The sequence below is a fragment of the Humulus lupulus genome, chromosome 1, assembly GCF_963169125.1.
Source record: "Humulus lupulus chromosome 1, drHumLupu1.1, whole genome shotgun sequence".
Lineage (NCBI taxonomy): Eukaryota > Viridiplantae > Streptophyta > Magnoliopsida > Rosales > Cannabaceae > Humulus > Humulus lupulus.
This window is the reverse complement of record NC_084793.1, coordinates 302,360,994-302,433,082: the sequence shown is the minus strand read 5'-3', so window position 1 is coordinate 302,433,082 and position 72,089 is coordinate 302,360,994. Positions and strand designations below refer to the sequence as shown.

At 35.1% G+C, this 72,089-nt stretch overlaps 5 protein-coding genes across 9 annotated transcripts; 3 read left to right on the top strand and 2 right to left on the bottom strand.

Moving 5' to 3' along the window:
- Positions 1 to 14,343: 14,343 nt before the first annotated feature.
- LOC133812587 (probable NAD(P)H dehydrogenase (quinone) FQR1-like 2) lies at positions 14,344 to 16,756 on the top strand. Its single transcript, XM_062246368.1, has 2 exons — positions 14,344 to 15,259; positions 16,329 to 16,756. Exons 1-2 carry the CDS (start codon positions 14,682 to 14,684, stop codon positions 16,555 to 16,557), a joined length of 807 nt encoding a protein of 268 aa, XP_062102352.1. The 5' UTR covers positions 14,344 to 14,681; the 3' UTR covers positions 16,558 to 16,756.
- A 3,616-nt stretch (positions 16,757 to 20,372) lies between these two features.
- Positions 20,373 to 25,614, top strand: LOC133812586 (aminopeptidase P1). Its single transcript, XM_062246367.1, has 16 exons — positions 20,373 to 20,532; positions 20,771 to 20,834; positions 20,973 to 21,112; positions 21,360 to 21,644; positions 21,743 to 21,865; positions 22,055 to 22,315; positions 22,457 to 22,543; positions 22,678 to 22,745; positions 23,409 to 23,475; positions 23,875 to 24,009; positions 24,151 to 24,231; positions 24,310 to 24,364; positions 24,441 to 24,545; positions 24,659 to 24,730; positions 24,913 to 25,037; positions 25,152 to 25,614. The coding sequence occupies exons 1-16, from the start codon at positions 20,440 to 20,442 to the stop codon at positions 25,311 to 25,313; spliced, it is 1,923 nt and encodes a 640-aa protein (XP_062102351.1). The 5' UTR covers positions 20,373 to 20,439; the 3' UTR covers positions 25,314 to 25,614.
- A 1,558-nt stretch (positions 25,615 to 27,172) lies between these two features.
- LOC133812585 (BES1/BZR1 homolog protein 2) lies at positions 27,173 to 29,975 on the bottom strand. Its single transcript, XM_062246366.1, has 2 exons — positions 29,496 to 29,975; positions 27,173 to 28,652 (listed from the first exon to the last, which is right to left on the bottom strand). Exons 1-2 carry the CDS (start codon positions 29,718 to 29,720, stop codon positions 27,924 to 27,926), a joined length of 954 nt encoding a protein of 317 aa, XP_062102350.1. The 5' UTR covers positions 29,721 to 29,975; the 3' UTR covers positions 27,173 to 27,923.
- An 8,268-nt stretch (positions 29,976 to 38,243) lies between these two features.
- On the top strand, positions 38,244 to 41,018 carry LOC133812583 (uncharacterized). The gene is made up of 4 exons (XM_062246360.1): positions 38,244 to 38,593; positions 39,246 to 39,872; positions 39,956 to 40,131; positions 40,222 to 41,018. The coding sequence occupies exons 1-4, from the start codon at positions 38,511 to 38,513 to the stop codon at positions 40,818 to 40,820; spliced, it is 1,485 nt and encodes a 494-aa protein (XP_062102344.1). The 5' UTR covers positions 38,244 to 38,510; the 3' UTR covers positions 40,821 to 41,018.
- A 96-nt stretch (positions 41,019 to 41,114) lies between these two features.
- On the bottom strand, positions 41,115 to 44,305 carry LOC133812584 (NEDD8-conjugating enzyme Ubc12). Of its 5 annotated transcripts, none has more exons than XM_062246364.1 (6): positions 44,128 to 44,305; positions 42,890 to 43,003; positions 42,071 to 42,179; positions 41,866 to 41,944; positions 41,615 to 41,734; positions 41,115 to 41,517 (listed from the first exon to the last, which is right to left on the bottom strand). In XM_062246364.1, the coding sequence occupies exons 2-6, from the start codon at positions 42,996 to 42,998 to the stop codon at positions 41,380 to 41,382; spliced, it is 555 nt and encodes a 184-aa protein (XP_062102348.1). In that variant the 5' UTR covers positions 42,999 to 43,003; positions 44,128 to 44,305; the 3' UTR covers positions 41,115 to 41,379. The 5 variants fall into 5 exon arrangements, with proteins under 5 accessions (XP_062102348.1, XP_062102349.1, XP_062102345.1 ...); XM_062246365.1 differs by having other exon boundaries at positions 41,615 to 41,731; positions 44,128 to 44,298; XM_062246361.1 differs by having other exon boundaries at positions 42,890 to 43,000; positions 44,128 to 44,261.
- Positions 44,306 to 72,089: the final 27,784 nt, after the last annotated feature.

The window sequence follows — 72,089 nt, the reverse complement described above, 5'->3', positions numbered from 1 at the left end:
GAGACTTCATTTCCGCAAGCGCCTTTATTTTATCCAGATTCGCTTCTATTCCTCGCGAGTTAACAATAAACCCAAGAAAATTTCCAGAACTTACTCCGAACGAGCATTTGAGGGTGTTCAACTTCATGTTGTACTTTCTCAGTACTGCAAAGCATTCCTCCAAATCTCGTACATGTCCTTCAGCTTCCTTTGACTTTACTAGCATATCGTCTACGTACATGTAACTCCCACTTCTTTCTACAAATGCATTATAACAATTATGAAAAATAAGAGAAGATGTTTTTATTCATACTTTTGAGTGCATTACAATGTTAATCGAATGCTAGAGCTATTAAGTAAAGTGGAAGAATAACTAATGAATACGCAACTATAATATTCATGGGCATTTCATTAGTATAATACCCATAGAATGATGCTAAATACAAGCAAACAATCACTAAAGTTAAGAACAAGAAAGAGAAATTCATGATTTGATGATGAATTTTATCTAGAAGGTTAAGAGATTAAGAAGTTGTGCAAGTCAATGGTTGAAGGAACAAGTATTTATAGGACTAAAACTAGCCGTTATGACCGTTGGTGAATAGTGATCCGACTGTTGGAAACAGTAACCTGACCGTTGGGGATATAGTTGTATTCTATTATGAGATTTTAACAATTCTAAGTTGTTGAAGTAACTAACAAGTGGGAATAATTAATTTATGGATGTTAGAGAAACTTTTTCAGAAAATTTTGTGAGTAAAAAATGCTGGACTAAGTAATAAAAGAAGATTGGGAAATTTTTATTTTTTTACTATTCACCAGGTACTATTCATAGTAGGTCCCACAGTAGGGTCCACATGGGTCCCACAGCAGGGTCCACCCCATGGTTCCCACATGATGATGCAGTAGTGATACAATGATAACTTCAGCAAATTACTATGCTTGATATTTTGAATATTTTATTATTCCACTATGCTTGATATTTTAAATATTTTATTAGCATAGTAACCCAAAATTTTCCTATAAATAGCTCTTCCAAAACCTCATTTTGAATCACAAAACCTCATTTTCTTTCTCTCACTCTACCCAAAAATCTTCTTAACACCCTTTTAAAATTCTAAACCTCAAAGATCTAGGCGAAGTTCTATCCGTAACGCTTGCCTACGAAAACCTTTTAGGTAAGCTCTTTCCCGAGCCTTTCATTTCAGTTATTTAGTTATTATATATATACAGATTATTTTACTCTGCCGTTATAATGCCAAAATTTATATATAGATTATTTTACTATGCCGTTATAATGCCAAAATTTATATATAGATTATTTTACTATGCCATTTTAATGTCAAAAGTTATATATAGATTATTTTACTATGCCGTTATAATGTCAAAATTTATATATAGATTATTTTACCATACCGTTATAATACCAACATTTATATAGAGATTATTTTACCATGTTGTCATAATTTACAATGCCAAAATTGAAATATAAACTATTTTTTTTATCTTTATAATAGACTTTTATTATATGACCTTATTCCTTATTATTATGGACTAATACTATGACCTGGACATTTTCGTATGACCATGACCACGACTTTTAGACCGGGATCTTGCCATGGACAATTATAGTATGACCATACGCCTGGACATAAAATAAACAATAAAATAAGAAAAATGGAATAATAACAATTATAAACTAAAATTACATCATGTAGATTTTATGTAAGTTAATAGTTTGTGTTTTTATCAGGAAGCTAACAATTTCGGTTGTTTTATCAAGACGCAAGGTAAGTTGAATCCTCATCTACAATACAAGTCTTTTATGTGTCTTATGTGCATTTATATGATTTATATGTTATTCTGTCATGTTGTTATGCATAAGTTATTTTTAAGAATGTTATATTTCTTATGCATAAGCACGCTTAATGTTCACAAACAAGTTATTGAAAGCGTTAACGACCTACGTCCCAAAAATGTAAGGAGAGAGATGTACTTCCCTATATAATGGATGTTTATGAGGAAGAAATTCCCTATTATCATGTTTATGTTCAGGTGGGAATGTGACTCCCTATGTAATGCCAGCAGCAGCATCCTCTAGGGCCCAAAAGAAAGGAAAGTGAAAGAAAGAAAATACATAACATGCTGCACATTTATTTTAATGCATATGAGGTAGTTATTCTGCTTACTGAGCCTTAGCTCATCAGATAATGTTTTGTATTGTAGGTAAGATGCCCCAAATATAAATCGTTGATGAGTATGCGTGGAGCCAACATGACTGTACATATGGGGCTGTCCTGAAGGGAGTGGAGTTCTGCTCTGCGATTTTATAAAGAAACGAGAAACTTGATTTTATATTTATATTTCATAAAAAGTATTTTGTGAATTTTGTAATTTACATAAAGCTTTTCAATTTATCGGTTGAATACATCTCTAATTCTACATTAAGGTATAGTCACGCCACGAAAATTATTTATAAAAGTATTAAGATTTGTATGTAAGATAAAGTTTTTATTTAGTTGTGGGTATTGTATGGTTTGAAGTTATGAACATTAGTTTATGTATTGTTTAATAAAGTTTTTTTTTGTAAATTCAGAATTTCAGTATTGTCATATTTAGGTTAAACTTTGTTTTTACACTATATATATGTATGTTAAGAAAGGAGGTCGTTACAGTACACCTCCATGTTTTTGCCGATTAAGTCACGGAACATGCCATTCACTAAACGCTGGTAGGTGGCTCCCGCGTTCTTCAAGCCGAATGGCATGACCTTATAACAATACAACCCTACGTCTGTTTAGAAACTGGTATGCTTCTCATCGGGAGGGTGCATACTAATCTGATTATACCTCGAGTAAGCGTCCATAAAAGACAAAGTTTCAAGACCAGAGGTTGCATCAACCAACTGGTCTATCCTTGGCAAAGGAAAACAATTCTTAGGACATGCTTTATTTAGATCGGTAAAGTCCACACAAGTCCTCCACTTCCCATTGGACTTGGGCACTAATACTAGGTTTGAAACCCAGGCAGGGTAATAAGCCTCTCTTATGAACCCGTTTTCCTTTAGTCGTTCTACCTCCTCTTTGAGAGCCTTTGCTCGCTCCTTGTCAAGCAATCTTCTCTTTTGCTGCACTGCTGGGTCGCTTTCATCCACATTGAGCACGTGGCTGATCACAGTTGGTGAGATACCCACCATATCCTTGTGAGATCAGGCGAAGACATCTTGATTCCTCCGCAAAAATTCTACCAGCTGGGCTTTTACTTCCAACTTCAACTTTTTCCAACTTTGACCCCTCTGGTCGGGTCATTCTCATCTATTGAGACCTCCTCTAATTCTTCCATGGGTCCCACCTCACTATTAAAATCCCCAAAGTAAGGATCAAAGTCCATTCCCTCGCTTTGGGCAACGCCCTATTTGGTGACTTCATCACCGGATGGGAATTGTTGCTTATTGAAACCAAGAGTGCTTTCTTGGTCAACATCTTCTAATATTCTTTCTTGATTGGCTACAACCATAATGCTTTGTTGGTCGACATCCATCTCCTCTACTTCTTCTCTATCTACACACACAATCATATTGTTTTCCTTAGCTTCCTTTCGCGCTTTAGCTACCGAGGCATTATAAAACTCTCTAGCTTCTCTTTGGTCTCCTCGGACACAACCTATTCCTGCACTAGTCAGGAACTTCATAGAAATGTGCCATATAGAGACTGCCGCATGCAAGGCCGTGAGTAGTGGTCGACCAATCACCACATTATAAGCTGACGAACAATCGACTATCAAAAACTCCGTCATAACCGTCTCGTGCTTCGGAGCATCTCCTGTTGTGACCGATAACTTGATCGTTCCGGCTGGTGACAACCCTTCTCCAGTAAATCCATAAATGACCTAAGAGCATTGCTTCAAGTCATTAATGGATAGTTTCATCCTTTCAAAAGATGACTTGTAAATGATGTTCACAGAGCTCCCTGTGTCGACCGGACATCTCTTCACCTTCATGTTTGCTATTTGGACTGTAATTCGAGGGGTTCATTATGAGGATATCTCACATGTCGTGCATCATCTTCAGTAAAAGTGAGAGACTCACTTTCATATCGTGGGTTCTTTGGAGGTCGCTCCTCTATAGTCATGACCTCAGACTTCGATGATGCGTCTAACTCATGTCAGAGCGTTCGAGCATATCTCTCTCTTGCCTTGTTGCTATCCCCAGCCAGATGTGGACCCCCACATATAGTGTCTAGAGTGAAGTCCACAGGCTCGGGCTGCAAGGGTGGAGACCGTTGTCGCTTAAACCCAAGATTGTTGTTACTTCCTTCCCTTGGGGTCTTTTCTACTCGATACTCTTTTAAGTTTCCCGACCGGAGGAGAAACTTTATCTCGTCTTTGAGATGATTGCATTAATTTGTGTCGTGACCATAATCTCCATGGAAACGACATAACTTATTCAAGTCTCTCTTACTCATCTCCTTCCTGATGGGTGGGGGTTTCCGGTAGGGAACCTCTTGATGATTCGCCAGATATATTTCTGCTCGACTGACCGAAAGAGTGGTGTAATTGGTGAACCGAGGTTCATACTTAGTTGGCTTGTCGTTTGGTCCCGACTTAGCCTTCTTTTCCTCATGGCGGTCAAACCCATTATTTCCACGTTTCTTCCCACCAATTTGTCCATTTCCACCATTCTTAGGAGGATCAGTTGATCTGCCCGGATTGTTTAGGCCTATCTCTCCTTTCTCAACCACGTCATCCAATTTCATATACTTGTCCGCCCGGTCAAGAAATTGTTGTGGTGTTGAAATTGGATTGCGATGAATACTGTCCCACAAAGGACTCCGATAGATTATGCCTAAAGTTATGGCAACCATCTTCCCCTCATCCCCAATCGCAATTGCTCGGTTGGCTTCTCTCATGAACCTCAGTATGTAGTTTTTGAGAGATTCATCTTTCCCTTGTTTGATATTTGCCAAGTGATTGGCATAAACTGGAGGGGTCCGAGCAGTGCTGAACTGCCTACAACATTCTGTCCTGAAACTCTCCCAAGAGGTAATGGAGTTTGGCTTGAATTTTCAATACCACTCTTGGGCAATATCGGACAATGTAGTGGGGAAAACTCTGCAGCGATAGTCATCGCTCACTCCGAGCAGCTCCATTTGGTCTTCAAACTTCCCAACATGCCTTATGGGGTCTGCCTTTTCTGTATAAACTGGCAGTACCGGTGCTTTATACTTTGATGGCAGCTAGGCTGCTCTGATTCGAGCACAAAATGGGCTACCACTCCTGTGGTCTACCAGATCGATTGCAGAAGGTCGTTTCGACAAACCTTGAACTGCAGCCGTTAGCGCATCAAGCTGGGCCTGGATGCCTGGGGCGACCGTTGGGGGCTCAAGGTCTGGACCGCTTGGTCGGGTGTTCCTATCTGACGCACCATCATCAAGTATTTCTACTTGACTGGTAGGTCGGGTCGGATCTCGCCCTTCGACCGGGATGGTCCTTCTTCTGTCGACAATGACATCTCTTAAATCCTTCTGAGAGGTACATCTCCCCAATCGATCGAACACTGTGCTCCGAGTTTTTTCGGAAGGCTTACCGCGCGAAACGTGCTTTTTCCCACTGCGCTACTGGTTGGGATGCAGTGGTGGCCTCCCTGTCTGTGCTGAGTAGTCTTTTCCTCCTTGCTGGTCGTTGTCATCTTTTTCCTTCGACTGGTCGGTGTGATGACTATCAGCTTCATCACGACCATGCCCATCTTTGAAGTGCGAAGTTTCTTTACCTCGAGGAGTTCCGGTTTGTTCCTGCCCGGGTGGAGTCTTTTTACTGCCCGATCGGTGACTCCCAGATCTAGAAGTTTCTGATCGGTGGCTCCTAGAGGGGGTTTTAGAGTTCCCCCTTTGAGTCGAGGCAGTGCCAGATCAGACCCCATCATCTTCCCGACCAAGAGGGTTACTCCCGCTTCAATTCGGTCCTCGAGAATTGGGTCTGTTAGTGGTTTTTCGACCAACATCTGTAGTCCTTGCTCCTTGGGTAGCTGCCCCTCGTGCTGCAGCTTGGGCATTGGCCTGGGTCAACTGCGTAGCCACCTCCGGAGCGAGTGCAGCCTCGCAGTGTCACCTATCGGCCTCCTCCTGTCATCGCCTGATCTCTTCTCTCCTGGAGTCCATTTCCCGTCTTTACTGCTCAAACGCAGGTTTCTGTCTAGCCATCTCTTCAGCAAATGACTCCTGTCGGGCGTTGAATTACGCCATCTCCTCCTGGAAGGCCCCCATGGCTTCCTGGAGTTATTCAACCTCTGGAGTCATCTCCTCGAGCAAGACCCTAGGCTCAGTCTCATGGTCTTGAGGGCCAGGACCTTCTAATCTAGCAGGCTCTTTAGATGAGCCTGGCTTCTTGGAGGCCGCATTGGTGTTCTTGGGCGCCATAATAATACGGTAATTGTGTGTTTTTCTCTTCAGGCTCTCAATGAAAGCACCAAAATGTTGACCACGATTTTGGCCAACGACGAGTACACGTCAAAACTACAATAAACATTCAAGAGAAAAAACGACACTGATAATTTTTATAGTGGTTCAGCCCCAATATGTTGGTAATAGCCTAATCCACTTAGAGTTGTGATTTATGGATCTACACTCAAGATCAGATGAACCTGTGTCAACTGAGTTTCTTAAGTGTAAATGAAAAGAATACAATATTTCTCTCAGAATACAAATACTCTCTTAGGAAAATCAGAATTTGAATCCCCTCAATGATGCCATGAGCACTGTATTTATAGGCCCAGGATCGTACAAACCGAAATCCCTCATAATCGGGATATTTCTGTTACTCTCACAATATTTAATTAATAATAACATTTAAAATACAACAATATGCGATTTCTTTGGGATAATCTGAGAGATTCCCACGTAGGTACGACTAATTCTAGCCGAAACCGCTACTGGAATTTCGCTGCATAACGATGATCTGTCTAGTCGGCCAACTTCACTCCTTGAAGAAAGACTGGTCGGCCAAAACACTTGACTGGTCGGCCAAAACACTCAACTGGTCGCCCAAAGCAGATGACTAGTCGGCCACACACTTCACTGGTCGGCCAAGACAGGTGACTGGTCAGTCAAAAATCTTTAACGGTCGGACAGAAATTCTACCAGGTCGGACAGATCACTTCCAAACCAGATAAACAAATTCCATGCCAGTAATATCACCAGATTAATCTAAAACCTTTTACCTAGCCATTTCTTGTCACTTGTCACTTTTATTGCCACGTCATTGTTTTCAAATTTTGGGGATAACAATATCTAGTATGATTTTTTTTTTGCAAAGTATAGTTTTGATACTCTTTATTCCCAATAATTATTCTCGAGTATCCTAAATTTATAAAATTAGTATTAATGGTCCCTATGTTCTCGATAATAGTTGTCATGTATCCTATAATTTGAAAATTGGTATAAAAAGATACCCTATTATTCATGGAAATTTATCTATTTGGTACCTATAATTGTGACCAAATTTAAGCTTAGGGTATCATTTTATACCAATTTTACAAATTACAAAGTACCCAATGATCATTATCGAGAACATAAGGAATTGAATCTGTCTTTCGTTAAAACACAATGTACTAAATATGTATATTCCCTCTCTTTTAAAAAATGTAAATGATTTTCGTAAAACAATATATAATTTTTTGTAATAGTATTATTTACATGTTTACCGTCTGTGTATATGTGTAGTAAATATTTGGTAGTAATATATGTTGAGTATTTGTTTTATATGAGATACAAAGATCGTATTATTGAAATTAAAAGTATAGTATTGTTTTTAAACTCAACACTACTTTTTTTAAGGAAAAGAAAAAGACTTTTTGTGACTATAAAAAGGTTTTTTTTACTATTATTTATATATAAAAAAAAGAGCTCAAAAAATTGTCCCATAAAATCAAGTCACTACATTACCCTATCCCACAAATCAAATTCCATCTCTAAGTACGGCCCATATGGTAACTTTAAAAAGATGGACCAGGGTTTCTAAAGCACTTGTGGGCATGTTGGGTTGTAAGGACTCTCCTCTCAATAGCTATGATGTGCTTTTTAAAAGTTGACACACAACCAATCCATTAAATACATATATAGTAATTATCTTCTCTAATTAACGTTTGTATCATTATTCAATTTTAGTTGAAGATTATTAAATAAAGGGAAATTTGCGGTGAAATTATTTAAGTTATCAGAGACGAAGGCAACAATTTATCTTAGGAGGAGCCAAAGTGTAAAAAATAAATCAAGGGGGGCCAATTATATAATTTTTTTTTAAAATTAGGAACTATTGTATAAAAATACTAAATAATTATTTTTTTCAAAATTTTGAGGGGCCAAGGTCCCCCTCTTCTTATATGTAGCTCCCTCCTTGAAAGATATTGCATTTATAATATTTAAGTTCTCAAATTATTTTTTTGCCATAAAAGTACATACACATACTTGAGCATGCACATACTTGAGCATTCCTTACTGTTTAGTTTTTATCAATTGAGTTTTAAAGTTTTCTTTCTCGCCCATCTATTCTATCTCACCAATGGCTCATTTGTTATCATCACTAATCTTTCAAAGAAATAAAGCACATCCCCAAAGTTATTCAACAATCCTTTTGATGGGGAATTAATTATAATATTAATATGGTATTGTAGATGGCAAAATCTACAATTGTTGATAATATTTGTTAGTAGGTACTGACAACATGTAGAACAAAGGAAAAAGGAATGTGAAAGCCTTGGGACACTAGGGTAGCGCCGACCAAAGAGATTTCAATGGTTAAGTTAGTAAACAAATTAAGTAAAGAAAGAAATGTAAAGAAATAAATAGTAAAGATATTATTGTCGTTGTAGCGTAATGGCGAAAGGCTGATCTAAGTAATCGATTTTTCTCTATTCATTGTCACAAGAATTTGTGGCAACAATCGTAATCGATGGTTAAAAAAAGTGAAGAAGAATAATTGTAACTCCCTACTACCTAGGGACCGTTACATTGTGTATTTTAAACAGTGCTAAATTCGCTAAACGAGTCATTTGGGCATAATTGTGTAACTAAATGTGATTAACGGTTTAGGGTTAACAATTTTGGTAAAAGATATAACGTTTCACTAAAACGTTTACTGTATACATTGGGATCCCAAAATACACTTAAAAGGTTAATTACAATAAAAAGATCTACAACCTGCTGACCTAAGCGACAAAATAGGGTTTAACCCTAGTTACTCTTCAAACCCTCGGCCGTGGTGGTCGAGCAACCGCATATGTACACATCGTCACCTAAGCTTTCCAACTCAAGGATGGTTCATCTTTCTTTTACCTTTACCTGCACCACATAGCACCCGTGGGCCGAGGCTCAGCAAGAAAACTCAAACACATGCTCATAAGCAGTAATAATATGTCATCAAATCATAATAAGCATGTCTAGCAATAATAACCCTATTCATGCATGCAGACAAGTACAAATAAATGATTGTGGGGTCATGTGCCCTGAGTAGATGATTGTCAAGTCAATTTGGGGTCCTGCGCCCTAAGCCATGTGACGTTCCAGTCACCTGAGTCTTTTAGCTGACTCTGAGTAACTAGCCTTAGACTAGCCGAGCGCTTTAGTTTTCTTCGACCAATAGGTCGGTCAAGCATTTAATGCTCATGTTGATTAGATCTAATCATTTCGGTATGCGTTCAATACGCTGATGCCGCTCTTGACTCATAAGTCAATTCCATACGACCAACGCTCGGTACTATTGTCGATCATGACTGATAAGTCAGAGCTTCACGGCCCGTACTAAATACCATTGTCGTTTCTTCATCAATGAGGTAATGCAAACAGACATATATCATATGTCAAATATCCAAATATAAGACATTCAACATACTTAATCAATAATCACAAGCATAATCATAATCATGCACAACTACAGAGACTCAAGCTCTGATCAATTCCATATTCAACATTCATGCCATGTCATAACCACATGTATCACATACTGAGTGCAGTTTTCTTATCTTTGGTCCAAGAACAGGTTACCAATAAACGACCCTCAAGCATGGTCCTGTTTCCAAGCCCCTAGCGACAACCTAGTCACAACCATAATATAGAATCCCATAAAAAATGAGTAAATAAATACTTCTGGACCAAGTCCTCGCCTCCGGGACGTCGAATCCTACCAAACCTGGTAGTAGGAACGATCCCAAACCCTCAAAGTTAAGTTTCCATGACTAAAAATCTACTTTGGCCAAAACTGCCCTTAAGTGTCGCGGTTCCCCAGCCCTGAGCCACGGCCCGCCTCCAAACAGAGGCCACGTTTCTTTTTTATCTGCGCTTCACGCCTACCCTGCCATGCAACCCTAAATGCCCAAACAGCAGGCCTCCTCCTTCATCAAGCCTGGGCCGCAGCCTAACCACGAACCCAGCCAAAACCTTCGTTTTCTTCATTTAAAAATCTTCCAAAAACATATCCAAACATATCCAAATCTCAAAAACAAAGTCCCCAAACATCCCAATGATCCAAAACCATAAAAACCCAAATCTCAAACCATCCAAAAACTCATCAAAACATAAAATCCAATCAAAGCTTAAAAACTCGAAAACTTTGATTGCCTCTAATTGAGTCATTTCCCGATTAAATCCTTCGACTAATAAGCTTCTAATCCTCCCAGAATCATTATGCATCGATCCTTGCCTGAATCCAAGTCCTAAAACTCGAGTTTCCTTCGAAAATGTGAACAGTGCCAAAAAGGGAATGGGAGAGATAGAGAGAACGTTCTTTTTATTTCTGACAGGTTACTTCGAGCTTAAGTAATCTAAAGTAAATCCTAAGTCTCGGGGTCCCAAAATTGCCCCCAAGTAAAATAGTCAAAATTCTCTGAATTCCATCATGATCTCACTAACTCCCAATATATCATCAAATAATCATTCCCATTACCAAATATCCCGGTAATGTGCTAAATACCCAAAATGCCCCTTGACTCATTCTGAGTCAAGTATGGGCCTCGTTGTGACTTTCCAATTAGCTTGCTCGCTAGGATCGTCTCGTGCCAAGTAACCCAAACATATCCACATAGTAAGGAAGTACCACACACATACCAAATATATGCCAAATATACCCATAACGGCCCAAATTATGAAAATTTCTCAATTAAAAAGAAATGAGCCCACATGCATATTTAATATACATAAACATGCATATCAAGTCATATTATAATCTAACTCACATAATCACATAATAATACACATAAATATTATTTAATCACATAATTCCATATTTTGCCATCCAGGCTCCCTAACCAAGACCTTAAGCCTTATTGGAAAATTTGGGACACTACAATAATTATGAGTTCAGATTTAGGAGTAAGAAAGGAAAATGTGTTGGTCAAAGCCTATGGTTTAGGGAAGTAGTTTTGGTTGTGGAGAATATGGAGATTACACCGCCTATAATAGAGATTACAATATTGCCTTTATTATTATTATTATTATTAAACAATAAAAATTTATTAAATGATGTGTTAAAAGTTATGTCAAATTTTGTACCGTTTGTGTCAAATTTAAAAGAGCAATATACATATATATTATTACAATATTGTTGCCATCTAATCTTTAATGATGGAACTTAATACACATTTTTAATTACAACTAGATACAAGTAACATGCAATACACGTTGTTTGCTTAGTTTTATTTATAGAAATTTTCAATTATATTTATTAAATTTATATTAATATAAGTATTAAATATCTAGTCTCGTATTAAATATTATTATAATAATATTTTATAATATTTGAATTCATATTAATATAATTAGTAAAAAATTATGATTATATATTAATATAATTATTAAATATTTAGTCTTGTATTATATATTATTATAATAATGATTGTTGTCCGTGTTTTCATCACCCGACACGTGGAAATTAGGAGTAATTAAGGACAAGACACGTCATGAGGTTCTCGGAGTGTGAACTCCCCGAGGAAGCCCAATCTGTCCAAGTCGTGGATGTCTCCATATGAGACCACGTCCCAAGAAGCTCTCTTCACTCGCCCATCTCCTAGGTCTAGGATTTTGATCCTCGGACTTGGAGTAGCTGCTAGGTGTCAGTTATTGCAGTTATGGGCCACCAGAAGATCATCTGAAAACTTTTAGTGAGCCTCAATTAGTGGTTTCGAGTTCATACCCTCGACAATCGGCATTTCCCACAACGCCGCCTGACATGAGTAAACGTGCGCTGCACCCTGATAGTCAGAGACTTGTTCCCCATAAAGTTGGTTTGCAATTTTCTGCAATGGGCCCCGTGCAATCCGCCTGGGCCGTAGTCTCTATCTAGTGTAACTATTTTTGTAGTAATTCAACATTAAAACCTGAGAATGGAAGAATTTGTATTAATGATATATGATTAGCATTAATGACCCAAACCTTTATAAATAGGGCTGATGTATCTCATTGTAAAGTGTTCGAATTTTTAGAGAGAGAAAATCTGTAACTCAGTGCAATATATACGTTGCCTGAAAACCTTCATTGAAGCTTGTTCAAACAAACTTCAAGCTCACTAAAATATCAGACTCGTAGACTAGGACTATTTTATAGCAGCCTGAATCACGTAAAATTTTTGTATTCTTGTCTCGTATTTTCTTTAAACTCTCAGATTAGGTTGATAGCGAAAAAGACAGTCAACATTATATTTTAACATTTGAATTTATATTAATATAATTATTATATATATGTAGTTTTATATTAAATATTATTATAATAATAATATTTTATAATATTTGAATTTATATTAATATAATTAATAAATATATATTTTAATTAGTTGTAAAGGAATATTTTGATATATATTTAGAATATTTCATTAAAGTTAATCAAGAAATTTTGATATCTATACACTTTTTATATAGAAAAGATATTGTCATTAATTATTTTAAATATTTAACCTGTATAATTAAATTATTATTAATAATAGTTTATTTTTATTTCAATTTGCATCTTAAAATAGTAATGTGTATTGGAATACAATTAATTTACGGGTGTGATAATGTGGTTAGTTTTCTTCCTTGTATGACTTCGTGTTTATGTTTCTCAATTGTTGATTTTGATTTTACCGTAAGTGTTTAATATTTCCCTTAATGCTTCTAAAAACATAACGTACAAACAATAGCCAAAATACTCCCCAAAAAACATAATCTAGAGATATCCTTCATAATTACAATATTTCACTATATAGTACTTGAAGATTATGAGGAGCAAATATTAATAAAGTTATTCCTATTTTTGAGATAATGACATGGCTAATAATGTCACAAAATATAATGATTATAATTTATGTAAATGTTGTTCGTTGCAAAAATGTAGTTGCTACCATAGGAAGGAGTTTGAGTTTGCTCCATTGTTCTAATGTTTGGTCATATATGATCACTATGCTAGGCAAATAGCGTGTAGTTGTGTATTTACTTCATTTAGTTGGTAAACTATTATGTTCATTAATTTAACTATTATCGAAAATGAGTGATCTATTTACTCCATGTAACTCCAATCCCCACATAAACGACTCCTTTCAAATTAAGTTTTTTGGTGATGACAAGTAACCATCAAATAATAGATATACCCACGAACTTGTTGGAAAATGACGATGTTATGGAAGAAATGAGTAGTTGAATTTTGTTCCTCGCAAAGTGCTCGATCTAATGGTATCACGCGCACCTTAGAGTAGTCCGAGTTGACATAAAAATGTAGTCAAAATCATGCCTAGAACGACTTTAACTAGTGTGTGCGCTGGTGTATGGCAGCAAGCTTGACGGCAAATGGGCTTCCACGATGATTGGCGCATGCACTGCTCCAGTGAGCGATCATCAACATACATAGCGAAACATGTGTGAAAAAAAAACTAGTATTTTGGGTGTGAAAACCTGAACACACTGTATTGAGAAGTCCAATATTTTTTGTTAATAAAATAAATTTTACAAACCCAAATGTAATTTCACTATTTTTTTTTAGAAAAAACCTAAATGTAATCATTCCTTTGAAAATTTTGTTACGTGACTTATTATTTGTCCGCGTACTAGCCATGATAGAATTATCCGCGTTAAAGAGACTTGTAGAATAATTAAGAAACAATGTATTATGTTAACTTAAAAGTCTTTGAATAATCATAATATTTTCGTAAATTTACGCTACGTGCACAATAATCTTCTTTTATTTATTTATTTTTAATTTTATTTCCAGTTTGGCAGATCCCAAAATCAACATCATCAACACATGGTGCCACTACTTTTTAATTAATTATTATTATTATTTTTAATTTTAATTCTTATTTTTTAAATATAAAAAAAAAGGAGTTGGTAGCTGAGCCATGACTGTCTAGCAACCAATCACGGCGGCCTCTACCAGTTTTATCTTCTTTTGTTATTTTATTTTAATTTCCAAAAGAGACGAATCTTAAGGATCCATCTTCCATATATTCCAAATCCAAAGCCATCGTCTCTCTGATCCAAAAACAGCCCCTATACGACGTCGTCTGGTACCACTAAACTCGCCACGTGAGCCTTCTTCCCACCCAAATCCGTTTTCACAAAACTGAAACAAAAAAAACAACTCACTCTTCGAGCTCGTTCTCCTTTGAATTTTTTAAATTTTGAAAAACAAAAAGAGTTTTTGAATTCTCATTTCTTGAAAAGCAAGAATTGGGTTTTTTCATCATTAACGATGGGGAAGGGCGGTGGCTGTGTTCCAAGCAAGAAGAAGGTGCCCACGGGCGGCACCGCCGCCGTCGCAGAAGATTCCCCGCGCGGCTCAGTCAACGCGTCGATTCCAGCCGATGACAAGTCGTACGATGCCGTTTCAAATCCTGCGACAGTTAACGACGATAACGCCACGGCAGCGGTTGCGGTTGTTGGTGCGACGAAGCTCAGGGTGTTCGTTGTGTTCTACTCAATGTACGGACACGTGGAATGCTTGGCTAGGAGGATTAAGAAAGGGGTTGACTCGGTCGATGGAGTGGAGGGGGTTTTGTTCAGGGTGGCGGAGACATTGCCGGTTGAGGTTTTGGATCAGATGAAAGCGCCGCCGAAGGACCCCGAGATTCCTGAAATCAAGGCGGAAGAGCTAGTGGAGGCCGACGGCGTCTTGTTTGGGTTTCCGACGAGGTACGGGAGTATGGCGGCGCAGATGAAGGCGTTTTTCGATTCGACGGGGCAGTTGTGGAAGGAGCAGAAGCTTTCTAGGAAGCCAGCAGGGTTCTTCGTCAGTACCGGTACTCAAGGTGGTGGCCAAGAAACGACGGCGTAAGCTTACGCTTCCTCATGCAATGTTCTTCCTTTTACTATTGAATTTTTGTTTTTATTGAATTGGGATTGTTTGAATGGGAATTGGGTTATAAATTGAATTGGATGATTTTGCTGCTAAATAGTTGTTTCATAATACCTTGACCGTGAATTTTGAAGATTTTGCATATGAAGATATAGATTTTGTTTACCAGAGTAGATGTTGGGTTTCTCATTGGTAGTGATTATGCTCAATAAAATTAGTAGCACGAACCTTGGGATAAACTTTGTGGTCGAAAAGAAAGGTATGTTAATGGAAGAGTATTCTGTGTTTGATGTTTCTTTGGCAAGGGAGTGTAGAAAGTTTAGAGTTCATTTCATGTTAACCTGAATTAGTCTCTCTTTCCCTGCTCATAAGTATTTTGGATTCTGTAAATGATTTCTGAAAAAGATGGGACTAGGAAGTGAGCTAGGTTGTGAGGATATGGTAAATCTATGGTATTATAGGACAAGATAACTAGTCGCACTTACAGAACTATGGTATCTTTGGCTGTCAATATTTGCTCAAGTGGAGGTTTTTAACTTTCTGAACGAGTGTTGTACTTACTTTACTGTCAAATCTCTGATAATGCATTTTTTATTTGTAGATGTGAAGTATTTGGTTTCTGATTCAGTTCGATTCTCCCATATGCATGTTTGCCTTTTACCTCAGAAACTGTTTAGACCTTCATTAGGAATGTCAAGTAATTAGCTAACTTGAACGTGGTTACAACTTACAAGGGTTTTCTCTGTCCTAGAATAGAATCATTCTACAATGGTAAAACATGTCGTGACTTGTAAGGTTGATGGTCTAATGTAGGTAGGAGATTCATACTGGAAACGTAAATATTCCAATCATAGTTTCATTTCTTATATCTTTCATTTTGGTCATAGCTTCTAGAAATGATGGAAACTTCATTGAGTTTTACAAGGATTAATGTTATGGGGGGAATTCTGGCCTGAAAACTCATAGTGGTTTATAAATTGCTTTTCATGAGACTATATCCTAATCCTAAGAGATGAGACTTGTACATTTTGACATTTGTTGCAGTTGGACGGCTATTACGCAACTGGTACACCACGGAATGCTGTTTGTTCCGATTGGATATACTTTTGGGGCTGGTATGTTCAAGATGGACTCCATAAGAGGGGGATCTCCCTATGGTGCTGGTGTATTTGCCGGTGACGGCACAAGAGAACCCACTGAAACTGAATTGGCTCTTGCAGAGCATCAAGGAAAGTACATGGCAGCCGTGGTGAAGAAGCTGTCCTCTGCTTAAAAATCTTGATCATGTTGTGTTTGCCCATCTATAGATTTTTTTGTCTTGTGATTGATTGCTTTTACCATTGTTTTCCAGTTACAAAAATGCCTTTCTTTATTCCTCCTACAGTTATGCTCTGTTTAGATAAAGTTGTACATGGTTTTTCATTTGTTCTCACATCACATGATTTTGTCAAATAATTTGTTCGAATGTCCAACTTGTGTTCTTTCTTGTATACTTTTTTTTTTATATATATATTATGTAATTCAGTGAGTGCTTGACATAATAATAATAGAGTATTTTTTTGTGCAAGTTTATTCAATCATATGAGTAGGGACTACCTAGTTGAATAGAGTATAGAGGTAAAATCAGGTTTAACAGACTATTTTTTGGGGTCGTTTCTTCTAACTTTCTACTAAATAAAAATTGTTTTTGCCAACGACATTGTTTCTAAGGGAAAACTTGTCGTTTTCAGATATAAGAACAATCCTAAGAAATAATTGATGTTTTTATTTTGATTTTGGTCTTTGGTTCATAAAGAATTCTTCAACTGATTGAGATTAGAGTCCTAAGTCCTATATTGAAACAATAACAGCTTTGAAATTTTAGACTGCACTAAAAATAACAAGAAGTTTTTTTCTTTTGAAAATGTTTCGGAAAGTCAGTGATCAAAATAAGTTCTATACATTTTCAGTTGCTAAAATTGTGTTTTTCCGTTGAATTAGAACAAATATAAAAGAACTAAACGATAGGATAATAGAAAAACGAGATGTAGTTTGGGAGGTAAACGACATCAGCTAGCGTTACTTATACGACATGTCGTTTGGTATTATGACATATTTTTTGTATCCAATTATTCGTGAACGACAAAAATCCTAATTTTCACTTTGTTTTTGGGTTGGTTAACATCAGCCCGAGTTTGATAATTGTAGTACTTCGGCTTCTAAATTTTAATTTACTTAGGATATGTTTGGAGACAAGAAAAGGTCTTGAGATTTCTTATCTTTGGTAAGAAAAAAAATGTCTTAGAAAAAAATGATTATCTTATAAAAATCATTTTTCCATTGATAAAATTATGAGGAAAGAAATAAATTAATTTATACTATATATTAAAAAATTAGTTACAAGAGTATTAAAACAAGAAAGAATATCCTAAAACTAAAACATATAAAAAAACAATGATAAATAAAGTTTGACAAATGCATGGGTTGCTCTATTTTTTCTTCATCTTATGTTTTTAATTGATTGATGAGACACTAAAAATAGTTAATTTTCTAAAAAAAAGTTATTTGATATATTAAAAAGAAATATTATTATTTTAATTTATTAAAACCTGAGTTAAAAAAGGAAATTAAATTATTAATATTTTTTAAAATTTAGAATATTAATTAGCTAAATGTTTATTTTAGATACTTTATTTTAGATTTTAATTTTTAGAAAGTTAAAATTAAAATTTAATTTTTTTAATATATTATATAATTATTTGGTAATGTTGAAAATAAATTTGACTAAAATTATATTCCAAGCATCTTTTTATACTAATACGAATATAGTATTTTAGTATTTATTCACACTGAATGGTATAAAGTAATATTAAAACAAATAGGAATATTGATATAATCTTTAATTATTTATTTTAAAAAATATAATATATTTTTAAAAATACTTTTATATTTATTTAAAATATAAATCCATGGAAAGACTGAAGTCTTTTTTCAAATTTTGCTATGTAACCCAAAGTTTTTTATATGAGAACATATATTATAGTTGTAGGGGATGTGCCACAAATTTTCAGTAAATTCTAGATAATTTAGGGTATCAAATTTATTATTAAAACAACTTGTTACACGCGTGCGTTTGTTTCAAATTTTTATATGCTTGTAACAAATTGTATGAATCTAATTTCGACATCTTAAATTATCTAAAATTTTCCTTAAATTTGTAAGAATGCACAAAGTACAACTTCACATATATATATATAAAAGAAAAAATTGGACCTACAACTTATCTATAACCAAAATATAAAAATGAAAGAACATACTAATAAATACAAATACTTTTAAGAAGACCTGTAAGTCCCCTAGAAATATAACTCTTGTTTATGAAAAGTAAAATAAGATTTAAGGACCAAATTTATTTCAAAATTGTAATTTGGGAACGCAAATTAATTCTCTTTAGAGTTGGGGCCGCAAATTGTCACAACAACTCCTTTAAAAGAGTTGCTTTTTTAAAAATTTGGAGAATCATAATTAAATAGCCTTAGAGAAGTCCCAATGGCTTCTCTAAATTAGTCCAAAGTTCAACAAAAAAGTTAAAATGCTTATTATTGTCTTCGTCAACTCCTTTAAATATTTATGTATAATAGATTTGTACTAAAACCAATAACTCCTACACAAAATGTAGCTAAGCTTTATTACTTTTTTTCCTTTCTCTCTTCCATTAGTTAATTTTGTATTATTACTACTTTCTTTTTTTAATTTTATTCTTTAACTTTAAATATTAAATAATAATTGTAAATATAATATTTAAATGATAAAAGAAAATATAGAGAAACTGATGTACGTTTAATGTAAAATTATGAGGTAAAATAGAAAAAGTAGAGTTTTGATAGATAAAATAAAACAGTTATTAGAAGTGCTCACAATAGCTATTTTAAACTCATGATCTAAAATAGAGCTCATTTATATTATTTATATCTTTCTCCACGCTTAGAGCACTTTCAATGGGTGCTCTATTTCATCCTTTAAAATACTTCATCAAAACACACATTTTTCTATTTTACCTCTAAATTTTACATTATACGATCAGCTTCTCTATATATTTCTCTACATCATTTAAATATTATATCTTTAAACATATTTTATTACTTAAAGTAAAATAAATAATTGAAAAAAATAATAATAAATATATACTAAATGGAGAGAGAAAGCTTATAAAGAAGAATAATAATATTAAAATATTATATAAATGATATGTAAATGTTTGTGCATAGCTATTATAAATATATGTATAAAGGAGCTGATGGAAGATATTTTTGTGAGTTTTAGCTAAATATTATAAAGAAAGTATATTACAAAATACACCACCAAAACATATTTTTTTATAATTTACCTCAAACTTTTACATTATATCATACATAAGCTTCTCTATTTTATATATGCATCATTTAAATATTATATTTAAAAAAAATATTTTATTCATTTTAATAAATAAAATAATTAAATATAATAGTATTACACTTATATATACACAAAAATTTATAAAAAAAATAATAAAATATTTATAATTTTATGTAAAAAAAAATATAATTTTACATCGCCCATTCTAAATATTACAAAGAATTAAATATTATACTTCCACCGTTATTTAGATGGGTTCTTAAAAAAAAAACAGCGGAAGTAGGAGTGCTCTTGAAACTACTTTAGTTCTGTAACTTTGAAAAGACACGTTTCTGCAACGACAATCAATATTTAAAACGACATCAAAGCTTCTAATATAAATTTAGATTTTAAATTTAACACAACATGTATTACGAACCAATTCGATCCGCACTAAACTATAAAAAACAACTAAATGCAAAAATTCGCTCTGGATAAGTATTACATACGATTCCTTTTTATTATTATTATTTATTTAATTTAAGAATAAATAGGCCATTTTCTACACTTTTACGATTTTACCCAAACGGTAAAAACAAATCTCTTTGTACTAGAAAAGTGTGGAGTGAACTGTGAAGGTCAATACGGTAAAAAAAGAAATAACAAAAAAACCGTACAAAAAAAATCAATATTATGGGACTAATCTGATTCAAAAGCAAAGTATATAAAAGGAGTCCTCAATCAGAGAGAGACTCACATTGTTCAAACTCACGACTCACTAAGAAGATTTCAAAAAGAAAAAATGGCAGACACTCTTACTGCTTTGAGGGCTTTAATGGCGTCTCACTCTCCGCCTCTTGATGCCTTAGTCGTTCCTTCTGAGGATTACCACCAGGTTTGTTTCTTCCTTTTCTAAATTGATTTCTCTGAATCCAAACTCTGAAAATTATATGTTTTTTTTATAGATGTCGTGTTCAACATATTACTTCATTGATCAATCCTTTTTTTTGTTTCTTGTTTAGAAGTTAGATGAATTGAGAAAGGAATTTTCTCGATTGATGTTTTTTTTTCTTCCAATTTTATTGGTGATTTTGAATTTTTGTGATATTTTGATGTATTTTTATTATTTTCAGAGCGAGTATGTATCTGCACGAGACAAGAGACGGGAATTCGTTTCTGGGTTCACCGGAAGTGCTGGTCTGTTTTTGATATTAATCAAAAGTAGTTTTGCTCAAATGAATATAGGAATAATATATGTTTGTGATAACGATCAAAGTCTTTCATGTTCCTTCTTTTCTTTTTAGAAACTGAAGTGGGTACTTTGTTATTTGGAAGGTTTGGCACTTATAACTATGGATGGAGCTCGCCTGTGGACAGATGGACGCTATTTTTTGCAGGCAACTCAGGAACTTAGTGACCATTGGACGCTTATGCGTATGGGAGAAGACCCTGCTGTAGATGTCTGGATGGCTGATGTGAGTCATTCTTTCTTTGAAACTTTCCTGCATGTAATCTTTGAAGTCATGGAATGTCATATTGAATAATTATATTCTCAATAGTCAAAATGGCTACTAAATGTAATGGGTTTTCTTCTAATATTTTCCTTGTGTAATTCCATCTATGTTTTTTTCTCTGTTGGAACATTATTGAATGTTTTCCAATTCCTTTTCTAGTTTCAGTTATGGATTTAGTTGTATAATACATGATGGTTTTGTCTTTTAGAATCTGCCCGAAGATGCAGCCATTGGTATTGATCCTTGGTGCATTTCAATAGACGCTGCTCAAAGATGGGAGCATGGTTTTGTCAAGAAAGGGCAAAAATTGGTTCAGACATCCACAAATTTGGTAGATGAAGTTTGGAAAGATCGGCCTCCAGTGGAGTTAAATCCTGTTAATGTGCATTCTATAGAATATGCTGGTCGTTCTGTGGATGAAAAGTTGAAGGATCTAAGAAAAAGTCTTGTACAACAAACAGCTCGAGGCATAATTTTCACATCACTTGATGAAGTGAGTTTATCTTTTCTATTTTTCCTAATATCTACCAAGTCTGGTTATCAATGGATGTAATTAAATTTTTATTTTGTCTTGGAATTTCCTCTTTGCAGGTTGCTTGGTTGTATAATATTCGCGGGAGTGATGTGTCCTACTGTCCAGTTGTACATGCATATGCAATAGTGACATTGGATTCAGCTTTCTTTTATGTAGACAAAAGGAAAGTCTCTCCTGAGGTCAGTTAAATCACATATCATCTTTACAGGTTGTCCTCTTGGAGACAAATGAAGCAATTTTGCATATTGTTAGTTTACGTAAAAATACCAGACTTTGTATATGGTAATTGATGCCTGTTGAAAGGAGCCTTAGTATTAATGGTATCTACATTGTTAAAGATTTATCTCAGAAATGTGTCTTACTATCAGGTAAAGCTTCACCTGGAGGAGAATGGTATTGAAATTCGGGAATACAGTGTCGTAAGTTCAGATGTCGAATTGCTTGCATCTGATCAGCTCAAACATGTTGACATCAAGACAGTAGGTAATGGCACATATGAAGCAGAAGAGAATGATTACGAGCTTATATGGGCTGACCCTGGTACATGCTGTTATGCTCTGTACACAAAATTGAACTTTGAGAAGGCCCTTTTGAAGCCGTCACCTTTGGCACTTGCAAAAGCTTTAAAGGTGACATTTTTAATTTTTTTATGATTTACAATGCAAGGAGACGATTCTGTTTTCCATATGTATCTTAAACGGACTGATCAAATGTTGTAAGTTCTTGTATGATTAACTTTGGCTTTCACAATTGACTGGTCAAAAATTTAGAACCCAGTCGAGTTGGAAGGATTAAAAAAAGCACATATTCGAGATGGTGCAGCTGTTGTGCAGTATCTTGTCTGGTTGGATAAGGAGGTACTTCGTGAAACTTATATTTAGAATGTGCCTTTTTTCTGTCCAAATTATTCGTTCTTTTAGATGATTTAGTTTATTTTCTGATGCAACAATAATAAAGGCCTCATACTGATGCAACTTTACGTAACTTTCAGATGCAGGACAATTATGGGGCTTCTGGCTACTTTTTGGAGAGGGAGAGTTCAAAGAAGAAGAATGATTTGTAAGCTAATATTTAAGGGAAATATTAAAGACTTTATTTACCGAGTTTCTGGTGTGATTCGCTCACACGATGCTTCTAAGTATTTTCTGTACAGATACAATCTAAAGTTTCTTAAAAAAAATATTAATTAAAATAGTAAGTACCACTTAATCTTGGTTACTTATGCATGTCTGTCAGAGCTTATGCATACATACCTTATTCATATTTGTCAGAGCTTATGCATACAAAGCTTATTCATATCTGTCAGAGCTTATGCCTACATACCTTATTCATATCTGTCAGGGCTATGTATCAGATCAAGTAGCCATGATAATGTGATATGGTACATAGGAAGCTTTTCGACCCAATGCTTTATTTCTGTCCTAGTTGATCTGATTCGACAGTAGAATTATATTGATTTTTCAGCAATAACCGAATACTTTTGTCTGTAACTACGAAATATTTGATTCCATCCATAAATTTTATTCCCTATAAGTTCTAGTCTCAATAAGACTGTTAGGTTTTACTGTTCATATGTGATGATATGAATATACCACACCAATTCGCTATGTATGGATGATGAGATTCCATTATATATTATGAAAGGAACCTTTCTGACACTTACCAGAAGATTTTTAAACTATATTTTCTCATTTTGGTGTGTTTCATGATTAATCATGGCAGGGGGGCCAGGAAATTGACAGAATTGACTGTAGGTGATAAACTGGAGAGTTTCCGAGCCTCAAAAGAGGTAACATGTTGCTTCCTCTAATTTTCATTTAGGACTGGTGCCTTGGTTTTTTACAATCCACAAGCTGCTCCAGAAATAGGTGTATTGTAATATCTGGTAGGATATATATAAATATATATATTTTTAATTAAAAAAAATGAAATGTGGAGTAAAATGATATTCATTCATAGTTCTATGATTTTGCAATTGAAGTTATTATAGATGTACCATACTATTTAAGGAATAGACTAGGATTATACCCGAGTTTATCTTGAAATCTTGCTTCAGATATTTATTGAAATATTAATAATGTATCACTGCTTGAACAACCTTCATACTTTGATTTGTCTGATAATTTTGACGTTTTAATTGATTTGTCTGATAAATTTGACATTTTAATGATTTTATCTTAATTTGCAGCATTTTAGAGGCTTAAGTTTCCCTACTATTTCGTCTGTGGGTCCAAATGCAGCAATCATCCATTATTCACCACATGAAGAAACTTGCGCCGAATTGGATCCAGATAGGATCTATCTTTTTGATTCAGGAGCGCAGGTTTGTCAATTTTCACAAGTACTCCAGTGTATATTTACCTGGCACAGTGAACTAGTTTTGTATACTTCAATTCTAGTGTGTCATTTAACTATAAAGCCTTTTTCCCCCTTATAATTGAAAATGTTAATTGCGTTTATGAAGTATTTGGATGGAACAACTGATATAACAAGGACGGTGCATTTTGGAAAACCATCAGCACATGAAAAAGCATGCTATACTGCTGTAAGTACAATTTCTTTTTCATTCTATCATGCTTTTTAGAAACTTTGAAACTTATTTGATTTTGCTTCATTTCTGCAGGTTCTCAAGGGTCATATAGCACTTGGAAATGCTCGATTTCCTAATGGAACTAATGGTATCTCATATTTCTACTTGTTTACTTTTGTTACTGTGAAGATAAATGGAAATATTTATAAATGCTTTGCTTACAGGTCACTCCCTTGACATTCTTGCTCGAGTTCCATTGTGGAAGTACGGTCTTGATTATAGGCATGGTACTGGTCATGGAATTGGCTCCTACCTAAATGTCCATGAAGGTAGATGCTAACTAGGAGTGTTTGCTTTCCCTTTATTATCCAATAGATAGTCTTACTTCAGTTGATTCATGGAATATTGTATATTTCTTGATCGGATTGTTTTTATTGAACAGGGCCCCATTTAATTAGTTTCAGACCACATGCTCGAAATGTGCCACTTCAAGCTTCCATGACTGTAACAGATGGTAAGTGTCTTGGTGTCAATGCTTTTGACCAATGAACTCCTTAATCCAATCCTCAGTTATAAGTCTTGCCTAGTAGTTAGATTTTCATTGAGACTCAATAGCATCTACAAGTGTTTTATATATATATATATATATATATATATAATAAAATATACTTATTGTACTTCAACTGCATGACACAGAACCTGGTTACTACGAGGATGGTAATTTCGGTATAAGGTTGGAGAATGTTCTTATAATCGAGGAAGCTGATACAAAATTCAACTTTGGTGACAAGGGTTACTTAGCATTTGAGCATATAACATGGGTAAGTTTTCATTAATAGCCTGTGGTGGTGATTTTTCCTTCTCTTTATTTTTAAATTGTTGAATGTTGCATTTGCTAGCTAATCTGTTTTGAATCACATATGTCATTTGTGCAGGCACCATATCAGAAAAAGCTAATTGACCTGGAGCTGTTAACACCGGAAGAGTTGGATTGGCTGAATTCGTACCATTCGAAGTGTAAGGATATTCTAGCACCATACTTGGACGAATCCCAGAACTCATGGCTGAAGACAGCCACTGAACCTATAACAGTGTGAAATCCGAGCTCTGGACTGTCTCTGTCTGTCTCTTAAGCTTTGATTTATGCTATGTAGAGGTATGCCATGTTTCTTGGGGGAATGTGGTGTGTTTATCAAATAATAATGATAATAATAGCTATATTTATCTGGGTTTTGTTAATAATTTGGATTTGGATTGCATGATGCTGATCAGCTGATGCACCATTGCTCCACATCCCAACATTGTATCTTAGGCTATAAGTTCAATTGTTCTTCCTTAATTATTTACATACATCGTTGAACTAAAGTCCACTATTGAATTCTACTATTTTTTTTTCCATGGATAGCTCAAACAGCTCTGCTTTCTCATCGTTGAAAATAGACATTTAATAAATATTTTTTGCATTAATAAAATACATATAATTAACACATCATATAGGCACTACTTTCAATGGTGCCTTCTCTTTGGTTTTTTTTGGTCATACCTTAACGCCAAGCAAGAACACCATTTTGTAAAAGTATCATTTTGCATTCTTAGTATTGCTATTTATTTTCATGTGCACAAATAGGTATTGGTTTTTATTCATAATGGAGAGTTCCACAAGTTTTTAAGTGGTATATCTTTACTAAATAGTTGAGATCAATTTGATAGATATTAAAAAATATTTACTAAATTACACAAGGCATGAGAAAATGATTCCGTTTTCTTTCAAATTTGACTATTTACGAAAGTCGTGGAAATAGTATTAGGTTAAACAAAAATTTAACACGAGGGCTAACTTGATTGAGTTGTCCATTTAAGAAATGGAATAATTCGAAAAATATCACTCCTAACAACTTGAGGTTTTTATTTGCAATTGGATCATTAAATTTAAAATGACAGCAAGGTGGATATTAAGAAATATTCTTTAAACATTATGATTTTAGAAAGCAAAGAAAATAATATAAAATTGAAAATGGGAAGAGGTTCCATCATATAAAAATAATAGGGTAAGATTCCTAAAATTACTCTTTTATTTTGACATTTAAGCCATTTTTAAATCCATGCTTTCCCAATATATTCTTCTTCTAATTAAGAGTTGAGATTATACTCGGGAATATGTCCAAAATTACCACTGTTTATGACAAAACTTGATAAATTTTCACTTATAAGAAAATAGACTTAATTTGTTGTGATTTGACTAGCCCAACCAAAAATGTACATATGGGATTCCCCATGTCGGATGAGGATTACCTTTCATGATCGTGATTTAGTGCTTGCTTCAGTTCTCATGCACCATTCAATTATGTTAAAAAAAGTTGGATTATATCAATCATTATTCTGGTAATTTTAATAGTAGGTTCTTTGAATATTTAAACTATATTGTAGTTTCCTTAGATTTATGGAGAATAACAAACAATTTAGGACATCATAATCAAACAGTATAAATATATATATATGTAAAAGGAATCTTTCATAATGAACTCTTACCTACATTATGCTAAAACTCATCTTTCATTTTTTTTTATAGAAAACAAATGGTTGAGTTGTTTGAACACATATTCCCAAGAAGTGGCCTGAGATTCCAATGAATTAAAAGGAGAAGTTCATACTAGACTAGACAGCAATGGGGGCAAACCAGTCAAAGTGAAGGCATTAATAATTGTGGAGTTATTGGAGTGTAGTTGGTACACTACAAACATCAAGTATGACACAAGTCACATGCCTTCAAAAAAAATCACATGGGGGAGGGCCCCTCTTGGGGCTTTCCCTCTAAGATGCTTTTTTGACTTTACTAACCACAAAAGCTCACCAAACTGAGAAAACTCAGAAATACATGTTAAGTCTTTACATGAATAATAATAGATAAGAAACAAAAGCCTCAGACTGCATGGATAGGTACTACTGAGGAAGATCATCGCTTTAATGTTTGGTTCTTTTCTCATTAATCTTCTGGACTATAAATTTATGATACTAAGTTACAGTAATACAATTCTCTTTTGAAATACCTAGTTAACAATACCCTACTTAAATCTCCCCAACCAACCATCCCAAGTGCCCAAAAGTTCTGACTATGGTTATAACAAATGCATTGGACATAAAGACTTGTGTGTCATTTATGGCTAAGATATATCCACATTAAAAGTTTCAGCAAGTGAAAAGAGATACTTTTCATGAACAAGATATATCTTATATAACTACAAATAACTTAAGTTTGAGGTATGTGAAACCACCCATATGCTAATTCTAATTGGATCTTATGATCGATGAACAATTCAAGAAGACATTCTAGATAAATATAATCTGCCAGGGAAAGAAGAAAATAACCTCTCAACTCATATGCCAGAGTCTTCCCCACAACGCGGAAGATCCAACGGTCTTGGTACCTTATATGAAGCCGAATGAAATTTAGCTCTAGCACACGAAACAAAAAAATTGTTTCGGATTCCTGTAGTGGCTCCAAGAGAAAGGGAACTGTACATATAACAAAGACAAGATGCACCAAACATGATTTTGAAGTTTCCCAATTGTTGCAGCTGTAACAGCAGACCACAAGCAATGCCAGAGGGATGTAATATTGAGAATGCACAATGAAATCCACATGGATGTTGCAAACTATTCCCACCCTATTTGTACACATTCTCCTACTAATTTTTGAACCTGGAAACTCAACAACGAGCTTTCCCACTTCCAAGTGTAAGCTCCAGATCATCCACAGCTATATCATGAATTCTCTCTCCCTCCCATGGTTTAACCCTGCCATTCTCAAAATCAAACTCCGGGCCTCGTGCCATATCAGCAGGGATTCCCCAGCCAACTGGGCCATGCCCACCAACTGCATCTTGTAGAACACTCTGTTGAGCCACAGGCTTTATGAGATTAAATGTTGGAGAAGGAGGAGCCACTGAGGGTGCCCCTGTCTGCATACTGACCCAGCGACCAGAATCTACAGTTGAAGCATCAGACTCATCACACTCTGGTATTGTAGCATGAGTAAAATGGTGACGACGTGTAGGACTTGAAGGGGCAGACGCAGCAAAAAGAGGGTGGCGCAATGCTTGTAGGGAGCCGTTAGAAAAAGACTCCCAGTCGGGTTTTGGCTTTGAACCTCTAGAAGTTGGAGACGAAAGAGGCGGGGTTACAGGAGCACTGTTAGAGATTCTAAGATGGGGAAGATTTGTAGGAATAGCAGCAATGTTGCGAAGGAACGGGAGAAGATAAGAGGAGGGGTTTCCATCAAAACGAGTTGGACTTGGGAAGGAGGACGATGTTGGGCTGGCATGGTAGGATGGTACAGGACTAGGGAAAGATGAGGATTGTGGGCTTGGTTGAATAGAGGAGCATGTACTAATGTTTGTTGAAGCAACCCCAAAATCTACAGGCGGTGGCTGAGTTCCCTGTATGAGATCAAGTTACAGATAGTTTAGAGGTGGAAACTAGGATAACAGTACAAGCATCTTATACAGAATGAGGAAGAACCAAACATTAATTTAAAAAATATAAACTAAGTTCAATGCCAAAATGATGTGTTGTTATAGTGGAGAACGAATTCGAAAAGTTGAAATGCTACACTATTTATCATAAATCTCAATCAATCTAAGTTCATTTACTCTACTTGTAAATCTCCAAACAAAAACTCAGCCGTAAGTCAGATCCCATCCCCTTCATCCAATTGAAGAAATATAAGAAACAAAAGTTATGCTTTGAACCATGAAAAATTCGCAAAATACCAGAAAAGATTAAAGAAGATTTAGATTCAGAAAGCAAATTGGAAAAGATAAACATGCAAGTAAGATTCGGTTAATTCATTCATATAACAAGACGCAACCAAATGAAGCTCAAATCCTCTTTGTTCTCTGAAGACTACCCAGATCAAATCCCAAAAATGAATAGTCTTTAACCAGTTTTACAAACAATGGAAATTGCGAACCCAGACAAAGCTCCCAAATTTCCAATCAACTCATTCAATTGAACAAGAACCATAATACCCCAGAACCCTTCTGTGTCCCACTAGAATAATAGAAACTGGGAACCCAGATAAAGAAAAATGAGGACAACCCACAAAAAACAAGATTAAGGCAAAACAAAATTCACCCTCAAATGCATGCAGATCTACAAAAATGAACCCAAAAAAGTTCAAGTCCAGAACTTTATACAAAAAATAAAGGCAAATAAGAAAACACCCATTAATACTTGAAGAACAAAAAGCTCAGAAAGATGAAACGAAATAGAAAACAAACCTTGCGGTAGGTAGTTCCATCGTCTTCAACAACCCAGCCAGCTTCGGAGCAAAGAGCTTTCAAAACCTCATTGTTATCGCAGTGCTTAGGAAGTTTATAGTTGCCCTGAGCTCTAAGACCAGAGTAAATCTTAGCAGCAATGGCTCTTCTCCTTCTCTCTCTCCTCTTGTTGTTCTCTCTCTCCTTCCACGTCGGTAACCTCCCAGATGAAGCAGCTCCCGTCATCTTTTCCTGAACAAAACTAAAAACCCACCTCCTTCTTCCTCCTCTGAACCTCAACCTCGCCTTCTCTCTCTGTTGGTCTGTGAATTGGAGTGTGGGCGAGGGTGTGGTGTGGTGGTGTGTCTGCTGCTTTGGGCAGAGACTATTCTTCTCTCTCTGTCTCTATCCCTGTCCCTCTCTCACGAGCACAATACTTTCTTCACTCCAAGTTTTCTATATATGATAATCAAACTCTCTCTCTCTCAACTTTTCTCACTCGTGCGTAATGCGTATTAGTATTTTCTTTAAACGAGAATTCTAAGACAAAAAAGAGTTTTTTTTTCTTTCCTTTCACATTAGAAAATAACCCATCAAATAAAATTTTAAAAGTACACAACTTTAGTTACTAAATAATATTTTCAAGTAGTAAAAATTTAAAATTGTCATATAATTGCCATAAAGAGTGAGAATTTATTAAGAGGAGGAGATAAATAGTATAATTGGAAAGAGAATTGTTGTGTCTACCTATCTAGTGGGTATCTAAAAGAGGTTAGTTTAGTTATATAGGACCCCATGATTGAACATTTTTGTTGTTCTACAAAGCACATGGATTGGTTGGTTAATATCCATACAGTACTACTTGTTACCCAATTCAACATTGGATTTTCTACATCTTTTTTCTTATTTGCTCAAACACACCTAGTGTGGGACATCAACTACTACAACAATATATACACTTGCTTATTTATATATATATATATGCCATTTGTCTAAACCAACACTATTATTAGAATATATCTAGATCTTAATTTAAAGCAATAATGTTGTACAATTCGTTTGAAGAGCTGTCCTGAGTTAATGTGACACCTGTTAATTAGTCGATAACTTGTAAAAATTGACTGCTCTGACTATATTGCTAGTCAGGGTCGATCCTAGACATAAGAGGATCAAGCCTCTACGTAAGGTTATAAATAAAAATTACTCATTTTTTTTTAAATATTACTTTTTTTTATACAAAAAGAATTCATAATTTTACAAAAAATATTATTTTATATATAAATCTGGAAAAAATACCAAATATTTTCTAGAACACATAATGCTGACTGGCTGGCCGTGGTTGCTACTCGTCCTCGGTACTCAATTTTGAAACCTTGCCCCCGTGAATATTGACAATAATTTGACATTATTTTTCCTACATATATATATATTTCAATTCCCTTCTTCTCCTGCTTTTTTTTTTCAAGTCAAAAGATCTCAAGAACACGTAGTAAAGAAGATCAAATAAAGGTCATTTCTTGGAAGATCAATTTCAGATCAAATTAAGAAGATCATTTCTATTTTCTCCCCTAACAAATAAAGGTTCATAATAATTCTAGTCAAAGTAAACTCTAAAACACATCAAAATTTTGGTTTGATAAAAAGAAAGAAGGAATTGGGTCAAACACGTACGTTAAAAACACTGTTAATGTAGTATAATTTTCTGAAAAGTGGGCCCCACAGATAATATTTGATGCCCCCATTATTGACAAATACTGAAAGACCCACGTAGACTTAAGTACTAGCAATATAGCATGGTCCTACTCCTACTCCTCCTATTATAGTATATATATATACAAAATCAATCAAAAATATCTCTGTATTTATCTGATACTGTATCTTGATTTATCACAGCCGTCCGATTCTTCAATCTCTGATCGAACGGTGGTGGGGAGGAGAGTGTAAAAAAGATGGTGACATTTTTGGGGGTTGGTCTGACGTGTGATGTTCAGTTTGAACGGTACAGATATAGACTTGGCGAGAGTGTTTTTGTGTGGGGTGGGGACCACAGTCAGATTTCCCATCCCACGGAACTTTTTGCAGTGTCAGTCGGCTCCACACGTGCGTCACAGAAACCTATGTTTGTATGTGTGTGAGTGATTAAACAGCCCACACACACAACACACCACCATTGCTTGTGGGACCACCCTCAAAGTTGACGTGTCATGCCCACTGTTGACCACGTGAAAACGTGGACCCCACTACTTCTCTTGCCACGTGGAATAGATGACTTGGCTGCCTGGCTGGTTTAGGGCCACCATCACGGCGTCACCCAATGGCTCAGCCAGCCATCACTTTAGCCATAATTTTGGTACGGAATCGATAAATAATATTAAGGAATCCAAATACTTTAGGCTACAGTTAATTTCTTTAAATAATGTGTAATTTAATAATATTTCACCAATAATAAAACTTTAGAATATGTTCCATCGTTGTTTTCCATTCAATTTTTGTTTCTCCCAAAAAAACTCAAAACAAAAGGAAAATAACATTGAATTTTCCCCAACTTAGCATTAAGAAATGGAAAATAAACAGTAAAAATGAATTCTTTTTTTCGATTAAACATAAATTTAAGAAAAAGGAAGAAATAAATTTAAAAAAAACTGTATATGGTGTCCAAACTCCAAATTAATGTGCTTTCGGTGACTCAATCAAATACCAGATTTGGACCAGCCATGGTCCATGGATAGTGTCAATCAAAATTAATTTATATATATGTATCTTTTTTTAATAAATGTCGGTTTTATTTTGTCAAAATAGAAATTAAAAAAAAATCAAATATCATAATGAGGAAAAAAAGAACTTGGGTTGGGAAAGCACGTGGTAACAGCACGTGCGGACCCACAGAGCGCCACATGAAAAAGACAGGTCCGGTAGCTAGCTGGCAACGGCGCTGTGAGCCATAATGGCAAACAAGACTTTCCGCACGTGCGGAGTTTAGGTTACGTGTGGGCCCACCCGAGAGAGTGTGTCGTCCCCGTTACTGGGTCCCACCCCACTCTTATTATTATTATTTTTAAGAAATAAATAAAAGAATAAATTTTTCTTTTCCAAGAAATGGGTGAGAGGCCAGCCGGCGTGAAGAAAAGTGGGATGAGGCCACGTGGGGGTCCATTCCTCAACAAAACCCTTTATTTCTTCTCTCATTCTATTTATTTATTGTATTGTATATTAGTATTCGCACACACACATCTCTCTTTCCTTTTATTAATTCATTATGTGTTTTTTAATGCGTGACTCGCACGTGCATTTATGACCCTTCCCTATTATTATTATTATTATTAATTATAATAAATAGATGAGATGAGATGAGATGAGATGACCAATTAATTAGTTTTAATTTTGAAAGAGATAATGAATGAATCGTTGTCTCAACACTATTCTCAAGTCACACTGCGCATGCATATATGAGATGCGAGGATTTTCCATTCTAGTAAGGTGTTGTTAGAATTTAAAATATTTTTTTTATGTTTGATTTAATTTTTTAAGTGTAAAGTTAATAATTTTTGTGTATTTCATATATATTTTTAGGATAAAGTGAACTATTTTATATATTTGAGTTTAATATTTCTTTTAAGTCCTGAATACTTTCCAAAGTCACTTAACTACTCAAAATAAATATCATTGTGTAGGATAAATAACATTTCAATTGTTATGGCTAATTTCACAAACACCATGGGACACCAAACATATCTAACCTAACTAAGGCTTAGACATTTAATTTAGGGTTCTTTGTAAAATGATTATAACCTAATTTTGATAATTTTTTACAATGTAACTTATATCAATTCACATAATTGGTTGAAAATTTTAGACAATCGAACAAAGTTTTAAACAAATATTATTTTGCAAAAAATATAAAAAATCAAAACTAAATTATCTAAAAAACTACATTCCTTACCCATTTTTCTTTAATTTATAATACTAAATATGTGTATATATTAGTAAATAGCAAAAGGAAAACATAAACTATTTTACAGTGTTATTTTCTAAAATCTCTAAAGAAATTACAAAATGATTTCTTGTCACCGTGTTCAAAATTTTCCATAGAAGTGTCTAAAAAATATTTTACAGTATAAGGTGGCTGAAATTTAATTCACAAAAAAGTATCAAAACAAAAGTATATATTGTGCAATGTAATTTAAAAAAAAATACTATTTTACCAACAATACAATAAAGCTAATTTTATTTATAGAATTATACTCTACTCTAATAATAGAATCCAAGTGACGTTTGTAACATTTATACGTGATAGTATATTGTCATCATTTTTCTAATTAAGAACATTTGTAAGCCCAAAAATTATTGCTATATTGAAATATTTTAGATAGAATTGCATATACTAAGTTTTATAGTGTAACTAATGTCATTTTAACTATTTTATCAACACTCAATTTTTTTACAATTTCATAATAATATAATATTTTTTATTTTATTTTATTAAAAAAATAAAGTTAATAATTTTCTTATTAAAAAAGTTTGTAATTTGGTAATAATTATCTTTCATGAAAATCGAATAGTGATAAGACATATAATTTACAAGGTTAACAATATATTTCTTTTACTTGTTTATTTTTCATAATCTAAACCACAATAATTTCATGCCACTTTCTCTCTTTTACACATGTATGAAATATTGCAATCCAAACATAACTTTATACAATAATAAATAAATATAGACTAAAAGACTTCTATTCATTTTTTAATACACTTCCACCCCAAATAAAAATCTCAAATTTTTGCAAAAATCTTGTGATTTTTACATGGTCATTTATTAAAAATTTATCTACTTCCACACGAGCTAAAGGACTTTCAATTTATATTAATTTTGGTATTAGAATGTTATTTGAAAATGTAATGTTTAGCGAAAGTGGGATGAAAATGGAAACAACACAATTTTATCCTTTAAGCAATATTTGTGTTTGTTAAACAATGATATATCATTAGGCTACCTTAATGACATAATTAGCTACATGATAATTTTCTCTTATTCTTCACTATGTACACTACATAACCATATTCTGTTACACCCTTGGGAATGCTGAGCCATGACCCTATATATATATATGTAGCTTGTACCTTTATTCATATTTTCAAGGAATACAGCATTTACTTTTCCTTCTTATTACTGTTTTTCATATTCTGTCATGGTATGAGAGCCATTAACAGCAGCATAGCTTCCAACATTAGTACTACTGCCTCTGGCGGTACCCCACCACCACCTGCACCGCCCATACCACCACTATCTACCCAGCACACTGCCACTTCTAACACTCCAACCCATACCCCTGTCCCTATGTCTTTTTCTTTGACCCCTCCTACCACTACCCTTCCCTCTTTACCGTCTGTAAACCAACATTGAGTGTCAAATTGGATGAAAATAACTTTCTTGTTTGGAAAACCCAGTTGCTGAACATTGTCATTGCAAATTAATGGTCTTGAGTCGTTCCTTGATGGGTCTTATTCTTGCCCTTCTCCTTTTGCTTTAGTTCATACGGATCTATGGGGGCCTTCCCCTGTCCCATCTGTTACTGGTGTTAAATATTTTATCTTGTTTATTGATGATTACTCTCGCTTTTCCTGGCTTTACCTCTTAAAATCTAAAGATGTGAAGCATACTCGGCATTTGTTCAATTTAAAACGTTGGTTCATACTCAGTTTCAAGCCACTATTAAACACGTTTGTTTTGATTGGGGTGGGGAATTTCGTTCACTCTCTACATTTTTTCAGTCTCTTGGCATTCATCATGAACTTTCTTGTCCTTATACTCCACAACAAAACGACCGTGTTGAATGTAAAAATCGACATGTTGTCGATACTGGTCTTGCTATTCTTGCTCACTCTTCTATGCCACTCTCATACTGGCCATATGCCTTTAGTACATCACTCTACTTGATCAATCACCTTCCTTCTCGTTCCCTTTCCAACGTCTCTCCTTATCATATTCTTTATATTAAGTCTCCATCCTATACTCATCTCAAAACCTTTGGCTGCCAATGCTTTCCTTTTCTTCGTCCCTACAATTCCCATAAACTCGAATTTTGATCACATCCATGTGTTTTTCTTGGCTACAACAGCCATCACAAGGGTTATCTCTGTTTGCAGCTTGATTCCGGTCGTCTATATGTCACCAGACATGTTGTTTTTAACGAGCAGTGTTAATAAAATATATGTATCTCTTCTATATAAAAAGTGAGTAGATAAATTAAATTTTTGGTTTTAACGGTTTATTTTGTTAATTTAACGGAATATTCTAAATATTTAATGAAATATACTTTAAAACTAATTAAAAATAGATATTTATTAATTATATTAATAAAATTTTAAATTTAAATTTAAATATTATAAAATATTATCATTTATGTTTAAAAATGTTATCATATTATATATATTTTAAATCATAAATAATATTTTAGTTTAATTTTTTATTTAATATATTTATGTTATTCATATTATTTATTTATTTGAAATTTATATCATAATGATACAAATTTAATAAAAATAATTAATAAATTTTATAAATAAAACTAAACAAAACATATCTAATATATATATATATTGGAGGACAAATACAGAAAATTTATTCATTTTGTTCGAACAAAAATAAGGGATGGTATCAATGGCAAAATGGTTAATTATTAATGTAAATCATCCCAAAGTGTCACCATGAGCTTTTTTATTTTTTATACCATTAATATTATTTTATAGCTTGGGACCACTTATGGATTGGTTCTTCCAAAGAGAAAACAGCCAAAAAAATAAAAATAATTAAGTATTTTTATTTTGTATGATATCATATCATCTTAAATTTTAATATATGGTCTACTATACGGTCGACAATATTTCAACCTTAGATTTCCATATCATGTCATTACTATCTTCACTTTATTATTCTTTATAAAAACCAAATACATGAACTCAAATATAATATTTATGGTTTGCAATCCCATATTATATATTGTCCTCAAAATTATATATCTTGTGGTACAAGTAATATCAAGGGATGGATCCATTAATTAATGAGACACTTCATTAATAAAAAAATATATTTTTCCATTATTTACATAACCTTCAACTTAGTTTGATCAATTATATATGTTTAAATAGATCTCGAACTAGGTAAACCAAGAAAAATAAATAAAGTTATTGTGGTCCAAACTAATCAATTCCTACATCAGCTCCACAATTTAAAAAAAAAAAAGTAATTAAGTGGTTTTAATATGGAAAATGGCTCTAAATTTATAAATTGATGATAACAGCTTATTAGTTTATTGGATAAATCAATTTGAAAAAAAATGATTATTTACTAATAAAAAATGATCAACATAATTATTCATATTGGTGCTTTAATTTGTTCAACTCACCTTAATTGAGGAAAGTTCAAGGTAGGCTTTTGTGAAATAGTAGGCTTACTAACTCTCGTAGTAATGCACAACCAGCTTGTTTGAGCCCAATAAAACCCAGCCCAACAAACCAATCGGGTTATTGCCTGATTTGTTTGGGCTCTCTTTTTCCGTAATAATTAAGAGCCCAATCAATGTTGGGCTTCAGGCCCATTTTTTGTTTGAGGAATTTCACGATCAATCTTGAAGCACCTAATACTTTATAGGAAATATTCATATGTATACATATAATATAAATTAATTACAAAAATACTTTCAAATTTTTATTTTTGCATATATAACGTGCCACATCAGCACCTACATGCAAGAATTCAAACTTACTCATACCTGAATTTAAAAAAAATGAGGAAAATCTTGTTTATGAATTTTTTTTTCAATTTTTCTAGGTATATATAAAAGTAATATTTTGGTTATTTACAATATTAATAAGATACTAATGTGTTACTTTTTCATAAAAAACATAATTTTTAAGAGTATTTGTGGCATAAATAACTAATATTTTACATTTATTACAGTTAAATAACGAATTTTTTTATTTTTACTACAAAAATACTTAATGTTCAATATATGTTAAAGATAAATACTTAATTTTTTTCTTTGCGTAATAAGAATATTTCGTTAAAATTAACATTAAAAAAATAAAAAACTGTTAAAACAAAAAATTTCTGTTATCTACACATTTTTTATATATAGAAGAGATATCCAGTATAAGAAAATGGTTATTTTTATAATTAAAATTTGTTTACGTATTAAATTTTTAAATAAAATCAATTATAGGTTTTCTTTCTTTATTTGAACTTTTTAAGAGAATAATAATAAAATAGAGTTGCCAACCAAAAAAAAATTATCCAAAATCTTATAAAATTTTATATATATTTTTTTAGAAATAGACTTAATTGTTGTGGAAATGGACAATTTATCTCCATGTGAGGTACAAATAACGAAGTTTCAACGCTTTACCCTTCCGAGTTTCCGGTGTGGAAAAAATTAAAAATATAAAAAATCTGGCAAATAATAATTATAAAAAAAAATCGAATAGAAAATGTCAAATGAACAAGACAGCTTAAAATGTTTTAGATGAAGGGTTTATCTCCACGTTTCCCGCCATCACTTGTATTCTAATCCAACGGACAAGGTTTCGACACTAATCCCATTATTTATAATTAAAAATGAGGTAACCATCAGTTGATTTTTGACCCAAAAACAAACAAAATTAAATTAATAATCAATCTAAAAAACCAATTTCATCATTATCTTGTTATAAGTACTACGGTTAATGGAAGGATAATACAATAGTTAGTACAGATTTTTTTTAAAACAAAAGTTAGTGCAGACACAAAATAAGGAATCATGATTTCATGTTTGGTTTTTATTACTATAAAATATGACTGATTACATCGAAAATATTATATAAAAAAACACATGTAATTTTTCAGATTTGAATTTCTTTTGGTGAAATTCCTGATGGGTCCGTGGAAAGTCAAAGTAGTTGTTGACACGGCTAATGAGAACCTCAGATCCGCCGTAGATGCAAAGGAGTTGGCTTTGGCTTTGAGGATCCATACTGCTTGTGGGATCTTCAGTTTTTCAATTCATGGGCCATAAAAGGTCCTCCAGATTCTCTGCTGCTGGTTTTCGATTCAGAAGCCTTCTTCCCACAACTTTGGAAACCATGAAGTGAGTCCCATCACATATATATTATATATATCTATACATATTGATCAATTAGTTCATGGGTGTGTCTAAAGATCAAATTTTTATACATTTGTGATCTTGTTGACTTTGTTTTTGGTTCATAATAATGCTTTGGTTGCTGTTTTAATAATTAGTATCTCATTTCTTTCTTTCGAGAGTAACGGATTCTGGTCAGTCAATATATTTTTTTCATGTATAGTGTGAGCCATTCTTGCTATATATACATATATTTTCCAGATTTACTCAACCGTTTATAATCTTGCTAGCAAGTAAAGATAGAATGTTCCCTATTAAATTGTGAAGGAATATCTCTTACTAGCTGTTTTATTCACATGTGATTGGTTGTTTGAGAAATAAGTTAATTCCTCGATAGGTTCTCAAATGTCAAAATAGGAAGAATTTTAAAATTTAAGGAAGATTGAAATATATAAATATACATTGGTCCAATACGTATGTATGAACTGGTTCTAGGCTATAGCTCTTAAAGAAGGTTCAAAAGAAATCTCAATTGAGTTAAGATATCTCTTTCTAGTACAGCCTCCATTAAGCTAGAGTGCGTAATCTCATTTTTCTTATAGTTGTTATATTCATAACAAGTTGTACAAAGTATGTGAATTCATTCATTTCTCTTCAGAACAAGAAGGATTTATGGGGTTTCTCTCTCTCTCATTCTCATCAACTTGGCTGCTATAATGGAAAGAGCAGACGAAAATCTTCTACCATCTGTTTACAAAGAAGTCAGTGAAGCTTTCAATGCAGGGCCATCTGACTTGGGTTATCTGACCTTCATTAGAAACTTTGTTCAGGGAATAGCATCACCTCTAGCTGGTGTGCTAGTTATTAGCTATGACCGCCCTGTGATTCTGGCAATGGGAACTTTCTGTTGGGCCATATCAACCGCAGCAGTAGGAGTAAGCCAACGGTTTATGCAAGTGGCCTTTTGGAGAGCGGTGAATGGCTTTGGTTTGGCTATTGTGATACCAGCACTTCAGTCTTTTATAGCTGATAGCTATAACGATGGTGTGAGAGGAACTGGATTTGGATTGGTAAACCTTGTTGGTACTTTTGGTGGCATTGGAGGTGGGGTTGTGGCCACCATTATGGCTGGTCAGCAATATGGGGGGATGCCTGGATGGCGCTGTGCTTTCATTATGATGGCCACTTTGAGTTCTCTGATTGGACTTCTTGTGTTCTTGTTCGTCGTTGATCCAAGAAAAACTATGAATGTCAACCGTATTAGTACTACTGTTGCCTCTGAGAAGTAATTGCCAAACTAGTTAGAAAGATTTCTCCTTTAGACTCTTATCATGTTTAAGCTAATCGACTTACTTTCGTTTGTTGCAGGGTTGAATTGGTAGAGAAAGGCAATGCCAGTGTAACATCCGTTTGGGTTGAGTCCTGGACAGCAATGAAAGCTGTTGTTAAAGTGCAGACATTTCAGATAATCGTGTTGCAGGGTGTCGTTAATTCGTTACCATGGACTGCGATGGTGTTCTTCACCATGTGGTTTGAACTGATTGGTAAGGAGAACTCTTAAGATTCAAGTACTCCTTTCTTGTTACGACTGCATAAAGCTAGCCTAAGTAGGAGAGTCCGTTTTGAATTTTCAGGTTTTGATCATAACAGTACTGCAACACTTCTTAGCCTCTTTGCTATTGGTTGTGCCATGGGGTCTCTCCTTGGAGGAATAATAGCAGACAGATTGTCACAAATCTACCCCCGCTCAGGGCGCATAATGTGCGCTCAATTCAGTGCCATAATGGGCATCCCCTTCTCATGGTTCCTACTCAAAGTGATCCCTCAGTCACTCAGCAGCTACTACACCTTTTGCATAACTCTCTTCCTAATGGGAGTGACCATTAGTTGGAATGGTTCTGCTGCAAATGGTCCCATGTTTGCTGAGGTTGTCCCTGCCAAACACCGGACCATGATCTATGCCTTTGACCGAGCTTTCGAGGGCTCAGTCTCTTCCTTTGCAGCTCCCTTGGTTGGAATTCTGTCAGAGAAAATGTTCGGCTATGATTCAAAAGGAGTGGATCCATTGTTGGGGTCTAAGCGGGAGGCTCTAGCTCTGTCTCGGGGGCTCCTCTCAATGATGGCAGTTCCATTTGGTGTTTGTTGCTTGTTCTACACCCCTTTGTACAAGTATTTCTGGAAAGATCGTGAAAATGCTAGATTGGCTAGCGTGAAAGATGAAGAGATGATGTAATCATTTTTTGAGATGTGGGTATACAGAGTTTTTTTCTTTAGTAGGACACAGTCATAGATGAAAGACACTTCTCCAGGTGCATATACTCTTGCCCGGTTTAACTGGCCATTCTTTTCTTTTGCCATGTAGAATGATCATTTTAAACTTTGATGAAATGAGTACTGGGGACAATGAAAGTTACACTTTTTTTTTTGTAAATCCGTTGGTGGAGATGCAATCATTGTAATTCTAGTTAGTCTCACAATTGATTTTGATGTTGTTTGTCTTCCTTATCCACACGCAATAATACTCAACTTAAAGAAGAGAAGGCATACATAGTAAACTTATGAAATGTCAATAAAAACGTAGTTTGTTCACATACACAATTCCATCTAGGTTTCAGTTGATAAGTCTAATGGAAATAAATGGCAAGCTCCATTCACGAATAAGAAAGGAAAAAAAATAAAGGGAAAAAAAAAGATGGGATGAAAATGTACTTTGCATGTAAAATTTTACAACCAACATCCATTGAAGCGTCCAATATATTATAACCATTTGGCCTTTGATTACCAAACAAAAGCTACATACAGCGTGGGAAGGAGGTTTGCCCCACATACCCACCAGCCATAGCCCTTCTCACATTCGATTCAAACATCTTTGGGTTGTCTCTCAACACTGCGGCTGCATCGTGATTCAGGGGATCCTCGTAGTTTGGCTCCTGGAGACAACAAAATTTAAAGGGAAGAATAACAATATTCAGAACTAAAAATGGCAATAATTGTAGAGATGTATCTATCGAGCGAAAATAATAGTACCGTGAAAAGATGATACAATCCGTAGATTATAGTGTTTATATTGAGAACAGGTTTCCAATCTTCTCTCAAGATGTTCAGACATACATTCCCTTCCAAGTCAATATTAGGATGGTAGACCTGCTAGTGGAAAGCATTATGAAGGAGCAAATTTAACTTGTAAACTTTACCATAAAATACTACAAAAGAAGTTACCCGAGTAAAAACAAAAGATGATGAAAACAAAATGACCGACAATCTATAGTAGCATGTACCTTGGTCTTACACTTGACTTTTGGTGCTTCGTGTGGATAAACAGGCGAAACATGGAAAGAGAACAAAAATGTGCCACCTCTGTAATAACCAACCAACAAAACCAGCACGTTTATTAGTGTTCACAATTATAGAAGATATGCAGAGAAAGATTAAATCCAGGATAGACGGGTCAAATATGATATGAGCACTGGCGAACTTCCTTACAGATAATATCCTTCATCAGGTCGAATTGTAACCTCAAAATTCATCAGGTCATCCTTGCCACTTGGGAAAGAAATGGCACATGATTTCGGTAGGTTCAGTTCAGTTATATCTGCAGTACAAGAGGTCCCAAATATGAGAAATGTAATTCATGTGGAGAAAAAAAATCCAAACTAGAATCATTGAATTTTGGAAGGAATACGAAAAAACAAAAGAAGAACCATAAACACAGACAAACTGTTCTTTTCTATTCTGGCTGCAGCCCAAGTAAAAGAGAAAGTTATGTGCTAGGAATTCATAAATGGAAAGAAGTCACACTGAACATTTGAAATTAGCTCATATATGGCTTTAAATCTTAATTATAGCAGTAGAAAAATTAAAACTTACTCTTCAAGCTTAAGAATAACCAACGAATTACGTGATACCAAAGAGGTCATATCTCAGACATCACAACCATCATCTACCTAATCCTTCTCCTTGCTCCCATGAGAAGGAAACGCCCAACATGAATCGAGTCATATTATGTCAAAATTGTCTTTGTACTTAAAACTACTAAATCAGAATATTAATGTCTTTCTTGTTTTTAATGTAACCCAATAACATCAGAGCACATGTCCGGGGATTAAAGGATGAGACTCATAAAAAAGGATTGGATTAAAGTTTTCTTGCACGCACAGATAAAATCCTGGAAACCATTTTCTTACAAGATTTGGCTCCCAAGAAGGACTATGTGCAAAGAAAGAAAAGCGCAACAATTGCACATAATTTTTTGACAGAAAAACGCAAAAGAAATAGTGTCTTCGTTAGACAGAAAAGGGTAACCTTTATGAAGACGCAACTCCCCAGCGGACTGCTTCTTAACAGGTGCCCCTCCGTTGGCATTTTCAGCAAGTTCTCTCTGCTTCTCCTTTACTTTAAATAGTCTAATCATGTCTTCTGCAACAAGAAATTTTTTTATTTAAAAAAAGAAATTACAATTAACCTATAGAAAACTAGCATAATTCAAGACAACTGGTTACAAAAAAAAGTACATCAATTACATTAAACATAAATAAAAACAATATTATAAAGATAACACTTGCTCAAAACATATAATCTCTATGACAAATAAGAAAAATTAGAAAGAAAAAAAAAAGAGTAGATTATTTTATAAATCTGCCAATAAAAAGCATTCATGAACAACTGTTGGACATTGTTCACTCGGTCTAGGACTTCAGAGGATCAATATATCAGGCTACCACTCACCTCCCAATCCCAAAGTAGTATACCTTATACTACAAGGGGAACAAATCAAATGATTACATGTGAACGAACAAAATAAACCAAATTACAAGAAGAAGCATTAGCATACTACCAATGCATAATTAAAACAACTAAGATAATTCTTTTGAACCCGACCTTCCTTTTCTTCAATAAGTTAAAACCCATAATTCTTAATGCTCCATTTGTTCATTAACCAAACCATCCCCTCCAACCTTCTCAATACCTCCACGGAAAACTTTGATCAAAAGAGTTCAGATAGACTTACTTGTTAATATTTCGCCCCAATTCATTACCAAATTAAAGCCTAATCATATGGATTTGTCACATCACTTACCCTTATCACAACATGGACTGAAGCTTTTCAACGTTAAACTCTGCAACCCACAAAGTAATATGCTTACCCTTTACTCTAATATCTGTTACATCAAGCTTATTTACCCTTACACTCGATATCAACAAACTCCATGTTTTGCCATGAAAAGATACGAGTTAACCCCCTCACCCCCCAAAAAAATCCCAATCTATATATAATCAACGGATCACTGTTTATGATATAATCTCAAGAAAGCAAGAACCGAATTATCACAAAAAGAAAAATTATATATTTCAACAAACAATTAAATTGGGGCACATAAAAGATGTAGTTAACCAAAATAAATTCCGTTCTGATCGAAATAAAAGATCAAAAAAACGATTCATAAAATTATAGATTAAACACAGAAGCAAGAAAAGACCCTAATCAGAATCTGGATAAAGCAAAAAATCATAAGAAGAGAGAGAACTGAAGAATCTGATACCTGTTGTGGGTTTTGTGTAGAAATATGTAAAAGGGAGTTCCTGGGCAAAAAAAAAAAAAAGAATAATAACGATGAAAATTGTGATGAGCTGAGCAGAAGAGGGCCAGGCCAATATATGGGTGCCCGCCACAAGGGTTGGGATTGGATGGGACAGCGAGAGAGAGAGAGAGAGATGCAAAGAGGAGAAAACGACTTGCGTTTGAGGCAGATAGGTATGCGTTTTATATGAATGGAATGGAGTGGAATGGAGTGGAATGGAGTGTAGCCTAGTAGTCTAGCTAGCTAGATAGGGAGTCGAAACTCGAATCATCGACCTCCTAGCTTTAATTCTACGCCCTTTTTTTTTTTTTCTAATTCGAAACTATGGACTTTTATTTAAAATCATTATTTATTTTTAATTTTTAATTTATTTGTTACATGCATGGTATTTGGACCTTAGTACCCCGGTTTCTTACACCGCCGGTTTCTTACGGGATAACATGTCCAATGCAATATATCAATTTTGCGTTAAATTTAGTAAAAAAATAAAATAAAATTAATGTTATATTTTGTATAATATTTATAATTGTGTTGTAATGATTATCGCAGAAAAAATAATAATTTATTTAATATTTATTAAAAATATACAAAAATTAATTTTTTTATTATCCAAATTATGTATTCTACAAAATTTGACACAATGTTAGCACAATTTTTATCATGGTTAAATTTGACATATTTTTTAGAAAATCATTGAAATACTCTTAATCATTATTGAATTAAAATTTGTTATATTTTTTGTCTTTTCTCTACTTTCTCAAATATAAATTCGTTTAAAAGGTTAATAATTTATAATAAATAGTACATGTTGTCCTTTTATATGAGTAGTCATAGGACTAGAGCATATCACTTCTCAACTATATAGGATGATCACCCATAATTAGTCCAAAAAGAACTTGACAAAGTGAGATATCTATTAACAAAAATCTATGTGGATTTAGATGATTAAGTTGATAAAATTAGGACATTGACACTGATCTCTTAAATAGAGTTTAGTCATGGTCTAGATAGAGTTTTTCAGAATATCATTACCTCAAGAAAATTTTTACTTCAAAAATAATGTTCGAGCTACTATTTACAAAGGAAAACAAGTTAGTTAATTTTTTTTTCTACTTTTTTATAAAGTATAAGTGACATGTGTATCTTGTCGCACTTAATTGGCCACACTTAACAATCCAGCACCACCTAGTCTAATTGTATCTAATCCAGCTGTATCTAATCTGAGAAGTGATATGGTTACACTTACATGACTACTTTTATCACGAGTGATTTAAAAACATATTTTTTAATTTATATTTGGTAAAATTTTTGTTTTTCAAATTTTTAAACACAAAAATAAAAATATACTTTTTTATTTTTATAAAATAAAAATATTTTTGGTAACTATTTTTGTTTTTAGTTTTTAAAAACTAAAAATAAAAATATGTTTGGTAACTTTTATTTTTATTTTTGTTTAAAAAAATTGAAAGCAAAAAACATGTTTGGTAAACATATTTTATTTTTATTTTCTAAACTAAAAGATAAAAATGCTTTTTCTTACCACTATATATTATTTTAAAAATAAATACAAGAAAATTATAACAAAAAATATCAAATTAATCATATCTGAAATTCCGTTGTTAGTAATTACCAAATTAATTAAACCATGTGAATTAATTAAAGTGCGGAATGGTAATTAACTGTTTACACAGATAACGGTTCTGTCGGGACATAATCCAAACTTGTCACGACAGAAACTGAACATAATAAAAAGACAGTACAAAACAATAAAGAACACAACGAATTTTTACAAGGTTCAGAAACCCTTTCGGATAACCTACTCCTTGGGGCCACGCCCAGAGAATAAAACCAATTAATAAAGAATCACAAGTACAAAATATTGACTTAAACAAAACAAGACTCCCTCTTGAGATTTGCCGCAACTTTGTTGTACTTTTCTTCACTAATCTGATTTTGATTGAAACGCTCAACCACTTGAACTCCCTTCAATGGCCAGCGAGTGCTTGCATCCTCTCGACGCAAGGCTTGTAAAAATCTTCTCCCGAAGACTATAAACGTTGTGTTCAAATTACAATGTGTATTCACTCATAAACATGGTATAAACTCACCACTAAAAACTAAACACACATATTTCTACAAGATCACGTGGATACTTATGATCTTGAATACAAAGATGAACTCTCACAAATATTACAATAATGCTCACGAATAATGCACAAAAGAGTTCACTTTTCTCACTGCCTTTAGAGCCCTATTTATAGAGTCATTTTTCGTGCTCATAAAGGCTGAGAATGAATTCTTCTAATAAAGGCAAGAATAATTGAAGATATTCTTGATTGATGAAGAGTTGCATTTTTTAGAAGATGCTGATCCGACAGATACGATTTTGGTGGGGACAGCTTAGACTTGTGTCGGATAAAAAACAAGCTCAAAAAGGAAACAACAATTAATGACATTAAGGAACCAGTTTCCTGTTTTTAATTCTTGAGCTGCACGAAAATATATAAGCAAATAAACCAGAAACAACTTTGGGTAAGAACCGAATATTTGCAATATAAATCTTCCCTTTATAAACAAAATGGGACAATATAAGCTAAATAAGGAAGCTCACAATTATCCAAAATTCACAAAATGGGAAAGTACATTTCCAAAAATTATAATAAAGGGAAACAAACAATTCTGAAAATTATAATAAAGGGAAACAACTAATTCCGAAAATTATAATAAAGGGAAACAACCAATTTATCTTTTAAGAAAAAGATATTTCTATAAAAATGCCAATTATAGGATTTACAATCTCCCCCTTTGGCAATTTTATAGACAAAGAATATCTATTTTTAAAAGATCCCTGCAAAACACACGTAAGTGCTCAAAAACATAAGAGTCACAAAATGATTCCCCCTGCGAAAGATAACCAAAGCACAAGATAAAACTATTAATAAGAAACAGCAAGTCAGTCAACATATCGATGTACCAAAAAATAGAGTTACTCTCTCTCCCCCTCATTGTCTAAAAAAATGCCAAAGAACAAAGTAAATGAAACCAAAAGAAAGACACATTAAGTGTTCTTTTACAACTAACAAAAGTAAAATAAAAATAGATCAAAGGTACTGGGATCATCATGGGGCAGGAGAGTTGGATGCATTGAGAATGGCCAATGAAGCAAGAATTTGGCGCTGAGTCTCCTCCATTAGAGAGAACCGGTCAGAAAGACTTGTAATTCCTGTCTGGACAGCAGCAAGATCAGTCGAGACAGCAGGAGTGTCAGTCATAACATTGCTAGAACCAGGACCAGCCAGATTAATTCCTTTGACTTTGCGAGCTGTGGACGGAGCATGATCATCTTTGACAGTATAGGTGGGACCAACCAAAGGAGAAGTCAAGGTCTCATGGGACTTCTTCAAAGGACGTTGAGAGTCCAATAGTTTGTAAATGACCTGTGGAAACATCAAGTGTTGCCCCTTGCGTTTGGCACCACTTAAAGACATGATTTGGTCAAAAATAACAGCAGCAAGATCTATGGCGACTCCAGTACCAATTTTGAACAATAGAAAGGCCATGTCTTGAGTGATGGTGGATGAATGTGTGGTAGGCATCCAATTAAACATGGCGAATTTGAAAAGAGCACCATAATAATGAGTGAGATCCGTGACTCGAAGAGAGGTTCTCGGTTCCCACACCATAGCTTGACCAACCAATTCAGACAAAACTTGGTCCTTTGCAAATTCAATAGAATCATTAATCTCAACAGGGACGAGATTGAGGGCCTTAGCAATTTTAGACGGACTAAACTTATACCAATGTCCCCTAACATACACTTTATGGAACATAAAAGAAGATTGGTCTAATAACTCATCATTCAAATTTGCATAAAATTCTTTAACAACCCGAGGCACAAACCCATCAAACCCAGACAAGGATCGCAACCAACCTCTTTCCTCTAAAGTAAGTAATACCCTAAAAACACGATGAGAAGCAAAAAGAAAATTTCGCTCACTAATAAAATGATGATGGTCATAAAATTGAATGTTCTTCTCATTATCATTAAAACAGAATGTAAGAGAATGAGCTTTGAAAGAACCTGAGGTACGGACAGGAGCACCTTTTTGCTTAGCAAGTTTGGAAGACAAATCGGGAAATGCCAATGGAGTGGTGCCTTTTGGGTCAGATGCAACAGGAGAGGCTTCAGATGGGTCTTCTTCAGATTCAGTCTCCTCAGCCAAATCATCAAGAGGAACTTCAGGATTTGGCTCGGTCAAAGAAGGGTCCAACTCAGGCTGAGAGTCTTCCGTCTCGGGAGAGACATCCTCCGATGAGGTGCATGGAGGAGGGTTGATTTTGGCCTTTAATTTAAAACGAGATAAAGGAGATGAATCAGAGATGGAGCTGGTACCTTTAGGTTGAGCCACTTTGGCATTTTTCCTTTTCTTTGTTCCAACAGCTTTGGTCTTACGTTTGCCCTTTGCCTTTGGTGTCAACACATCAGGAGATAGCGAGGATTCAGAGTCATGATCAGATGGATTAGACACAGCTTCAATGGAAATTGATTTGGACTGACTAGTTGCCAAGGCCGGTTTGGCTTTTATTTGACCTTCGGGAGAGGCGAGTGAAACCGCCGAGCCTGGGATTGGCTCAGCATCCAAGTTGGGGAACGTAACTCCTTTGCTAGAAGCTCCAAGAACAGAAGAACCTATAGGACCCGAAAGATCAAGAACCTTCTTTTTTGCTGTGGTTTTAGATTGACGGTCTGGAGTAGGAGAGACAGCAGGGATTGATGCTGGGACCGAAGGAGTGGCAGAGGGAACTGATTCAGGAATAGTCTCCTGCTGAGACTTCACGGACTTGGAAGATGAACCACGGCCTCGAGTCTTCCTGGCAACCTTAAACACTTCGGTTATATGTGAGAGATTTAACAAGAAAACACTAATTATAAAACAACCAAAGTGAATCCGAATATATAAAGTATTCAGTGCACAAATGAGGCAAGTTCAAAAATGGGTAACCAAAAATGGGTAACCGGATTTTAAGTGATAAATGCCAAAATATCTCCTTTTTAAAACAAATTCTTTCACACCTCAAAATTGGAAACTTTTTTAATATTTTTAGAATATGTTGAGATAAAACAAATAAATTGCATCAATTAATTTTTTTTCAAACCTTTTTTTTTTTAAAATACACGGTACAAAATAGATTTTATTTTATTACAAAATTGCCGAAAATAAAGTGTAAATTGCCATACCATATGTGTCCATATAAATGCCAAGTCCTGTTCAGAAGAAACCAGATAACCATATTTTTTACAAGTTAGAGAAATAAGTTATAATTCAGATACTAAGAGACCATAATTCGAAAAATATATCAATCACAAAACATATTTGAATCAATTCATTATATGTATGAGTCTTACAACCATCTTACACAGTCTAGTCAACAGGCATGTGTGTGTGCATGTGTAATCAATTTGGCGTTTCTTTTTGGCCTTTTAAAGCTAGGGTCATTGCCCATATTTGGCGATTTTAGCATTTTTCAAATTGTAACCATAATGGAGGCTATAACTCTTATACTGATGGTAGCCCTTTACGCTGGTAGAGTATCCTCCAATATAATTGCTAATTACCTGGTACCAACTTACTCAGTGTCGGTTTTCATACATCAGTATAGGTAGCTCATTTCCAAAATGGAGCCTGAAAAAGAAACTGGATTAGGAATGCTCATACAAAGATAATGAGTTGATCAAATATAAATTGGATGGTCTATAGTTTTTCAAATATGGGGTTTTTTATTTATTCCAACAAAGTATAGGACTTATAACTATCATTTTCTAAAATACAAAAAATATGCTCATCAAATTTCTTTCAAACAGAACAAGAGATTTATGCAAACACATATGCAAGACAAGATAATCATTTTATTGACAATTTCAAATAAAACAAACCCCCAAGGATTTCCTGAGGGAATCAAATCTGACTGTGTCTAAGGCTTTAGTAAAAATATCTGCAATTTGTTTGTTAGTCTCAACATATTCTAAAATCAATGTTTTGTTTTCAACAAGTTCCCTAATAAAATAATGACGAATGTCAATATGTTTGGTGCGAGAGTGCTGAACAGGATTTTTGGAGATATTAATAGCACTTGTATTATCACAAAAAATGGTTAAAGTTTTAATATCAAACCCATAGTCTGCCAACATTTGTTTCATCCACAAAAGTTGAGTACAACAGCTTCCAGCAGCAATGTACTCAGCTTCGGCTGTTGACAAGGAGATGGAGTTTTGTTTTTTACTATGCCAGGAGACCAAATTGTTTCCTAAGTAAAAACAACCACCACTTGTACTTTTGCGATCATCAGTGTTTCCTGCCCAATCTGCATCACTATAACACACAAGGTTAGAATTTGTTTCTTTGGAGTACCAAATGCCTAAATCAAGAGTATTATGGATGTAACGAATAATTCTTTTTACAGCAGTCACATGAGACTCCATGGGGTTCCCTTGGAAACGAGCGCACACTCAAACACTGTAACTAATGTCAGGGCAACTTGCAATTAAGTAAAGGAGACTCCCAATCATACTCCTGTAAAGAGTTGGATTAACTTTCTTCCCATTTTCATCTTTAGATAATTTGACCGTAGTACCCATTGGAGTTTTAGCAGGTTTGGATGAATTGAGTCCAAATCTTTTCACTAGACTTCTTGCATACTTGCTTTGTGAAATGAAAATTCCTTCATCTGATTGCTTCACTTGAAGTCCTAGGAAGAAATTGAGTTCTCCTACCATGCTCATCTCAAACTCTTCCTGCATTTGTTTCACAAATTCCTGCACTAGGGAATCATTAGTAGAACCAAACACTATATCATCAACATAGATTTGTGCTATCATAATATTTTCATCAACATTTTTGATAAACAGTGTTTTGTCTACTCCCCCTCTCTTGTACCCCTTTGAGACCAAAAAATGAGTTAGTCTCTCATACCAAGCCCGTGGGGCTTGTTTCAGCCCATATAAAGCTTTTTGCAATTTAAAAACATGATTAGGATTGTAAGGATCCTCGAACCCTTTGGGCTGTCCCACATAAGCTTCTTCATTCAAAAATCCATTTAAAAAGGCAGATTTTACATCCATTTGGAACAATTTAAAACCAAGAACACATGAAATAGCTAGTAATAATCTTATGGATTCAAGTCTTGCAACAGGGGCAAATGTCTCATTAAAATCAATTCCTTCAACTTTAGTGTACCCCTGTGCAACTAGTCTAGCTTTATTTCTTAGTATGGTCCCAAATTCATCAATTTTATTTTTAAATATCCACTTTGTACCTATAACATTGGTATGACTCGGTCTAGGGACAAGAATCCATACCTCATTCCTTGTGAATTGATCTAACTCTTCTTGCATAGAATTGATCCATGATTCATCATTTAAGGCCTCCTTCACATTTTTTGGTTCCAAAGTAGAAGTAAAACAAATAAATTGAACCAAATTTACATACCTCTTCCGAGTGACCATACTCTCTTCAAGATTTCCCAAAATAAGGTCAGAAGGGTGATTCTTTTTTACTCTGGTTGATGGTTCTTTTTGAACGGAGTCAAAGGAAGTAACTGGATTTTCCTTCTCTGTTTGTCTAGTTGTTGTTTTGAAAGAATTTGCGTTTGATACGTCAGCAGTGGATGTTGTCCTCTCCGAAGGCTATGCTGTCAGATCTGTCATTTCTTTGTGATGTTGAACATCAATGAGCCTGTCAATTTCCTCCTCATGGGAGTACTCAAAAAAATCTTTTAAATCATCTATAACCACATTAGCTGATTCCATAATAGTTTGGGTTCTCATGTTATAGACACGATACGCCCTACTATTGGTGGAATAACCAAGAAAAACTCCCATATCGCTTTTGGCATCAAATTTCCCCAGATTGTCACGATCTCTAAGAATATAACACAGACACCCAAAAACATGAAAATAATTGACATTGGGTTTTCTACCTTTCCAAATTTCATAAGGAGTTTTATTTGTACCTGGACGCAGAAAAACACAATTAATTGTGTAACAAGCTGTATTAATTGCTTCTGCCCACAATTTCTTTGTGAGTTTTTTGCTATTAAGCATAACTCTGGCCATTTCCTGCAAGGTACGATTTTTCCGTTCTACTACACCATTTTGTTCAGGGGTTTTGGGAGCAGAAAATTCATGCAAAATTCCAAAAGATTTACAATATTCATCATAAACAGAATTTTCGAACTCCTTACCATGGTCACTCCTTATTCGTACAATTTTTCCAATGTTACAATTTTTTTCAACTCTCAATCTTGTACATAGAGTTTGAAAAGCTTCAAAAGTATCTGATTTTTCTCTTAAGAAATCTACCCAAGTAAATCTAGAAAAATCATCCACACATACAAAAATGTATCTCTTACCATTAATACTTTCAACTTGTATAGGACCCATGAGATCCATATGCAATAATTCTAACACATTTGAAGTATTAATATCAGATAATGCTTTATGGGAAATTTTCAACTATTTTCCCAATTGACATGATTCACACTTACCAAGCGATTCTTTACCCAGCTTGGGTATACCACGGATGAGACCTGCATTAGCAATCTTTTTCAAGTTTTTGAAATTTATATGACCAAGTTTTTCATGCCACAAGTCAGTAATATTAAAACTTGATGAAGATGCATGACATGTGAATTTTTGTGTGAGAGTGTAACAATTATCCAAAGAACGAGAACCTTTGAGAACAATATCACCATTTTGATTTAAAACATTACACTCATCATGTGAAAAATTAACATAAAAACCTTGATCACAAATTTGACTTATGCTAATTAAGTTGGCTTTCAGCCCATCAACAAGAAGCACATTTTTCAGTTTCGGTAACCCTTCAATGTTTAGAGTACATTTACCTAAAATATTTCCTGTCATTCCATCCCCAAATGTTACTACTCCACACTTCAAGGATTTGAAGTTGGTAAGTATGTTGGCATTACCTGTCATATGTCTTGAACAACCGCTATCAAAGTACCATGAACTAGATGCATTCATTTTATGACAGGTAAGAGTAGCCAAGCAAACAGAGTTAACTTTCTTGACCCGTATTGTTTTTTATTTTGAATTTCTTTTGGTCAAGAATTGATTCATACTACCAAAGTGTTTAACATAATTATTTTTGAACAAGTTTAATAGAGAAAAACACTTAGGTCTTATGTGTCCTTTCATCCCACAAAAATGACAAACTGGTACAAAATGTTCAATGTTTCTTTTTGGAGAAATTTTCTTTAGTTGTAGATCTGTTGCAACAGATGACAACTTTGTGCTTTCAGCAGAGTGACTTGTTTATGCAAAACGGTTAGTTAGCACAACAGACGGATAATTCATAGATTTTACAAAAACCGTTTTTCTTGAGGACTCAGATCCATTAAATCCTATCCACTGTAATCACCAACCTTTTTTCCTACAGAAAGAATATCATCAAATATTCCAGATCTAGGATTAAGCATTTTGACACCTTTTTGCAAAAAATCAATTTCTTTATTCAAAGAATTAATTTCATCCTTTTTGGAAGCAATAATCATCTCAAGTTCTTCAATTTTTTCAACAAATTTTTTATTATTGCTAGCCATTAGACGATTCTCAGAACATACTTTCAGCCATTGATTATACATTATTTTATAAGACTCTTTCAATGACTCTTCATCTAAGTCAGAATCATCAGAATCAATGTTAGAATTCTCATTATTCTGAACATAATTATTAAGGCATAACACATCCTTGTAATCAACTGAAGAGAAAACCATACCTTTGTGAACAGAGGTTAAGGCAACACTATTTTCCTCCTCATCACTCTGTTTAGAGTCTTGATCACTCCATGTGGCTGTCATGACTTTCTTTTTCTTTAAGGTATTTGCACACTCAGATTGAATGTGTCCAAATCCTTCACATTCCCTGCACTGAATACCCTTTTTAGTAGTCTCAAAGGGTTTAGAAAAATTACCTTTTGGGTTTTTGGATATGGCCTTTTTGTTTCCCAATTTCTTTATGTATTTTTGGAAATTTTTTGTCAACAGAGCCATCTCATCATCCTCATCATCCGAACTTTCCTTCTTTTCTTTAGAAGATTTCAAGGCAATAGATTTTTCCTTGATTTCCTCTGTCTTACCTTTTTGTCTAATTTGTTGGTTTAGTTCAAAAGTTCGAAGTGAACCCATCAATTCCTCTACTTTTATTTTGTCCAGATCTTTTGCTTCTTCAATTGCAGTTAGCTTTGTCTGAAACCTGTCAGGGAGAACTCTAACAATTTTTTGAACCAAAACATTCTCTTCAAGTTTTTCACCAAGAGCAAAAGATTCGTTAGCAATATTTGACAATTTCTCATAAAATTCAGTGAGGGTTACATTTTCAAATTTTCAAATTTTGTTGTGAGCATAACAAGCCTAGAACGCTTGACATCAGCAGTTCCTTCAAATTGAGTTTGAAGAATTTGCCAAGCATCTTTGTCCGAAACACATGAAGAAATCAATTTAATGTAACCTTCACCAACACCATTAAAAATAGCATGTAATGCTTTATTGTTGTAACTGGACAGTTTATCTTCAGCATCAGTCCAATCAAGTTCAGATTTTACCTTAGTTATATCATCGCTTTCTGCTGGAGAAGTCCAACCACTTAAAACAGCTCTCCAAGCCTTTTCATCTTGAGATTTGATGAAGGTTCTCATTCTAACTTTCCAATATGGATAGTTCAAATCGTTGAGTAAAGGGGGGCGAGTTATGGAATGTAACGACCCAACTACTCTAGACTTTTGGACCATTAACGAAAACTATACATAAACACTAATTCTTAATAACACTTATAAGTGATAAGATCATAACTGTAAAGTTGTAATGCCTCAAATTTCCTAATAAGGTTTAGAACCTTGATTAGGAGGCCGGGAGGGCCATAATTGATTTATTATGGTATTTAATGATTATATGCATGTTTACGTGAATTATATTATTATATGATGGTGGATGCATGCATATGGGTTCACATTTTAATTATGAGGGCATTTTGGTAATTTGGCCGTTGTGGGTGTAATTGTGTATTTTGGGTGCATGGTTGTGATTAATTAATATAGCCACATTATAAGGTGGATTGGTTCGAGCTATTCGGCATGAGACGATCATGAGATGTAAGTGTTCGGTCTAGTCATAACGGGTTTAAGTTCGGGGCTCGGGGTGAGTCTCGGGGTCATTTTGATGACTAGAACATTACCGGGAATAAAAGGGTAATGGGATATAATTTATTGGTATTTGAGAATATTGAGAATAGCGGGAATTGGAGAGCGTTAATTATAATTAACGAGATAGGCGAGAAATGACGGTTTTACCCTCGGAAGCCTTTAGAGGGATTTATTTGGCTTAGGGGCATTATGGTCTTTTGACCTTAAGGATTTATATCAGCCTTTGAGTTTTAGAAGGCTGTGGAAAACATAACAAAACAGAGCCCCATCCTCATCTCTTCCTTTCTCTCCCGTACAAGCTTTTCCCTTCATTCTTTCTTTGAATTTTGAGAGCCCAAATTGAGGAGTTAAGCTAGGAGATCAAAGGTGGAAGCTAGGGAACTTGTTTCAGACATCAAAGGAGATTCAAAATCGAGTTTGAGGTAGGTTCTAACCATTATTTTCTGGTTTGCACTCTGTTTTTCTTTTAGTTTTTCAGCCTATGATCTCTTGATGGTAGTTTGGATTTATGGAGGTTTTGATTGAAGCTTAGCTTGGGTTTTGATGAGGGTGAGTTATAGGTAATGTTTAGAGGTTGAATTAAGTTTTTGGAGGAGGTTTGGAGCTGGTTTGAAGGCTTGGTTCCAAGGGAAAACGCAGGGGAGGTTTGCTGGTGCGTACTGAGTTTTTGGCTGAACAGGGTAATGAGTCGCGGCATGGCTGTGGTGCGCCGCGGCTCATGGCGTATGGCAGAGAGGGTTGCCTTTTTCTGGGGGGCGCGGCGCGGCGCAGCTAGGGCGGGCCGCGACCCTTAGTGGCTTTTTGGCTAGAATGGTGTTTTTAGCTTGGGGATTCAAGCCTTAGGCCTCGGGGTTGAACCTAGTACCCGGTTGAGTAATATTTGATGTCTCGGAGGCTAGGTTTTGGTTTGGGAACTTATGTTGATCATTTTTATTAATGGTATCAGAGCCTTGACCCAGCCGGAAGTGTGGCCAACGGGGACGTCGGGCCCGTAAGGAGGGGTGATTGTGACAGTCATAATCCCGTGATCCGTAAGGGGAAAGACCGGGTAAGCTGTACAATCCCACACCACCTGGGGAAGGTCAAGTGTGATGATTCTAAGACTGTGTAGGTATGGGACTACACAGTTGAAGAGGGCTTAAATGGACTGATGGGTACTACCTATATCAACAAGATGCATCTTCTTTTCGGTAGCCCATCACTTGAGAACTCCAAAGTTAAGCATGCTTGGCTTGGAGTAATCTAGGGATGGGTGACCTCCTGGGAAGTTTTCCTAGGAAGTGTGCGAGTGAGGACAAAGCACGCTGGAAAGACTTGTGTTGGTTTGTAGGGCCAGTCGTCATTCCAGAAAGCAGCCATAGTGATGTGGGGCGTTACAACTTGGTATCAGAGCGAGCCAAGGTTTATGGTTCCTGAAGACAAGCTGGGCATGTACACTCATCACTGAAGATAGCTTCACTCAAGGAATGGTAACTATTTCTGTAATTATGTGCATAGTTGCTTAAATGGAATGTAAATGCTTTACCTGCACATTGTATTAGGGAGCATGAGATTCTGATAGAGCCTGGCTCTTGACTATATGATTATATGCTCCGTGAATATATATATGACTGTGATCATATGATTATCTGCTCTGTGAATATATAAAATTGTGATATCTGCATGCTGAGGTTGGAGGCATGGTTTGAGTATTGGAAGAGCAGGGATTATGAGTGATGTATGAATGCCATGGGTATGTTTGTGGCACTGTAAGTGGTTTATGATTGTGGTGTGGTAAGATTTATCCCGTGGGGGGCAGCCCTTGATATGCTTATTGTGATTAATGGGTCAAGTTATTGACTGCAGATTTAATCAGCAGGTTTATGTCCAAGGCAGATTATGAGGCCTGGTGATAGTTATACAGGGGCTGGGAGTTACAGCCAGGGTATTAGTTCTTCGTCTGCATCTATGAATGTTCAGCAGACGCTTACAAATTTGCAATTAAGATTGCAGAGGCAAGAGGAAGAGATCAGGTATTTGAAGCAACAGCGGAGTCTGTTGGGTAGTACCCCTTCCTTTGCTATGCCAGGGGTGGCATCAGTTTCAGCTCAGCCTAGGGTTGAGAACAGATGGGAATTTCTCTGTGGAAGATTCTTGAAGTTTTATCCTCCAGTCTTCGAGGGAGGCCTAGATCCATTCAGAGTTGAGCAATGGATGGGCATGATCAGCTCCATTCTTGACAATATGGGGTTGGTAGGTCACGATAGGGTGATCTGTGCTACATGTGTATTGCGGGAAGATGCCCGGACGTGGTGGGAGGTATTATCCCAGACACGAGATACAGTTGTGATGGACTGGAAAGAATTTAGGCAGCTGTTTAATGAGAGGTATTATTGTGATGCAGCTAACACTGCTAAGATGAATGAGTTTCTGAATCTTGTTCAGGGTAATGCATCAGTGACCGAGTATGTTACTAAATTTGATGGGTTGGCCAAGTTTGCTTTTGACATGGTACCCACAGATATAGCTCGGAAGGAAATGTTAATTCAGGGGTTGAATCCTGGTATAGCTCAGGGCATTAGAGTTGCCCCAGTGCATGAAGTCTCTACCTATGCTCAAGTGGTAGGGAAGGCTCTTGCTGTTGAGAGCGCAGGACATCAGATTGGGCAGCAGAGTGCCAGGGTGCACGGAGCTCAACTAGTGATACCTCCACTTATTGGAACAAGTAACAAGAAAGGCCGGAAGACATATCCGATATGCACTCGGTGCAAGAGGCATCACCTTGGTGTATGTCGAGCAAGGGCATGTTTCTCATGCAGGATGTTTGGACATCGTAAGAAGAATTGCCCAATGCGGAAGAAGAATGAGCAAAGAAGGATAGACAGCTCGATTCCGACTCGAGTGTTTATTCCAGAGCAATCAGAGTCAGAGACCGAGACTAGTTCCTCGGGGGTGACAGGTCAGTTTTCTAGTTCTGAATTCTGAATTACGCTGTTGGGCTTTGGTGCCATGCTATTCATTTGTTGGCATATATAGAGAAGGGTATAAAAATGGTATAAGTAGATCACATGGTTATGATATGATGAGAATGCAGTATAGTGTTGGCAACTTAAGAGGTGAGTTGGGTTATGGAAAGGATTCATCAGGGATCCTGATAAAGCTGGTTATGACAGGCTTTGGTTTGATCCAGGGTTTGGATTGGTTAAGTAATTAAAGAGCAATCTTGAATGGCAAGGAAAGTATAGTAATTCTTGGGCTTGAGAGCGGAAAACCTTGTGTTGGTCAGTTTGGTATATGGTTCTGTATGCTTATAATACCTGTAGTGAGAGCTAGAGTTTGTGCAGGGGGATGCATGGAACTCTTAGCTAGCGTGGTGGATATCACTTGGATCGTACCAATGAGATCATGACAGACTGGATTAGTCTGTGGGTTTTTAAATGTGTTTTCAGGTGCTCTGCCAGGCCTTCTTTTATGAAAAGAGACTAGAGTAGTGATTGGATTAGTGCCAGAGATGGAATTAGATGTGAGTATTGTTTTGAGTGGCTCAGTGGAGTTATAAGAATTAAAGGGTTAGTTACTGAATAAGATAGAATTCTTTAGGGTGGATCTTGGATCTGGTTAGGACCAGTTAGAGATCAGAGAGAGGAAATTATATAAAGGATGGTATTGGTATCAGATAAGAGCACTAAGAGTGCTGAATATATCTTGAGAATTGGTTTGATGCTAAGTGTTTATGAATCAGATGAATAGTGCATTCAAAGGTTAATTTGAATGGGATTTGTGATCGTCTTGGACGATGGTTTAGTGGTGTTTTCTCTGCGGAGAATTGCCAAGAGTGAAGAGTGCCTTGGGGACAAGAGTGTCCATGGAAGGTAATGATATTTCAGGTGCCTTGGGAAAGTGTGCTGGGTCTTTTATAGACCAGGATCAGCTAGTGGATTGTTGTGACATCCTAGTAATAGAGAAAAGTGATTGTCTATGCAACATGTGGATTAAAGAATTTGACCAGGACTGGAGTAGAGTTTCTGGTGGGCCAGGTGGCCAGTTTATTGTTTGAGATTATTATCTCAAGAAAGATAACAAGGAAAGATAGTTAAGTGAGCCATAGATGGGAAAGAATGACTTGGGGAAGCTTTAGCTGGATTAGCTAAGAGTTGTACAGCGAAAGATATGAATTTGTTATGGTATAAAGAACGGACTTGGGATCCGATGGACATCGAGATTAACTGAGAGATTCTGGATGAACCTCATGCTATTCTTTTGTTCTTTTCATTCAGACATCATGGAGAGGTAATAGGATGTGAAAGCTTTATAGTGATGGCCTGAGGTGAAGAGGGACGTAATGGGATGCGTATAAAGTTCTTAACCTGTTAGCAGGTCAAGACAGAATATCAGGAAACAGCAAGGTCATTACAGCCTTTGGGTATTTTTATAGTGGGAATAAGAGGGCATCACGATGAGTTTCGCAGTGGGATTCCCAGGTTGATGGACCAGTATGAATTGGCATTATGTCATTATGGATCAGTAGTCCACATGAGTTTTTTTTTTATATCAGCAAGGATGAGCAAATAGTACGGCTGATCAGTATTCGAGTCTCTTTGTGAGAAGGATAGAGTGCCTTCGTGAACTTAAGGTCTATCTTATTAGACGAAGACTTTATTGTGACTTCCAAGTTTTGGAAGGGTTGGAAGGCCATGAGAACAGGGATAACACTCAGTACAGTTTATTACTCTCAGACTGATGGCAAATCAGAGAGAGAGGGTTATCCAATTATTATTGGTGGAACATCTTATAAGATGAATGAGTTGATGTATATCTGGATCCTAAGGTGGTTCAGGGGATTTATGAGATTGCCAGGGAGTGGAGCTTGGATGCTCACTTCTCAGAATAAATGGAAAAGTGTTATTGAACTGGAAAGTAGGAATGTGGAACTCCAGGTAGGAGAATGTGTCTTCACTAAAGTATCACCATGGGAAAAGGGGTGAGGAATTAAGACAAGTTAAGCCCTTGTTCATTTCGGCAACTGAATCCTGGATAGGTTTGGATAGGTTGATTCTGGATCGGTTACATTTTGGCACTGGCAGATGTATACAGTGAGTTATGTACTTCCATGCAGTGGGCGTGGGTTGAAGCAACTTTTGAGTTGAGTTATAGAATCTGAAGGTTAAGGTTAAGTATTCCGGTAAGGAATAGCCAGTTCAGATTGTGACATAAGTAATGAGATTCTATTGAGCAGAATGTACCTTGGGTTAAGGTAAGGCTATAGAGATAGTGAGGTCAAGGAATGACCTAAGGAATTTGTGTCAATCGTGTGGAATTCTTGTTCCGAGCTGTTGAGTAAATTTCGAGGACGAAATTTTTGTAAGGAGGGGATAGTTGTAATGTCCCAAATTTCCTAATAAGGTTTAGAACCTTGATTAGGAGGCCGGGAGGGCCATAATTGATTTATGATGGTATTTAATGATTATATGCATGTTTACGTGAATTATATTATTATATGATGGTGGATGCGTGCATATGGGTTCACATTTTAATTATGAGGGCATTTTGGTAATTTGGCCGCTGTGGGCGTAATTGTGTATTTTGGGTGCATGGTTGTGATTAATTAATATAGCCACATTATAAGGTGGATTGGTTCGAGCTATTCGACATGAGACGATCATGAGATGTAAGTGTTCAGTCTAGTCATAACGGGTTTAAGTTCGGGGCTCGGGGTGAGTCTCGGGGTCATTTTGATGACTAGAACATTACCGGGAATAAAAGGGTAATGGGATATGATTTATTGGTATTTGAGAATATTGAGAATAATGGGAATTGGAGAGAGTTAATTATAATTAACGAGATAGGCGGGAAATGACGGTTTTACCCTCGGAAGCCTTTAGAGGGATTTATTTGGCTTAGGGGCATTATGGTCTTTTGACCTTAAGGATTTATATCAGCCTTTGAGTTTTAGAAGGCTGTGGAAAACATAACAAAACAGAGCCCCATCCTCATCTCTTCCTTTCTCTCCCGTACAAGCTTTTCCCTTCATTCTTTCTTTGAATTTTGAGAGCCCAAATTGAGGAGTTAAGCTAGGAGATCAAAGGTGGAAGCTAGGGAACTTGTTTCAGACATCAAAGGGGATTCAAAATCGAGTTTGAGGTAGGTTCTAACCATTATTTTCTGGTTTTCACTCTGTTTTTCTTTTAGTTTTTCAGCCTATGATCTCTTGATGGTAGTTTGGATTTATGGAGGTTTTGATTGAAGCTTAGCTTGGGTTTTGATGAGGGTGAGTTATAAGTAATGTTTAGAGGTTGAATTGAGTGTTTGGAGGAGGTTTGGAGCTGGTTTGAAGGCTTGGTTCCAAGGGAAAACGCAGGGGAGGTTTGCTGGTGCGTACTGAGTTTTTGGCTGAACAGGGTAATGAGTCGCGGCATGGCTGTGGTGCGCCGCGGCTCATGGCGTCTGGCAGAGAGGGTTTCCTTTGTCTGGGGGGCGCGGCGCAGCTAGGGCGGGCCGCGGCCCTTAGTGGCTTTTTGGCTAGAATGGTGTTTTTAGCTTGGGGATTCAAGCCTTAGGCCTCGGGGTTGAACCTAGTACCCGGTTGAGTAATGTTTGATGTCTCGGAGGCTAGGTTTTGGTTTGGGAACTTATGTTGATCATTTTTATTAATGGTATCAGAGCCTTGACCCAGCCGGAAGTGTGGCCAACGGGGACGTCGGGCCCGTAAGGGGGGGTGATTGTGACAGTCATAATCCCGTGATCCGTAAGGGGAAAGACCGGGTAAGCTGTGCAATCCCACACCACCTGGGGAAGGTCAAGTGTGATGATTCTAAGACTGTGTAGGTATGGGACTACACAGTTGAAGAGGGCTTAAATGGACTGATTGGTACTACCTATATCAACAAGATGCATCTTCTTTTCGGTAGCCCCTCACTTGAGAACTCCAAAGTTAAGCATGCTTGGCTTGGAGTAATCTAGGGATGGGTGACCTCCTGGGAAGTTTTCCCAGGAAGTGTGCGAGTGAGGACAAAGCACGCTGGAAAGACTTGTGTTGGTTTGTAGGGCCAGTCGTCATTCCAGAAAGCAGCCATAGTGATGTGGGGCGTCACAATAACTTTATTAAAACTTTGAAAAAAAACAAAGGTCAAACTTACATAAAGTTTAAGTTAGGATATGGGATCCCATTGTTTTAAAACCAAAACATGACATAATGATAATTTAAAAAGAGATTACATAATAAAATGCGGAAAAATACATATAAAAACCATAAGAACAAAACTACATCCTCGATTCAAAATTCTCGGCTCTTTGAAACCATTCCGCCTCAATACACATCCCCCAAGCTGCCAAGAACCTTACCCGCCACTAAAACTATTTTCCTGCACATATAAACAAAAAGGAGTGAGCCTAATGCCCAACAAGGAAAATCTAACATATAGCCATATACATAAAAATTCATAATGCAACATAAAACATACTATAACACTTATGTCACATACATACTATAATGGCCATTATTACTTGGGGTCCCATAAACTAAGCAAGTCATATGCCCATTAGATTAGTGGGGTCTTGCTAGCTAAGCAAGTCATATGCCCATAATCTATTTGGAGCTTGCTAGTCATATAGGTCATATGCCCAAGTCTACAATCATACTTAACATAACATATTACATAACATAAAATCATAAGATAACATATAAAATCATATAACACATAAATCCTATCCTATTTTCCTTACCAAAATAACCGGGATATGGGAACTGATTTGGGACCTTGGAACACTCCTCAAAACCATTTATAATATGGTGAGTATATTGAAGAAAAGGGATGAAAGTGAAAAAGGGTCTATGCTATCAAAATATACTTACCAAAAACTTTGTGCTTAAGAACTTGGATTTCCTAACCAAGAATAAGAATAAGGTTAGAATGAGTAGAAGACTATGAGAATTTTTAAAGAACATAATACAGATTTGGACTAGAGTTTGGGATACCTTGAGTACTTCCATGATCAATCTAAACCTTGAACCGAAATGTGTATAGAACCTTACTTCCCAAGTGTTTGGTAAGCTTATAGTGGTCAAGCTTATAATTCCCAACCCAAGTGTTTACACTCTCACACTCACCTAGCAACTTGCAGCCTCTGAACTTAGAGTAATAGATGAATAAATGGCTGGGTACTAGGTCCTATTTATAGATTTTAGGAATGAAAAGATCTTCATTTAACTTGAATAAAAATAATGGCTTTTTAAGTGAAAATAATTTGAATTATCGTTCAGCAGAGGTTGAAGACTCGTTCAAACAGATGCTGGACTCATCACGAGGTTGAAGGTTTGAATGGAGAACGTTTTTGAAAACTTTCAAAATATGCTGAGAGGGGCGATATATCGCCCCCTGTAGGCAATATATCGCCTGGGCCAGTATGCCCGAGGCAATCGTGCAACGTTTCGTGTTTTTCGTATCTTCGTGTTGCGATATATCGCCCCCTATAGATGCGATATATCGGCATACGCTGATTATTTAAACACGAAATTACACATTTTTAGCTTAATTTAAATTGAGTAAACAGCCTTGACTAAGCCCTCTAACATTTTCAAAGCTGCTGAATGACCTTAGAGTATTCAAATTTTAACCTTAATAAATTTAATCCTCAAAATACTTAATCATTAATAAACCCATACATAACATGTGCTATTATCTAATTGGTTCTTATCTAAACCTTATAGTATAATAAATATTATCCTCAATATTAGTCATATTAATCAAACCTTAGGTTAAAATTAATATTCCTAAACTATAGGTTAAACTTTGAAAATCTACAAGTACTACTATGAGTGTCCAAATAAATCCCGGTCTGAACCAAAAATCCACAGTCATAAAGATAATACTATTATTACTATTATACTACTATCTAACTTAGCTAAGTAAAGTTCTTGGACACTACATGGAACCTCCTTCTGTGAAAAAAGACATTGCAAGAACAAGAACAACAAACAGAATAAACCAAGATCACACTCAGAAATGAGTGACCCGCTCTGATACCAATTGAAATTCCGTTTTTAGTAATTACCAAATTAATTAAACCATGTGAATTAATTAAAGTGCGGAATGGTAATTAACTGTTTACACAGATAACAGTTCTGTCGGGACAGAATCCAAACTTGTCACGACATAAACTGAACACAATAAAAAGACAGTGCAAAACAATAAAGAACACAACGAATTTTTACAAGGTTCAGAAACCCTTTTGGATAACCTACTCCTTGGGGCCATGCCCAGAGAATAAAACCAATTAATAAAGAATCACAAGTACGAAATATTAACTTAAACAAAACAAGACTCCCTCTTGAGATTTGCCGCAACTTTGTTGTACTTTTCTTCACTAATCTGATTTTGATTGAAACGCTCAACCACTTGAACTTCCTTCAATGGCCAGCGAGTGCTTGCATCCTCCCGATGCGAGGCTTGTAAAAATCTTCTCCCGAAGACTATAAATGTTGTGTTCAAATTACAATGTGTATTCACTCATGAACATGGTATAAACTCACCACTAAAAACTAAACACACATATTTCTACAAGATCACGTGAATACTTATGATCTTGAATACAAAGAGGAACTCTCACAAATATTACAATAATGCTCACGAATAATGCACAAAAGAGTTCACTTTTCTCACTGCCTTTAGAGCCCTATTTATAGAGTCATTTTTCGTGCTCATAAAGGCTGAGAATGAATTCTTCTAATAAAGGCAAGAATAATTGAAGATATTCTTGATTGATGAAGAGTTGCCTTTTTTAGAAGATGCTGATCCGACAGATACGATTTTGGTAGGGACAGCTTAGACCTGTGTCGGATAAAAAACAAGCTCAAAAAGGAAACAACAATTAATGACATTAAGGAATCAGTTTCCTATTTTTAATTCTTGAGCTGCACGAAAATATATAAGCAAATAAACCAAAAACAACTTTGGGTAAGTACCGAATATTTGCAATATAAATCTTCCCTTTATAAACAAAATGAGACAATATAAGCTAAATAAGGAAGCTCACAATTATCCAAAATTCACAAAATGGGAAAGTGGATTTCCGAAAATTATAATAAAGGGAAACAACCAATTTATCTTTTAAGAAAAAGATATTTCTATAAAAATGCCAATTATAGGATTTACAATATCAAAGTAATCTCAAATCTCAAAACTCAATATCTATCCATGAGATAACACGAAATCAATAAAGTCTACATAATAAAATAAAAACATATGAACGGATAATTGTCCAAATTTAAAGAAAAATATTAAACGAGTCATAACAATCAATTAGTGTCTTTACTCAATCTCACTATCGTCGATTAGCTCTCTATATATGATCAGCAATTTCATCACAAACATGAGTCATTTCACTTATATGAGTTCTGACAATACTAAACTATGCACTATCAGTCTAAGTTTCATCTAAAGTAGTAGCCTGTACTTCAGAATTTCATTCACCTCCATCAAAATACACATATGCTTCTACATTAGTCCTTGTAATAAGAACTTCATTATCCACACCTACCATCTATGTAAGACCTAAGGATTCAATATGAATTCTAAATGCAAATACAAGACTATTCCTAAAGAAAACCCAAATAATCAGTCATATAAATGACAAGCTACAAACTTACTTCTAAAGGAAATGACAAACGAACATCCATTTCAAGAACAACAATAAGAAACTAGATATATGCCGTATATTTGCTATCCAAAAATAACACCTCAGGAACAAACTAGATAAAATATTTATAGTAAACGCATCCAAGAGTAAACAACTCAAAGCAACAAGAAAAAAAAAGGTAAAATACATTGCCTTATGCAATTTTCTCATTTTTTGTTGAATCAAAATACCCTTTCAAGGAATATATGAGATAAGAATATGTTAAAACCTCATTGCCCTGTAACTAGTGAAAAGCCTAATAACCCAAAAAGAGACTTACAAAATCATATACATAGAGATCTTCAGAGCCTTTAATCATTGTTATTGTTCTTAATCAAATTTAAATAAGGACCTCTAATAAATGTAGAAGACAATTAGACTAAGACCATGAATTAAAACAAGGACCTCACTTAAATGTATGTGAAGCTAAGACCTCACATACATTACAATGTCCCTCCAAGTGTCAATGTCAAGAGCATGAGGCCAAACAAACAAAAGTCATTTGAGGGCTTGCTTCTATCAAAATTCAAAAGCTAACATATTCAAATAATAATGTTGGTTAATGTCATATGTGAGATGCTCACACATACAGAATATTGGAGAAAAAACATCTCCTAGATTTAACGCACAAATAAAAAATATTGGGGAACCATTCATGCACTCATGTGCAGTAGTTACTTGAAAGCTTTCTCCAAAATAGTATCTCAGATTTTTTTGCCTTTCGAACTCAAATCAACCACGTCATCCAACGTTATAGACACATCATCCAATGCATCATAACAATTCAATTTCCAAACTGCAGTATTACATTCTTCAACTATTATAGGTTTAGAATCTTGGAAACTATCCTTGGCAAACTTCATTGTCGCTTCTACAATGCTCTCATTATTATCCTTTGTTACACTGAATTTTTGGCTCCTTTTTGTAGGCATCAGAAACTGTGCATAAAATATTGCAAAAAAAAAACAAAAACAAAATCTTCACAATTAGATTCAAAACCCCATTAAGTACTCTATTTCAACAATATATATAGATATATGATAAAAAGGCCATATATAAATTTTTTTTCTCCAAGCTTAAGTTTGATAAAGGGTTCCCCAATTACTATACATGGATAATAAATCATATTATTAACACACCTTGTGCTGTTGCATTCCTCCTGATAATAATGCTTTTTGGTCATTGCTTGTCACTTTGTTTCTTTTTTTTCTTTTGTCACCAAGCAACTCTCAAGTGCTACTTGAAAGAGTATGTCATTCTCTTCAGTTGGACGTTTCCTTCTATTTTGGAATAGCCTGAAAATCCTTCTGAAAAAAAAGGGTGGTTAGAGAGTATTAATTGGCTAGCTAAAAAAAACTAAGGAAAGGAAGAGATTAACATACCACTTCTAATTGTGGAGCCAAAATCTTCTTATCAAGCAAGATTGATTGCTGGTGGGAGCTATTATCAATAACGTCTGGAAAAGCTATAGAAAAACAGTGTGTTGGTCAATTGTTTAGATAGCATATTTATAAGTTTTCTAAAAAATGGTAGTTGTCAAAGATAGAGAAAGATAAGAAACTTAGGCAAAGCAAAAAAGTTGTTTAAAACATATTAGGAGAACTAGAGAGTGAAAATGTACTAAACCTTGTTGATAGGTGACGAAGGATGATGGTTGAAAGGGAATGCAATGTTTGTCAACTCTGTTGTGATTGTCATTGTCTAAGTTGGGAATAGGCTCCATGCAAAACCCAGAACTGTTGTGAGGATCTCCATGTAGTTCAATCATGTCTTATATGCAGCGACAAATCATTTTTATAAAACTCCAATTTGTTGTCACTAATTGCAAAATCTAATTACAGAGCAAGATGGTTTAGCACACAGTGAAAGACTAACCCAATTGAAGAATTAACTAAAACTTCTATAAGGTCAGCAACTTGAAGTATAAGGAACCATTTTTTTCCACTGGACTATAATTTACACGCTAAATTACAGTACAAGGAACCATTTTTTCAGTACATTTAGTGAAAAACACATACCATAAGGTATGCATGAATTAATTTTGTTAGCTATTTAGTTCATCCTATAATTATATAAAATTAAAGAAAGCAAAAACTTATATTAGTAAAGAAGAACATGGCTATGTAGATAATAAATACTATTAGGTCCACTTACAAGAAAGTGATTACTTTTGTCGAATGCCAAAGATTTGCTATCTTTTGCAAAATGACCCAAATAAGAAAAAAAAAATCAAGCTAACAATTTATACTTTTATGGAAAATTCTAGATAGTTGTTTAGTTTCCTATGACACATAGTAATCGAGTGGATCAAACTAGAAATATGCTTACACGCGATTGAAGATTATTAAGAGTCGCAAGAGCCTCCTCTGGTGAAGCCATTGTAACAAATGCTATGTAAGAAAAACATAACTTATATAATACTTGAATAAACGCAATATGATAAATACAATATTTATATCTACTAAATTAAAGATACATAAATATTATAATTATAAATAATACAATATAAATAACTTATAATATATATAACAATATTATAATTATAAATAATATAATATAAATAACTTATAATATAAATAGCAATTATAATTAATTTACACAATAATTATAAAGAACAAAATTAAAAGCCGAGGCCTGTGTAACACACAGTTTCCTTAAAACAGATTCGCCGCCTCTACGAGGTTTCGACGTCTATCTCCCAGGATACAACGGTGAACGACAAGTAACTCAATTACTTCGCCGAACCAAATATACCCAAACTCTATCACACTAAAACAAATCTAAGAACTCTAAAGAGTAAAAGAGAAAAACAATATTGAGAAATTATATATATCTTTAATCTTCAAAGGAAGACAAAATATATATATGAATATGTTTTGGTGTGTTTAAAACTAAGAGACCCAAGACTCTATATATAGGCAACAAAGGAGAGGCATAAACTCTTATTTACCAATGTGGGACAAAACCCAAATTGGTTTTTCCATTCAAATATCCAACAATCCCCCACATGAATGGAAAAACTGACTCAAGAATAACCAACAGATGGTTTAGACCTAGGTGATAGAGTTCAACGTTAGAAACCCGCATAGGATAGGTAGGTGTTACCCTTTGAACCTTCCCTTGTGTAAGTATATTTACTTTACTGGCTGATCAGTAGACGCGATGTCTTTGAACTGTTCTGCCGTTCGTGTAAACGATGATATACCACACACAGGAATCTTCCTGACATATATTGGTTCTCAAGATTATGTTCATTTTGGCCCTGAACATTTCCCTGGTTCTGCAAGAGATATTCTAGGAATTGAGCCCTTATTCAATCCTTATAGAAGCGGCCCATCTTCTCTCTCACATAGGTGATTTTCTTAATTAAGAGTAACCCGTATTCTCTGCTCGACATTTCGACGCATAAGAAATCATTAAAAGCATAGCTTAACCTTTTCCTTACGGTTATTACTGTTTCATCATAGGAATGGATAATGAGGATAACCCCCACAGTGATCCAACATAGTCTTTACAGTTTTAGTTGTCCCTTTGAACCTAGATCTTGGGATCTTCAGTCAACTAGGTGAGGTGTCTACTGTATTGACTTTATTCATTCATGGGCTTTAGACCCATTCCCCTCGATGATTTTTCAACCAACTCTCTATTTAACCCTTTGGTTAGTGGATCCGCAATATTATCCTTTGACTTCACATAGTCAATAGAGATAACTCCAGTTGAGAGTAGTTGTCTAATGGTATTGTGTCTACGACGTATATGTCTAGACTTACCATTATACATATTATTATGCGCCCTACCAATTGCAGATTGACTATCGCAATGTATGCCAATAGCTGGCACTGGTTTAGGCCATTTTGGAATATCTTCTAAAAATTGACGAAGCCATTCAGCTTCTTCGCCACACTTGTCTAAGGCAATAAACTCAGATTCCATCGTGGATCTAGCTATTACCGTTTGTTTAGAAGATTTCCATGATACAGCTGCACCACCGAGTGTAAACACATATCCACTCGTAGACTTTGAGTCTTTCATATCAGATATCCAATTAGCATCACAATACCCTTCAAGTACTGCTGGATATTTAGTATAGTGCAGCCCATAGCTACGAGTAAATCGTAAGTACCTAAGTACTCTTGTTATTCCTTTCCAGTGGTCAGACCCTGGATTACTTGTGTATCTACTCAGTTTACTAACTGCGTAGGCTATATCAGGTCTTGTACAACTCATTAAGTACATTAGACTTCCAATAATTCTAGAGTACTCTACCTGAGAGACACTCTCCCCTTTGTTCTTGAACAAATGTAGACTCGAGTCTATAGGGGTTCTGGATACACCAGAATCTTCTTTGTTGAATTTCTCAAGAATTTTGTCCACATAATGTGACTGACTTAGAATGATCTTATCAGATGTCCTTGAGATTTGAATCCCCAAAATGACATCTGCAAGGCCCATATCTTTCATGTCAAATTTCGAGTTCAACATACTCTTGATAGATTTGATCATCTTATCACTGCTTCCAACAATGAGCATGTCATCTACGTAAAGACACAAAATGACATAGTCATTATCTGTTTCTTTAAAATAAATACATTTATCGCATTCATTGATTTTGAAGCCATTTGCCAACATAGTTTGGTCAAATTTCTCATGCCATTGTTTTGGTGCTTGCTTTAAACCATATAAAGATTTCACCAATTTACATACTTTTCTTTCTTGACCTGGGGAGGAAAACCCATCAGGTTGTTCCATATAAATTTCTTCATTTAAATCCCCATTTAGAAAAGCAGTTTTCACATCCATTTGATGTACTTCAAGATTGCGTAACGCAGCAATAGCAAGTACCATCCTAATGGAATTTATTCTCGTCACAGGAGAATAAGTGTCAAAGTAATCAAGGCCTTCACGCTGCTTATAACCTTTAATTACAAGCCGTGCCTTATACTTATCAATTGAACCATCAGATTTCATTTTCCTTTTGAAAATCCATTTGGCCCCTAAAGGCTTACATCCTGGAGGAAGATCTACTAACTCCCAGGTGTGATTTTGAAGTATGGATTCAATCTCACTATTAATAGCATCTTTCCATAAAGAGCCTTCAGTGGAGTTCACAGCTTCATCAAAGCTTTGAGGTTCACCTTCTAGCAAATAGGTCAGAAAATTTGGACCAAAAGATTTTTCTGTTCTAATTCTTTTGCTACGTCTAGGTTCATCCTCACATTCTTGACTTTGATCCTGACTATTTTCAGCAATAGTCTCATGTGTTCGTTTCAACGAACTTGAATCCTCTTTTGATCTAAGAGGAAATACGTGTTCAAAGAACGACGCATTTCTGGATTCCATTATCGTGTTTTTGTGTATGTCAGATATTTTAGCTCATACACCAAAAACCGATACACACTACTATTATGTGCATAACCAATGAAAATGCAATCAATAGTTTTTGGACCTATTTTTACCATTTTTGGTAACGGTATAGCCACTTTGGCAAGACACCCCCACACTCTTAAGTATTTGAAGGAAGATTTCGTTCCTTTCCATAACTCATAAGGGGTCTTATCTTCTTTCTTTTTGGGTATCTTATTTAAAAGATAATTAGCTGATAAGATAGCTTCTCCCCACATGTTCTGCGGCAATCCAGAACTAATCAACATCGCATTCATCATCTCTTTCAATGTATGATTTTTCCGTTCAGCAACACCATTTTGCTGAGGTGAATAAGGTGCAGTGGTTTCATGGATGATTCCATTTTTTGCACAGAATTCACGAAATGGTGATTCATACTCACCACCTCGATCACTTCTCAACACCTTAATCTTTTTGTTAAGTTGATTCTCAACTTCGGTCTTATAGAGAACAAATTTCTCTATAGCCTCGTCTTTGCTTTTCAGCAAATACACATAGCAATATTTCGTGCTATCATCGACAAAAGTAATAAAATACTTATTGCCTCCCCTTGTTTGAACAAATTTTAAATCACATACATCGCTATGGATTAAATTTAGGGGTTCATTATTCCTTTCAATCGTTTTGAAGGAAGACCTTGTTAGTTTT

Excerpts from the sequence above, each read along its gene's own strand:
- LOC133812584 (XM_062246364.1), bottom strand. The coding sequence starts at position 42,998 with ATGATTAGACTATTTAAAGTAAAGGAGAAGCAGAGAGAACTTGCTGAA. Across the intron at positions 41,945-42,070 it reads CCTGATGAAGGATATTATCT|AGGTGGCACATTTTTGTTCT; the intron begins GTAAGGAAGTTC and ends TGGTTATTACAG. Across the intron at positions 41,735-41,865 it reads AAGTCAAGTGTAAGACCAAG|CAGGTCTACCATCCTAATAT; the intron begins GTACATGCTACT and ends GCTTTCCACTAG.
- LOC133812583 (XM_062246360.1), top strand. The coding sequence starts at position 38,511 with ATGGGCCATAAAAGGTCCTCCAGATTCTCTGCTGCTGGTTTTCGATTC. Across the intron at positions 39,873-39,955 it reads ACTACTGTTGCCTCTGAGAA|GGTTGAATTGGTAGAGAAAG; the intron begins GTAATTGCCAAA and ends CGTTTGTTGCAG. Across the intron at positions 40,132-40,221 it reads CATGTGGTTTGAACTGATTG|GTTTTGATCATAACAGTACT; the intron begins GTAAGGAGAACT and ends TTGAATTTTCAG.
- LOC133812586 (XM_062246367.1), top strand. The coding sequence starts at position 20,440 with ATGGCAGACACTCTTACTGCTTTGAGGGCTTTAATGGCGTCTCACTCT. Across the intron at positions 22,316-22,456 it reads CACTTGCAAAAGCTTTAAAG|AACCCAGTCGAGTTGGAAGG; the intron begins GTGACATTTTTA and ends TCAAAAATTTAG. Across the intron at positions 24,010-24,150 it reads TTTTTGATTCAGGAGCGCAG|TATTTGGATGGAACAACTGA; the intron begins GTTTGTCAATTT and ends GCGTTTATGAAG.
- LOC133812587 (XM_062246368.1), top strand. The coding sequence starts at position 14,682 with ATGGGGAAGGGCGGTGGCTGTGTTCCAAGCAAGAAGAAGGTGCCCACG. Across the intron at positions 15,260-16,328 it reads GGTGGCCAAGAAACGACGGC|TTGGACGGCTATTACGCAAC; the intron begins GTAAGCTTACGC and ends CATTTGTTGCAG.
- LOC133812585 (XM_062246366.1), bottom strand. The coding sequence starts at position 29,720 with ATGACGGGAGCTGCTTCATCTGGGAGGTTACCGACGTGGAAGGAGAGA. Across the intron at positions 28,653-29,495 it reads ATGGAACTACCTACCGCAAG|GGAACTCAGCCACCGCCTGT; the intron begins GTTTGTTTTCTA and ends GATCTCATACAG.